A 61,284-nucleotide genomic window follows, 5' to 3' on the forward strand; every position below is an offset into this window, starting at 1 on the left:
ACATAAGCAGGTGACACGGCCTATTAATGGGTGGGAAAGATCTTCAAATCTAATTACTACTACAGACATAGAGCTGAGTCTCAGGAGAGAGACTAGAAGGGGATGTACAGATCTGGTTGTTGCCTGCATAGGGATAGGAGCTGATGACATCACGAAGAGATGGAGTACAGAGAAAGGGACAAGGTTCAGGATCAGCCATGGAGTATGACAAACACAATGATCAACGAAGGAGGCTGAGAAGAATCAGCCAGACAGATAGGAGGATAGATAAGAGAGAGCAGCATCACGAAAAGGCTGGGAGAAGGGAAAGTCTGGGAGGAGGGGTTAGTTAAAAAAAATTAAATGATGAGAGAGATCAAAAAGGATGAGGACTGAAAAAAGTTCGTTGGATTTGACAATGAAGAGATCATTGGGAACACTGGAGAGAGCAGTTTCAGCTGAAACAAGGACATAGAAGGTTGCAACCCCATTTGGAGTTTTCTTGGCAAGGATGCTGGAGTGGTTTGCCATTTCCTTCTCCAGTTCATTTTACAAATGAGAAAAATGAGGCAAGCAGGGTGAAGCGATTTGGTCAGGGTCACACAGATAGTATGTGCCTGAGGTCAGATTTTGAGCTCAGGCGCTCCTAACTCCAAGGCCAGCACTCTATCCACTGCACCACCCAGCTACTTTACCTGACATCAATTATTTGCCGCTTTGTAACTGCCATCGTTCTGCCTGTAATCTGTAACTGCCTAACCTCTTTAGGCTCAACAAGGGGTGAATCCTGGGGCATTGTAGGGCCAGTAAAAGAAAGCCAATGAAAAGGATTGTAATTCTGACAACGAAGTACCGATGTTCCCATAGAAGGAGGTAGAGGAGAGTCTGGTGAAAGGAAGGGGAAATCAGCTGGGGAGATAAGCTTCAAGTCTGGAGTAGGGAGGATGATACCCTCTTTTACTTTCCTAGATATGAAACCTCACAGTCACTGGTTTCTCCTTCCTGATAGCAAAGTGAAGGCTTCTCCAGTACCTAATCAGTCCTTGATTCTGCCTGATGCTGATAAACTCTCACTTTTCTCTCTGCTGAGGTAGGTGTTTTCAGATTTAATCTCAGAGCTCACAGATATAGCTGTTTGTTTTTAAGACAGAAAATTCCACATAAAAATAAGAACCTTATTGAGGATCGACATTTCACACAGTGTGGACACAGTTCCAATATGCTGTAGGGCTACATTAAAAGGCATATTTAAAAAAAGATCTTAGTAGAGAGACAGTAAGACACACTTATACCAAGAACAAGCCAGACAAGACTTGATGGTTTGACTCCGAAATCTAGATTTAAAGGTCCCAGGTGTTCCATCTTGAATCCAGGAGGCATGACAATGAGAGGAAGACTCTGGCACAACATTTTGACCATTTTCCTCTGCAGAGATATACTTTTCTGTGTTTTAGGTAGCCTTTGGTACCATTTCATTTTTATGGGACTATTCAATTCTCCACATTCTTCGGTCAGTGTTTTAGTTGTATTTAGTTTTTTTTTCTTTTTAAAAACTCATTTCAATTTTATTAATCATAATAAAGCTTTTAAAACTGTAATTTTTGTGACCAGGCAGCTGTTTAGTTTTACCAAAAAGACAAATGCAACACATACTTTTGACACGCTAAGTCAAAACAGTCTTAAATTCCACACCTAACATTTTTAAGATAAATGACTAAAAGTCACCATTTACTCAGCCATTCCCTAAAATGGGCTAATGATTACTTGTATTACATGAAGCTTTACCAGCAAATTATACTTACTCCTGAGCAGATTCATTCCAGCAAAGTTGTTAATGAAGTAAACCTCTAAGGAAAATTTCATTCTTCTTCTGAGACCACCATTGATTTAACATTTTCAATTTAGAGATGGGGAAAAATTCCTCCCTGACTGAGTTCTTTGATAATGGCCAAGTTTAAAAGTTACTTGCATCTCCCTGGGCCTCTCTAAGGTCTGTGGTTCTAATTCCTTCAAACATGAGTGTGGCAAAGGGGAAGATTCTGTGCCCCTCCTCTAACCTGGTATCACGTAACTGAGCTATACTGAAGAAGACCAATTTCCATGTTTCTTACTCAAGGTCTCCAGGGCCATGAAGGACTCTCCGTAACTGAGGAACTCTTCAAAAGGCTCTGCCCACATCCTGCCCCCTTTATGTTCCAAGGGAGCCCGAGAGTGGGTGCAGGGTTGAGGGGAGAACAGGCCAGGAACAAAAGAGTCCCAACTAAAGCATCTCTTTCTCCCCCATCCTATAACATTTTCAGTCTATAACAAACTCAGTCTGGAACATTCACCTCAAATGACCCTGTTGCTAGAAGAGGTTTGGAGATGTGATTGAAATGGAAGGTTTTTAGAGAAGTAAATAGCAGCCTACTTTAAGGTTAACCTTTACACTTTTGTATTCATATTTTTAACAGGAATGATTTTGCAACACAAGTAGAAATCAAGTAAAGACAATTTGCAAATTAGACCTGACTCATCTTCAGTAAGTGTTGAAATTTGATGGTGACAGCTTAGGCCACCCAGGAAAGCCAGTAAGAAGAGACCAATTCTGCCTTTTTAGAAGTGTTTCAAGAGTCAAAAATTTGCCCATTCTACCTCGGACTGGCTGTTTGGGGGCATCTGAGCTTGTTGGCACCTTTAAACTCTTTGTTAGGTATGACCATTGATGGGAGATGGAGTCAACACTGTATTTTCCATGATATGCACCCATCCCACTATTACGAACTCTTCCAAAAGGCAATAAGCTGAGAGTGAAATGCATGATGATATAAATGCTGGTACGTAAACCCACTCCTGGAGGTTTTTTCTATCATTCTTTTAATCTTATTGTTATTAGAAAACATGCAGGATCAGGAGTTTCTCTCTTTGGTTTATGAACTACATTGTTTCCTCTCACTTTTCACAGGCATCATTGGAAGCACAGAGCCAAACATCTTTTCTTGTGTCATGTCGGAGTTGGGACTGACATCATTAAGAGTAGTCGGGGGACTATGTATTGTATCTCCCCTCCAAATGCTTTCTTTAGTCCTCCAAGTGAATTTGTGACCTTTTTTAAGTGAGGAAGGTTGATGATCATTTCGTAGTCGGAAGACTTTTTTAATTCTTCATCGTAGGATTTCTTCACAGTTTCCTTAATCTTCTCCACAATCAGACTCTGGAGGGATGGCTCCCAGAGAACATAGTCTGGAACAATGACCACAATTCATAGATTTCCCCCAGGTGACACACCTGTGACCAACATCAAGATGGCAGTCTTTGTCAATGTTACACGGACTCTTCCCATTGAGCTCCAGAGTCATGGGAGTCAAATGCTTGGCAGTAGCTTCCACGACAATCTTCCTGACTCTGGCACTTCCAGTAGAGAGAATAAGGTCAAATCTTTGCTTCAGAAGTTCCCTGGTTGGGGCAGCTAGGTGGTGTAGCCCTGGAGTCAGGAGGACCTGTGTTCAAATACTACCTCAGACACTTGACACACTTACTAGCTGTGTGACCTTGGGCAAGGAGCTTAACCCCAATTGCCAAACCGCCTTCCCTCCTCCAAAAACAAAGCAAAACAAACAAACAGAGCTTCCCTGGTCTCCTCCATGCCACTATTAATAACAGAGTGTGGCTCCTTGTCTAAAAACTTGACTGTGGCCAAGAGCGTGGCTGTCGTTTTGCTTTATTCTGCTGAATTGACTATGATAGCATTTCCTGGTGCCATGGCTCCTATGGGTGGCTGGATATTTAGGACAAATGAGGAGTTTCAAGCCCCAATAAGCAGGAGCATTCCTAGAGGCCTTGGGTGGAGATGGCCCTCCCCCATCATTGTCAAGAGATTCTTCTCAGCTGGCTCTGGGACAGGTTGCCCAGGAAAGTTTCTGCAAGCATACAGTCAGATTCCCCAAGAACACTAAGAACCTAGGGACTATATTGAATTTTCTCTTGTGAAGGTCCTGGGCTGGTGCCACCAGGATTTCCTTCTGGCCCTCCTGCCCCATTCTCTGCAGGGCCTGTGGTTGCTGCAGGCAGAAGAGCAGTGGCCATGAGTGGCCTGTCTGGGAACCCAGCCTGTCACACCAGCTGCTCCAGGGAGCTGCCTAGCACTGCGGGAGACCAGGGCTGCACTTCAGTTGCCTCCCGAGGCCAGCGTCAGGGCTAGGCCTGGGAGTGGCCCCCTCTGGTCCCCTCCCTCATCCTTGCCCCTCATTGAGTTCTTCAGCAGCCAGAAAAATATTTGAAATTGAATTCCAAATAACCAGGGCCACTTTGTTGCTTTTTGTAGATTGAGGGTTCCAAAATTCCATTTTGAACACTATGTATAATCTGTTCACTTGTTCCCTACTTGTGTGGTTTGTGATGGCCCATGCAGCTTTTCTTTGGGATTTCAAGTCTTCCCTTTGACAGAATTCTAACCAAGTACGGAACTAGTCTGTGATTCATAATTTGCTTTATTTAGTCTTGATGGCCAGCTGTGATGTTTGACATGGTCCATGCAGCCTCCTTCTGAATATTGGTTTCAGAGTGTGAAAGCAAGCTAGGAAAGACAGGAAGAAGTCCTGAGTCTATTATAATCTGAATTTTATTTTTGTGAAAATTTTTTTTATTTTAAACTTAAATACAAAACGAGAAAAGAAAAAAAATGCCATGCACACAGCAGACCCGAAGAGAGTACTGAACATAAACCCGAAGAGAGTACTGAACATAAAACAATAAATTTCCTTTTTAAGAAAACCTGTATAATAAATACTATACATTATTTTCAAAACTGTCCAGCTTGCTTTGCTTCCTTGTTGGTTTTCTCTATTCTCTGCTGTATACTTTTTACTTTATTTTTTAAAATTATATTTATTATATTCTTTACTATAATTTGAATTTGCTCATCTGTCCCAGTGATGATGTTTCCTATAAGGGCAGCTGGGTGTCGGAGTGAATAGAGTGCCTGGCCTGGAGTCAAGAATAATATTCTTCCTGAGTTCAAATCTGGCCTCAGACATTTACTAGCTGTGTGATCTCGGACAATCACTTAACCCTATTTGCCTCTGTTCCCTCATCTGTCAAATGAATGGGCAAAGGAAATGGCAGACTACTTCAACATCTTTGCTAAGAAAACCTCAAATCGGGTCATGGAGTCAGACACAACTGAAATGACTGAACAACATAACTTTTAAGAATGGAGTCTCTACTGGCAATTCCATTGATCCTTGAAGTTTCCATAGCTGGGACAACTGGTTGTTTCTGGGCATACAGATGGTGCTCAATAAATTCTTGTTTTGTTAAAGGGATGACATACTTAATGTTGTTGACTGATAATTATTTGACCAATACTTGTCGATTGATGGATGAGAATCCATTGTGAACAGAACAATAACCCAATATACCTCCTTGGGCTCTTCACTGAAGTGCCAGGGTCTGCCTGTGACCTACCCAGAAACAGAGCAGGGAACTTTTCAGTCAATAGCACAAGATTATTTCTGTTCTTGGCTATCAGTGCCTCCCCATGGAGTCTCCCAGGCATCATTTCTACCTCCATCCCCCAAACCGCACCTGGATTTTAAGGCAGATTCATTGTATTGTTTCATGCTTAGAAAAGCAACATTGAAATCCATTTCTAAGGGCATCGAGTTCCTGTGATTGTTATTGCAACATTTTTAGGGGTAATGCCTGCCCGAGTCTCCGGGCTATGTGGCCACAGTATATATTAGCAGAAGCTCATGAGACTGTAGAATGTGTCTCTCTGGATAAGCGAACCATTGTTAGACCAAAGGCAGTAGCTGTTCTGCGTTTCTTCTTGGGTGGTGAAGCAATGATTACCAAATAATAATAGCTTGCAGTCCTTTTTCTAGGATGTTAAGGTTTGAAAAGCACTTTCCCTATGTTATCCCATTTGATCCTCTCAACAATGCTGGGAGGTAGGGACTACTATTATCCCCATTTTACGGATCAGGAAACTGAGGCAAACAGGTTAAAGTGACTTGCCCAGGGTCACACAACCATGAAAGCGTCTGAGGTAGGTTACAAACCCAGCTCTTCTTGCTTCCAAGTACAGCATTCTATTCGTTGTGCCATGTAGCTTAGGGTAAGCACTCCAGCTGATCTTAATCAAGTGCTATTCCAACAGTGATTTTTTGGTGCTTGAACAGAGAGCAGAATTGGGTATGGAACAACGTATGTCCCATTTCTCTCCTTCATACTTTTGCCTAGGGGCCCCAACTCTGAAATGTATGCCTCACCTCCGTCTCTTAGAATCTGAGTTTCTTTCACAACTCAGTTCAAACTCCATCTGTTACACAAGCATCTCTCGAATCTTCTAATTGTTGGTGATTCCTCTCCACTCCCATTCCATTGGGTTTATTTTATTTATAAATTTATGCATATGGAGTGTAAATTCCTTGAAGACAGAGACTTTCACTATGTATTCCTAGCATCCGGTTCCTGACAAATAGTAAGTCCTTGGTAAATGCTCATTGGTTGATTGGAGTATGAGGCAAGATGGTAGGCAGGAGATTTCATTCCTCTCCAGGAGGACAAAACTGTATTTAAAGCTGAACTATGTCAAGTCTAATACAGGAATTTTCTATAAATGGGACATCAGAAATAATTATGAGCGATGTAGAAAAACAATTAAGTTAACTGCAAGGTCCTTCCAGCTGAGATGGCTCAAATGAGGCAATTGAATCCTTATGCTCTTTCAAGTCCTAGTATTGTTTGGGCCCTGGAATAAAATGTTCTTCCAGTTCTAGCATTCACAGAGGAAGGCCAGGAGAGAAGCTTTAACACATTAAACTTGTTTCATCTAAATAACTTAAAAACTTGAAACAATTTTAAAATCTTGATCAATTACCACCTTTATGTTGCTTGGACCAGTAGGGTCCTAGAATATTAGCATCAGAAAGGAACTTGGTAATTAATCAATCATGAAGTATTTATTAAGTGCTTACTAGTGGCCAGACACCATGTGAGATGCCAAGGATAGAAAGACATAAATAAAACTGTCCTTGCTTTCAAGGAGCTCCCATCCAAATGAAGGAAACAACCTACGAATATATCTAGGTAACTCAGAGATGGCCATTACGAAGTAGGACAGAGGTCTGTGAGGAGAATTGGAGAGTAAAATTCTGAGTGTGGTCTTGAACCGTCAGCAGCCCCAAAATGAAACAAAGCCGGCTTTTATGCACACAGCTATTTATTAAAAGGGAACAGCAGGGCTCATGACCTAGCTCTAGCCTGGTGGAAGACAGATTGTACTTTGCACTGGATACATATTCTTCTGGCAAGAGTTGGGAGGCTACGTCAGTTACAAGGGTCAAGGTAAGTGAAACTGGAGGAGGAAGATCCCACAGAGCTAGAGCAAGCAGCCCATGTACTGAGAAAACTTGTTTTACTTCCTACCCCTCCGTCTGCCACCGCTTAAAGACGCAGAGGTCCTCCATCATTTGGAGTTGATGTCCTTCCTTCTGTCGCTGTCATCAGTCTGCCCAAGGACAGGCAGGAGGGAGGGAAAGGGGAGAACACATGTGAATTGAAAAGTTAATTCTTCAGAAATCAGTTGGCTCCATTGCTGATACATTGCCGATAAAAACTGGTGGGGAAGGGCTGAAGAGGGAAAAGTCTTTCCAGTAGCTCATGGAATCTTACCATTGGGATAGAGATGAAAAAGGAACATGCTTGTGGCTGGTGTGGGGACTAAGCCTCACTTCTAGGGTCGGTACTTGCATATGAAATGTTGGCGCTTATTGCAGTCGTTTTTGCTCCAGGTTAAGAAATCTGCAAAAATACAAAAACACTCCTTTTTTCCCCTCTGCCTTAAACCCATTCTCAAGTCCCCAGCAAGGTTAAGCAGGACCCCCTTGATCCTTCTTTTTTGAGTAGATCAGGGAACTGGAGACAACTGACAGGGGTAGTGATTCCTACCATTGAAAGATGAACTCATATTTCATGAAGAGCAGAGAGAAAAATCTCAAAAATACCAGTTCTACCTCTCTGTTGGTTGTGAGTGACCACAAAGCCTGGTCTCTTCTCCAACCTGGTAGAAGCATCTCACATTTTTTTGGGAGGGATACCATTGGCCCTTGGGGAGACATGGCTACATTTAAATACTAACTAAAATAACCATTCACTTATACTTTTGCTTATGCTGCCACTTCTCCTCTCTAACCAAAAAAAAAGATGAGTTGTTTTGATGTCTTACTAATATAACCTCAATTATTGAAAAATACCCATCACATTGAAAGATGATCCATCTAGTAATTTTGAGTAGCAGAAGGAAAGGACTCTCAATTCCCTTCAAATCAGCCTTTTCTGGTCATCACTCTGGCCTGCGGGTCCAGGGGACAATAAAATGTGACTCTCCAGGTTTACAGGACATTTGTGGACCCATGTCACCACTGTTCTGCTGTCTATACAGCCACCACCACTGGTAGGCAAAAACTTGAGGGTATGTGCATGATTTCTAATTTAAGGAAAGATATGTGGAGGGATGAAATCTTTTATGTCAACTCACAGGGAAGATTTAGATGTTTAGTGTTATAGGGAAGGGAGGCAGCAATAGCATAGTGGGATAGACTCTCTTTGTAGTGGCAAAGACCTGGAAAGTAAGAGGATGCCCATCAAGTGGGGAATGGTTGAACACATCATGAGATTCAGAAGTAATGGAATACAATAATGTTGAAAGAACTTATGAAGGGGACAGTTTCCAAGTAACTTAGGAAGACTTTTGTGAAATGATACAGAGTAAAGTGATCAGAACCAGGAGAATAATTTATAAAATAGTAACAACACCAAAAAGACAAACAATTCTGAAAGACTTAGGAAATCTGATCGATGCAATGACCAGCCGGGATTCCAGAGGACTAGTGATGAAAAAAGACTCAGGGTATAGAATGAGAAAAGATTTAGAGATATAGCCAACGCAGGAATAAATTTTGCTTTATTATGCCCATCAGCTATAAGGGTTTTTTGTTTTTGTTTTGTTTTCCAAAGGGAGAGAAAATAACTGAAAAAAAAATAATTAAAGTGAACTACCACTCCTTAAAAAAGAGAAAGAACACTGTGCTTATCTCAGAAAACTTGTATGTGAGTCCTAGCTGTTTCTCACTAGCTTTATGACCCTGAGAAAATCATTTGCTTTACAGAGTTTTAATTTCCTCATCCCTAAAATAATGGAGTTGGACTAAATCACATCTTTAGGTTCCATCCGTCTCTATGAGTTGATTCAATCCCTTGAATCACTGGGTGGAAATTAGAAGGCACAGATTTCAGCTCAATAAAAGAGAATTAAAAAAAACAGTTTTAGAATGGTCCAACAACAGAGCAGACCTCCTGAGGGGAGTAGTTAATTCCTCAGAACTGAAGTTTTTCAAGTAGAAAGCAGTTGAATTACTCTCTCAAGAATGCTTTAGTTGAGATTCCTTTTTTGGGAGAGAGGTTGGACCAACTTTCTGATTCTCTGATTCTATTGTAGCTAAGAGTACTTAGAGACTCATAGGATATGATTGGAACTAGACCTGTGATTTCAGAGATATAAAGAAAACTCCCCCTCGAATGACAAAACTCCTTCTGCTAACGCATGTGGGCAATTTCTTGCAATTTAGTTGCCCAAAGCAGAAGTGTCAAATATGGTCCATAAAACTTTCCAGTGCTACTCAAACCAGATTTATGTGTAATTAGGAAATATTAAGAAAATAAAAATGAAATAGAAATATAGAGAATATTTTATTTTAAATACATAGTTAATACATTGCTGAAGGGAGAATCATGTATGAATTAGAGGCCCTAGTTTCTCTTTAACTTTGACATTGTGGGCCTGGAGAGCTGAGAGGTGGTGATTCACCAGATTATACTGCCAGTATATGCTAGAATCAAAACTTGGTCATTCCTGGCTTTGAGGCTAGTTCTCTACGACACCATCTAAATCTCACTGAATTTAAGAGAAGAAGTGTGAGAGAGTAGAGAAAGAGCTATCTTCAAAGCCAAGGAGAGCTAGGTTTAAGTTTCACCTCTAATCTATATAGACTGTGACCTGAGATAAATCATTTAACCTCTGGGTATTTCAAGCAACCTCTCAGACTTTGAAGCTGCAGAGAAGTAACTCAGATGCATTGGTAAGAGGGAGTTTCCTATACTAACGTCATCATAGGTCCCTGTTTAGGGAGATAGGGGTGAGAACAAGACTCTCCAATGGAATCCTAGAGTTATAGATGGTTAAGAGGTTGATATCAGAAGACCGATGTGTGGGTGTGTGCTAGAGACTGTGTGTTTGTGTGTGCCCAAGTGCGAGGGTTTTGGGATGCTTCCCAGTTTTCATTTTTAATAAGGAAAGAACTTTTAGTTGTTCATTCATTTCAGTGATGTCCAACTCTCCGTGACCCCATTTGGTTGTTTTTATTTTTTTTTTGGCAAAGATACTGGAGTGGTTTGCCATTTCCTTTTCCAGCTCATTTTACAGATGAGGAAACCGAGGCAAGCAGAGTTAAGTGACTTGCCCAGGGTCACATAACTGGTAAGCATCTGAGTCTGGATTTGAACTCTGGAAGATGAGTCTTCCTAATGCCAAGTCTAGTGCCCAGAGGGGAAGAATTAACATCGATGAAAAGCAGATTTGGATGATGCATCGATACTTACTGTCCTGATATGCCATCTCCCCACAGGCCTTATTTTGATAGTGAGAACTGTTAGCCCAGGCTTTGTAGATAAAGGAGCCTCCATCAATCCATTGCCAGTTGTTATTCTGAAAAGCAACAGGTAAAATGACAAACATTTACGTGAGAATGCTATCGTCCTAATGTCTCCTAACATCTCGTCCTTCACTATCCTCCTTATGTCTCCTAACATCTCATCCTTCACTCCCATTTCAAAATGAAGCGATTTGCATCTTTGCCAAGATTAGTCCTTCCATCTGTGTCTTTGAGCCGCATCCTTCCCTACCTCCTCAGGGACCTTACTCTATAAATCAATACCTTTCTTGCATTTTCATCCTCTTTCTCTCTTCTGACTCCTTCTACTATACCTGCAAACATTCTCAGGTCTTCCCTAGGTACCTAAGAATGTGGTTTGCCATTTCCTCCTCCAGTTCATTTTACAGTTGAGGAAACTGAGGTAAATGGGGTGAAGTGACTTGCCCAGGGTTACATTGCTGCTAAGTATCCAAGGCTGGATTTGAACTCAGACCTTCCTGCCTCCAAGAACACGGTTGGTGAATAGCGTCCTGAGTCACCAAGATCTGAGTTCAAATCTAGCCTAGGATGCTTATCAGCTGAGTGACCCTGGGCAAGTGACTTAACCTTGTCTGCCTCAGTTTCCTCAAGTATAAAATGTGGATAATAATAGGGCTTGCGTGCCAGGGATGTTGTGAGGAGAAATAAGATAATATTTGTAAAGCGCTTTGCAAATCTTAAAGTGTTTGCTATCACTATTATTATCTTAAAAACCAAAACCAAAAACCACCTGGCCCTGACCTTGTATTCCTTTAGGTTGTGGTCCTATATTTCTCTTCCTTTTCACTGGTATACTTTCAGAAGAGTAGTTCTAACCCTACTTTGTTAGGCACTTCGTGATCTTATCCCATTTGCCTTTTTTAAAAAATATCTCCAGCACCATGCCTGGCACATGTAAGTGTTTAATAAATGCTTTTTGCTTGACTGATTACTCTCTCCAAGTTCTAACATTCCAGGCAGGGGAGTTCATATTTTATTTTATAATTAATAGGGAGCCTCTGAAGGTATTTGAGCAAGGCAGTGATGCTGGGTCAGGGCAATATATCAGGAAGCCTATCTTGGCAGTTGTTTAAACTTTTGAAGAGAGAGTGTGGAGGCAGAAAGAACAGTTAGGAAGCTATTACAATAGTTGAGGTTAGAGGTGACCAAGGTTAGGGTGGGATACACCAGGGTGGAAGCAATGTAGGTGGTGGGTAAGGAGTATAGATGAGAAACATTATGGAGGTAGAGTGAAGAAGACTCATCAACTGATTAGATGTGGTGGGTGAGGGGAGGGAGGCGTCCGAGAGAATGTGTCTGCTCCTGCCAGGATGTACTTAGGGTAGTCTCCTCAGTATACCTAGCTCATTGTTGATTCACCCTGGCACGTCCAGGATGGCTTGCTAGTACAGGTTCTTTGATGTGCTTTACTAGGAAAGATAGTTTTTTAAGGGGTCAACAATCTTCTTTAAGTACATTCACTAGTTCAGGGGAAAAGTCAGCACCCTGAATATCAGAGAAAATACAAGCAGAGAAATTAGCATAAAGACCAACAGACAGGGCTCTTAACTGCCAGAATCAAATCAATATTGCTACATACTTTACATACACCACTGGATCGAGAGAGCCTTTACCTCTGAGCAGTTGGGGAGTTCTAAACATGTGGCCACTCAGAGTCTCAGCCAGGGAATCAAAAGATCCTTCTTATAAGCAACCCCCCAAAGCAAAATACCAACTCAGGGTATATATACACTTCTCAGAGCCAGAAGGCATCACAACCCTTGTGACTCAGTGCCTAATCAACTTAGTACCAAAAGGTTTGAAAGCCTTCCTACAAGTAAGCCTCCCCTAAGCAAGCCTCCTTCCCCCAGTCAGCTCTGTGACTCAGGATGTATTACAGCTGTGCGCTGAGCCAGAGCTCAAAGCAGGTCACAATGGATGGGGAAGATCATCCTATTCCATTTACGTTACATGTGTGTATATTATCATGTCCTCATACAGCCATTTTCCTACATTGTTTAACCAGAAAGTGGTGGGTACAACTTGGTAAGTTAGACCCTTGATGTCTTTCCTTATTTAACTGGTGTTTCTTTCATTCAGATCCTATTTGCTTTGTTTGGCTGGAACCCTTGTACTTTTTATTTAATCAGGTCAGCTAATATTAGTTGAGCACCCACAATTTGGGACCACTATCTCCCATGGATTATGTAAATTTGGTGACTCTGGGGTGGACTTATTTTATTTACTGCTTTCATTACACTTGATTGTGATCGGGAGACTGGAAAGCCAGGGTGACCCCAAGCTTCCTTTGAATGTCTAGAAGAGAGGGGTGAGTAAATGGTCTGTAAACAGCAAATGTGAACTCTGTACCCTCCCACCCACATCTCCCAGATCTCAGTCCCCACCACACATATATGTAACCTGTGGTTCAAAGGCTAGATGTTAGCTTCTTCCCAGGGGTCTTTCTCCCTTCAGGGGAGTCTAGAACTTCCTGTCTTCTATCTTGAAACTAAAAGTCAGAAGACCAGGACCTCCTTTCTCTCAAACTCTTACCCCCTTAAATGGGCAACATTGAGTAATCAGTCTCCATTAATGAGAAGAGTCTTATGCAAATGAACTTTGAACTGTGAGTTACACTATGAGTTTCTACAGTGGAGCACTGAACCAGGAGCATGTGCATTTTCAATGAAAAGCTGTGTTATTGACCACATACACTGTGAGTTTCTACAGTGGAGCATTGAACCAGGAGCATGTGCCTTTTCAATGAAAAGCTGTGTTATCGACCACATACACTGTGAGTTTCTACAGTGGAGCATTGAACCAGAAGCATGTGCATTTTCAATGAAAAGCTGTGTTATTGCCCATACCGCATCTGGGACCCAAGCATAAACACAAGCATCTCCTAAGGCTTTACATAGCTCTTCTCTCCTCCTTTTTCTTTTCTTGTCTTTTTAAAGAAAAGGCTGGATCATATTTTTCTTCCCACTTCAGTCACAAGCAACACTTCCTCTAAGAGGCTGTGAACCTTCCATCTTCTCTGAATTAGATTGCAAACTCCTTAAGGACAGGGACTACCTTTTGTCTCTTTGTATGCCCTTCCTCAGCACAATACCTGGCACATAAGGGCTCTTAATAAATATTCATTGACCTACTTCTTGTGGGAGCAGCTTGGTGGCAAAGTGGGTACAGCACACAGCTTGGAATCAGGAAAATCTGATTTTGAATCCTATGCCAGACAAAGCTGAACAAATGACTTAATTTCCCTATGCCTCACTTTCTTCCTCTGTAGAAAGAGAAAAACAGTCATCCCTATTTTACAGGGCTGTAGGGAAGATCAGATGAGTTAACATACATGTAAAGTGCTTTTCAAATCTTAAAGCATTGTATAAATGTTATGTGCTGATTTATCTATGTTGTCTCCCCCCATGAGAATGTAAGATCTTTGAAGGCAGACACTTTTTGCTTTTTCTTTGCATACCTAGTCCTCGGTACAGTTTCTAGGATAAAGTAAATCAATTAAAAAGGAGAGTTAAATCTTTATGTAGTCTGCGTATGCAAGCTTTTGTGTGCATGTGTGTCATGAGAATTTTGCCTTCCAAGAGGTAATGAGGCCCTGAACTCAGAAGCATCATGTCTAGTCACCCGCCCTCCTCTGAAGAAATATATCATGCTGAACTCTAGCAGAACCCTACCCATGGGGCTAATTCAATTCAAATAACAAGTAACTATTAAGTATTGGGACAGCTTGGTGGGGCAGTGGTTAGAGTGGGGGCCCTGGAGTCAAGAAGACTCCTTCCTGAGTTCAAATCTGGCCCTTGCTGGGTGATCCTGGGCAAGTCACTTAACCTTGTTTGCCTCTGTTTCTTCATCTGTCAAAAGAGCTGGAGAAGGAAATGGCAAACCTCTCCAGTATCTTTGTCAAGAAAACTCCAAATGGTGTCGTGAAGAATCAGATACCACTTAACAACAGTAACAATTGGGCGCTTATTATGTTCTCTAAACCCTCTGATAAAGCCTGAGACTACAAAGACCAAACTAAAATAATCCCTGCACTCAAAGGGTTGGTATTCTACTCATGACCTACCATTCCCACCCAGAATTTTATAAGCTCCTCAAACACGGACATTGGCAACCAACTCATTGTATTCTGTGTGAATTACGCATGACTATGGGTATGGTGGACCCAGCTCAAGGCTTGTTAAATTTTCAGCGTGAGCATTTACACCCCAGGATCAGCAGATGAATCAGGGCTGGTTTTACTGTTTTGTTGATTGTTTGCTCAAGAGTGAAGATTAAACTTAAAAGTACCTTGTGGGTGCTTTATTTTTTACTTTCAAGTGCTGATTGTCAATCATTTACCAGCATAACCCTGCAAATTTGGCAAGGCAAATGTTGGTTATTCACTTTCTCATCGGAAAAGCAGATCAATTCCCAGATGGAGGATTTGAGCCGTTTCTAAGAAGGCAGTAAAAAAATCCCCTCCAAAGATTACCTTTTGGGGGTCATTGAGACCAATCCAGACAGGCTGGCTGCGCTGATAGCCCCAGATGTACTTGGCTATGGCTTTGGCATCCTTTGGAGTCAGGACAGAAGCTAGGTGGGCCCCATTTCCAAAGGCCTGACACTCCAGCTGCAAGCAAGGGGAGCTTCCATTAGTTATCACTGTAACCCCAGACTCCCAGCCGGGGAGCTGTGTCCCGGGGAGCACACAAACTTGTACACAAACAACTCATATGCAAACCCTCAGTTGGGAAATTTAGGATTTACCAGAATCATCAGCAAAAAAATGACCTTGGGCCTGAGAGAAGATAAAGGAGCTACCTCAAGGAATGCCATCAGAATGGATGGTTGGATCTACCAGGAGAATAGGGATATCCTCTTATACCATGGTTAAGAGTTATTGGAAGTGGACAATGTGGGCTGCCATATTTTCAGGTGCCTTTAAGAAATGTGTATCTAAGACAAATATTTGTTTGCTGTGCTCCATTTTTACTTGGTAGTGGTGGACTTTGAACTTGAAATAGAGATCATTTCCCCATTTTAGCTACAGCAAGGGCTGATGTGTAACTTGTATCTGTGTTACAGCTTTAAAAACTCCTTTGGGTAATTAAACTTATATCCTCTATAATCCTGGGTATTTTTGCATTTATCCTAGATCGCACTCCTGCAAAACTGTGCGTAGCCATGTCCACCGGAGCTCAGCCAACAGCTTTGTCTTGGTTAAGTCAGATAATTCTCATCACCAGGAAGCTGACCACTTGGCAATGAATATTTTTGGCCAAAGTAACACATTACCATCTGCTAACATGTAGATAGTTGGTGTCTATGGTGGTAGAAGAAGTAGCCACTCTAAAGATACAATGGATTTTTTTATCCTGAATAATAGACCATTTATGAAATTCCACATGCCCTAAGGACTATGCAGAATATAGAATACAATTGATTTCTCTTCTTTGGGTAAATACACATATCCTAGTTGACCAGTTTGATTCATATCTGTGATTTCATTGATGAAGAGCAGAAACTCCTTTTGTTGATATAATTTACCTATAGAACTCATAATTGTAAAGAGTTACCTAGGGGCACTAGAACACCCCCAAGGAGTGCATGTGACTAGACCAAGGTCACACAGCCAGTATGGGTTGCAGGGATGTCAACCCAGCAGGGAGGGGAAATTTTTTAAGAATGAAATTCTAAAAATATGTAGAGAAACAATTCTGATGAAGGGGTGTTGTTTAAAGAGACTAGTGGGGATATACTAAGAACAAGCTCTAGTTGAAAACTGTGGCAACAGGATGAGTGATTAAAAAACTCAATAAGTTGAGGTGTTAAGAAAAGATTAAAAATAAAAAAGGTGTTTTTAAAAAAATTTGGAAAAGGTAAAGTTTCAAAGAAAGGACAGGACCATTATTTGGTGTGGATGGGATAATGATAAAGGATGACAGAGATAATAAATTATTATTTTGCTTTCATTTCTTTGCAAAGGAGAACTTTTTTAGACTGGAAAGGATAAAGTAAGAAAATAGTAAGACAACACCCGTCTACCTTTTTGGGCAGGCTAGAGGGTGCCATAGTGGATTGAGTGCCAGACCTGGAGTCAGGAAGACTTGAGTTCAAATCCAGCCTCAGATACCTACTAGCTCTGTGACCCTAGACAAGTCACTTAACTCTGTTTGCCTCAGTTTCCTTATCTGCAAAATGAGCTGGAGAAGAGAACAGTAAACCATTCTGCTGTCTTTGCCAAGAAAACCCCAAAGGGGGTCATGAAGAGTCAAACAAGATTGAAAATGACTGACCACAGAAACAACGAACCTATCCAACTTTAAAGATTCCAAGTGAGAAGGCTCAGATGAATTCGTTCCCAAAGCATTGAAAGGCCTGATGTATGTACTCTCTGAGCCACTGTGAGCCATCTGTGAAAGATCATAGAATGGTGGAGACAGACCTCTGGACTAGAGAAGCCCAACTTTGTCCTGATTTTCTTTTAAATGGACTAGAAAGGAGTCTATAAAGTGTAAGTCAGTAAGTTTGACTTCAACTCCTAGCAAAATTGCTAAAGAGAAGAACAGTAACCATTACAAGGAGCCATTCGTTCAACTAACCCCGTTGTCTTTTCTAGAAGTGGTAGATCGAGGTAATACTGTGACACAATTTATTTAGATTTTAATAAAGTTTTTAGAAAAGTTGCACAGTTTTGTGTACATGATGGAGAGAGATGACTTTGGGTGGCTCTAATAACATTGTTGAGTTGATGCAAAACTGGCCCAAAGAGTTTCTATGTCAACTCTGGGGGACATCTCTAGTGGAGTGTCTGAGGATCTGGACTTGGCCTTGTGCTAGTTAACATTTTTATTGGTGACTTGAGTAAAGGCTTAGGTGGCATACTTATCAAATTTGTAGATGACACAGAGCTGGAAGGAATAGTTAGCAGGAAGGATGACAGATTCAAGATCTAAAAAAGACCTTGATAAAACAGTGGGCCAATGAAATTTAATAGGAATAAATATAAGTTTTACCCATGAGCTGAAAAATCAGCACTATAGGTGTTAGAAGAAGTCTGACTAGATAGAAGCTTTTCTGAAGAAGGTCTGGGAATTTTAGCTGGGTGCAAGCTTGGTGTAAAGAAGCAATGTTATGTAACAGGCAAAAAAGTTAACATGAACTTTATCTGTATTGGAAGGTGTAATTCCAGAACTATGGAGGTGACAGTCAATCTTACTGTCTTCTGCCCCATCAGACCACATCTGGAATATTGTGTTCAATTCTCGGCAGTGCATTTTAAGAAGAATAATTGGTAAGCTAGAGAGAGTCCAGAGAAAGGTGTACCAGGATGGTGAATGACCTTCAAGATCATGGCATATGAGAACGGGCTGAAAAAATTGGGGATATTTAGCCTGAAGAAGAGAAGACTTGGACCAAAAAAAAAAAAAAACAATGGAAACTGGAAATGGCAACACCAGAGATGTGGTCTTAAAGTAAGGAAAGATTCTCACAACTGGAGCTATTCCAAAGAGGGATGGCTTGTCTTGGGAACCAGCGGATTTCCTTCATCAGCAGACATTTTCGAGCATAGGCTGGATAATTAATGACTTGTTGAGTATGTTGTAGGAGGGTCTCTTGTTCAGGTGATGATTGTGCTAAATCACCCCTGAGATCTCTTCCAGCTCCAGGATTTTGTGATCCTTTCCCAAACAGCCACCCTCTGCCTAACTGTTGAAACACACATAATCAACATTGCATTTTTCTCTCAAGGTCCCTTGGGGGGACCCAATGCTTGAGGCAAATTAACTGGAGCTGTCCCAAAGGGCCCTGGAGAAGCTGTTGTTAACTGACACAAATTTCTTACCTCAGCATCAGACCAACTTTGAAGTTTTCGAAAATATCCGTAACAACTGGATCTGTAGTAAAACCATCCTGTGCTGCAGCTGGGTCTCAAGAGAATATCTTTATGTAAACAAAAGATTGTCATTAGTCATCGTGAAAGTAAGGCATGGAGGCTGGGGTCTCTCATTCCTTCCTGATTATTCCTCCCTATCCCTATTCCACTTTTGGACAGCTCGAAGTATTAAATATTCCTAAATAAATACAAGGCTGTTAGGTGGTGCAGTGCATAGAGCTCTGGCCCTGGAATCAGGAGGACCTGAGTTTTAATCCAGCCTCAGACACTTACTAGCTGTATGACTTGGGCAAGTTGTTTCACCTGGTTTCCCTCAGTTTCCCTATCTGTAAAAAGAGCTGAAGAAGGAAATGGCAAACCACTCCACTATCTTTGTCAAGAGAACCCCAAATGGGGTGATGGAGAGCCAGACACGACTGAAACAATTCAACAGCCACCACAAATATTAAACATACACACAAACTGAAATGCAATTTACCTCTCTCTAACTTTCTACTCATTGCTTTTGGTAATTCACCATGAAGCCAATGCCATATCACACTATTTAATTATATATCAGTCATTATCACACTATTGGCTCATATTAAGTTTGAAGCTTCTTAAAAGTCCCAGGTCATTTTTGCATGAACTGTAGCTATGTCTTCCCCTATCCTGTACTTGTATGGTTGATTTTTTTTGAATGTGTGTCAAATTTTACATTTATCCCTATTAATTTTAACTTAAAAATTGAACATGTTTTAAGCTGATTTTGATCAATACCATTTCTTATAGAAATTTAATTGATATACAAAGAGTTCCTGATTAGTGAGACTGATGATGGGAGTCTGAGGAGAAGTGTGACTTTCTACGGACTCAGATGTGATTCTTGTTTGTTTCCACCAACAAAAAAAAAATGAAAAAAAATCATTTTTGCTCCTTGGCTGCTTGTGAAGGGAATCAGGGCATGCCAGACACCAGAGTTTCCAGATTATCGGGCTAGAGACAACCAGCCATAGAAGAGAAGCCTTCAGACTGTACCCAGGCTCTCCACATTAGGAGGGTCTCTGACATGGGGCCTACACGGCCAATGGTGGAAAAGGACAAGGTTAGCACAACTACCAAAGAAAAATATCACAGGGATCATGGAAGATCTCAAGCAGATTGTGATAGATTGCAAAGGGGAGGCATAACCTGGTAGAAAGAACACTGGATTTGGAGTCTGTGCCTTGCTTTAAGTAAGTCCTGGCTCTGTTTTCACTTGGGTGACCTTGGTTAAGTCACTTCCTTTCTACAAGTCTCAGCTTTCTAATATGTAAAATAGAGATAATATTTATATCACTTAACTCACAGGGCTATTGAGAAGAGAGTGCTTTGCAAACACTAGATCATTATAGAGTGAGAAATATTAATCACAAAATCTAATTTTAGACTATGAAAAGATTTTCAGGAAGTGATGAAATGCACAATCCATAGAAACAGAACACACACATACACATGACAAAGGTAAAGTAGATTTCAGACAGACTAGGGGAAAGCGGCACAAAATAAAATAATTTTTTGTTATTTTGGTTTTACTTTATGAAAATGTTCAAGTTTCTACACATGATTCCTCTTTTTATTTTGAACATTCGCTTTTGTTGATGGTTATAAAGTTTATAATAAAATCATTTAACCATCTAGGATATAGGCCTTGGGTGTGTTCCTATAATTATGGCCTGTTAGATTCAGGAAGGTTAGATTCAACAGGTGCATGTCAGTCTTGACCTTCATCTTTGAGTCCCAACATGGAGAAATGGAAAACCAGGTGATTAATGAGTTGAAATCCTACAGGTTACTAAATCTGGAGATGAGAAGGCAGAGGGGTGCTTGATACTAGAAGGACTGAGCTGAGTCAACTGACACAGTGAATTATTATTGTTTTATTTAATCTATGAGGTAAAGAAAATATGTATAGTTGGATGGAAATTTTTATTTCACAGTAAAATTATAATACTTCTGTATCAATTGATACATCTGGTTCTTGCAGTGTTAACAAATCTTCAGGTATGAATGGGTCATTGTTAGGGCTTTGAAGGAGTGTGTGAACCATTCATTTTTATAAAAGATGGCCTACAAATGAATCTGAATTTCAACACGAAAGAGTTTGTTTGGGGTCGATGAAGAATTTCTTTTGGCTTAACCAAGCTGAGTGATTTGATGCTGAGACAGGCATTTATCATTGTCCTTAGAGATCATTAAGGGGCTATCATAAAGAAACCACTGTTGGAACTCAGGTCTTTCTGACTCTGAGCCCAGTGCTCCACCTACTGGGCCAACTAGCTGCCCTGAAAACTTTCTTATGGAACCCTTATTTACATTACAGAGAAAACAGTTTGGGAAATGTTGCCTTAAGCTTGACTGCATGCAATATCATCATAACACCAGCTAGACCCTTTTCCTCTGGTACTGTGCTCACTAAGCAACCCTCTGATGACCTTTGGTTTCCCAGGTAACTTGATATGCCTTCATTATCAGACAAAAGCATTCTAAACATGGAAATATATTCTCCCCTACCCACAAATTAATAAATTGGATTCTTGCTTGCTTAAAAAGCAAACCACTGAGTCACAGTCAGCATGGGTAGTACAATCGTTCCAATATTCTTTTGGTGTCTCAGGTGCCTGTGTGGCCCTTCACAAGCAAAAAGTTTAGGCAGAGTCACCCCTCTTGATGCTCCCTGATTCTCGAATAGGACATACAGAAACTCCAATATGAACATAAAGTCATAGTATCCAGAGTAAATTCAATATTTAATAAGCTTAGAAGGCCAGGACAGTCCAATCAGAAAAGGAATGAATTCCCTAAGGTCAGATATATCCTGCCAAATGTCTATTTGCAATCCACAGTGGGGCCAGATTAAGGGCTCACAGCCTAACGCTGTGCAGGCTGGGCAAGGTGTTGATAACTTCTGAGCATGCTTTGGGGGTATAATTGAACTGATAACTGTCTGATCCCTGAAGTCTAGTCCTTCGGTATTTTCTTAGCCTTTTAATTCTTGGTTCTATCTTCCTCTCTCTCCCCTTGTTTCTGATATGAGTTTCCATCATGGACGGTTTATGGAAGACCTGAAATGCTAGTTCCTTGGTATCCTCCTTTCTTTCTAGTCTTCCCCCTTCCCCACTTTATAGCACTGCTCTGGTCACCCTGTATCCCTCCTAGAGCTTTAAAGGCCTGTTAGCTCCTGGACATTCCTGTTCATGGTTAGGAACAGTGATGAAAGAACAAATGGGCTGCCAAAAGAGATAACCAATCAATTCAATACAAATAGGTATCAGCAAAAGGGTTATCTTCTGCTTACTCACCTTTGCCAGGCACTGGGGAGACCAAGAAAGAAAGCCCCTGCTCTCAAGGAACTAAGTTTCTGTAGCAATCATCATGATCTACCCACTTGAAGCTTCTTTTTCACCTTTAGGGCCCCATGAGGGAAATATGGGGGTAAGAGGTAGAAATAACAGAAAGGGAGATTCTGGACTGATTTTAAAAAATATTGATAATTCGGTTGCCTTGGGAGGCAGTGAGTCCCCTGTCACTGGAGGTCTTTAAACAGGGGCTGCATGACTCCTAGTCAGGTATATTGTGGACAAGAGCATTCCCACTCAGGAAACGGTTGGACCTAATCGTCTCTGTGGTGCCTTCCAACTCTGAGGGTCTGGGATGTATCTGTCAGAATGTAAGCTTCTTGAGAGCAGGGACTGTCTTTCTTTCTGCTTATATTTGTTTTGTTAGTGCTTGGTACAGTGCCTGGCACCTAAGAAGTGCTGAGTAAGTGTTTCTTGACTTGACCACAAGGCATACATACATACATACATACATACACACATATGCACATGTATACACACATACACACATTGTAAACATACACATATACAGAGAGGTTAAAGTTTTGCTTCTGATTCAAATCTGACATGTGACCTGGCCCAGTCACTTAACTTTTCAGTGATCTAAGGCAAATCTATGCCTTTAAGTTGCAGAGATGGCATAGGCTTATATTATTGTTGTTCAGCAGTGATCAACCATATCAAACCAATACAAAAGTCCATGGAGTTTTCTTGGCAAATGTACTGGAGTGGTTTGCCATTTCCTTCTCTACAGGGTTAAGTTACTTGCCCAGGATCACACAGCTAGTAAGTGTCTGAGGCCAGATTTGAACTCAGGTCTTCCTGACTCCAGGCCCAGTGCTCTATCCACTCAGTGACCTGCCACCCCAGATTTACAATAGTACAGGTAATTTCTTTATCTGGACCTCTACCTATACTGATAAAATCCCAAGTCTAGCTCCCATTCTGTGTTTGGCTTTTAAAGCCCTTTAGAGACTGACCCCTTCCTACTTTTCTGGTGGTCTTATACTTTACTCCCTTCCATGTACAGTGTGATCCAGACACACACTAGCCTTTTTGAAGTTCCTTCTCATTCATATTCTCTCTCTTCCTCTCTCTCCTTTCTCTCTCTTTCTCTCTCTCTCTCTCTCTCTCTCTCTCTCTCTCTCTCTCTCTCTCTCTCTCTCTCTTCCCCCCACCCCCATCCTTCCCTCCCTCCCTCTCCTGATTGTCCCTCATAGCTGGAATACTTTCCCTCCTTTCTTATCTCACCTGGTTTCCTTTAAGATTAAAGTCAAATCTCACCTTCTGCAAAAGACCTTTCCCAGTCTTCTGGCCCCACCTCCTACCTCTCACCTCCCCCCAAGAAATGTCTTCCCCCTGAAATGATTTCCTATTTACACCGAATGTATCTTGTACACACATGCACCTATTTACATGTTGTCCCCCCATTAGAAAGCAACTTTCTTGAAAGTAGACACTGTGTCTTTCCTGTTTTTGTATCCCCACTGCTTAGCGCAATGCACAAGCTTAGCGGAAGAGCTTAATCAATGTTTATTGACCGAGTGAATATCCTTATTAAATAGGAAATAACTAAACCACTCTATTAGTCTCTGTCCTCTTCAACACGTTCATATTTTCATTAAAATATGTGCATTAAAAATCATCCCATAAGAATTTTTTAAAGTATAATTCCTATTTGGTCACCATCTCCTTCCTACTCATAACTTATTGGTTCCTATTTCTCTACCTTCCTTTGGGTCCTTTCCTTCTGGGCACTGCTCTGTTCTACACTCTTTCAGCACTTGGCTAACTTGTGCCGTGTTCGTTGGCTTTTTATTTGCTTCTGATGGCTTCTCTTTAGTCTGGGTGTAGTGTACTCCCTTACACTTTGATCTCTTTGAGGGTCACCTTGAGGGAGGCCTTTATCTTTGAAGCTGTCAATGGTGCAACTTACCTCCTAGGATGACTGTGACTGAGGTACAGCTCAGGAGCAGGAGCAGCCAGTTTTTGGAAGCCATTCTCTTCTTCCGCTCCCAGGTAGTCTCAATCACAGGTTCCTGTTATGTTCTTGAAGCTTCTGAACAGCCCTAGGTCTGCAATTTAAGCATATTTGCTGAGATGTGAAGGAGCCAATCTCTTTCAGGATTTTTCACATCTCCAAAGGCAAGGATGAATGTCATCTTCTGTTCAGACCTGCTGAGCTAGAGAATCCTCAGTCCTGAAGGCTAGTGATTTCCCATTCAAAATTCCCTCATTTGTTCATCCATCCATTACTTTTTCATTCATTCAGCATACATTTCCATGCAAAGCAGCATATTATTTACTTCAGGGGACATGTGCAGGAAGTAGATACCAGGATAAGTAATGCCTGAACTTTGTTCTTAAGGAGCTCACAGCCTAAGGAGATGGGATAAGACAGGCGTGCAAATCAACTGTAATGCTAAATAGAAATTAAATGCAGAGGTGCTGCCTATGTACTTATGGTTTGCAATAGCCTCAGTGGAGGCTTTTCAAGCAAAATCGGATGACCATTTAGTGGGAATGCTGGAGAGGGGATTCCTGTTCAAGCATAGCTTAAGTCTAGATGGTCTTCAAGATTCCCTTCCAATTTGGAGATGCTATGATTCTGAGAGCTACAAATTGAGTTCTTTGAGCATTTGGTAGAAAGAAAGACTTTATGACTGGTGGAATGAAGGATGTAGCATTTTACCTACATTTTAACAGGCTGAGATGAAAAGAGAAGGACATTTTGGATATGAGGAATACTTGTGGCCCTCTAGGTCCTCAAGTGCAGCTCTTTGAACCCAAACTTGCAGGGCCGCATTTGAGGACCTAGAGGGCCACATGTGGCCTCGAGGCTGCAGGCTTTTTACCCCCGGTATAGGCCCTGTCTGCGGAATACTTAAGAGTACAGTTTGACAGCAGCATGGAGTACATGGGGAGCAATAGCATGCCTGCAGAGAGATAGTTTGAACCCAGGTCGGAAACACTGAATGCCAGGCTAAGGAGTTTGGACTTTATTCAATAGACAATAAAGATTCATTGAAGATCTTGAGTGGGAGAGTGACAGGAGAAGAGATGTGCATCTAGCTGGTTAATTCAGCTGTAGCATGAAGGGTGGTGGACTGGAGAGTTTGCTTCAGAGAATACAAGATCAGAAGCATGGCCATCTAAGCAGTGAGAGTGGAAAGGTTCAATAGACTTTAAAGAGATAGAATTACCAGGACTTGGTCATTCATTAGATGAGGGAGATTGGAAGAGGGAGGTCATAGGCAAGAACCAGTCAATCTTGCATTTCCTCACTGATGTCCCAGGCACTTGACCTCTCAGTATTAGAGACATGATCAGAGACCAAACTCTAGGCTGTATAAATCTCTTGGTATGGCCATGCTTGGTTCTTTTTCTTCTCGGTGACAGATGTCTACTCTCCAGCTAGTCTCACAACAGCCAGTAGGGGGAGTACAAAGACAACCCAAGAGACAATGTGTTTCCCAGAACTCAGAGCCTCTTAATTTATCTTAGCATATCAGAGCACAAAGGGACCTTGGAGATGATCTGTCTAGACCAAGCCCACCATTTTATTGCTACATGAAATAAGGCCCATGCAAGTCGAGTGACCTGGCCAAGTCATTGAGCTAGTTAGTGGCAGAGGTGAGACTAGAATGGGGTCTCCTGATTCCTGGGTTTATATACTTTCTATATCTTATTGACTAGCTGAACTCTCATTCCTGCTGGTAGGAAAGAAGCATCCTGGAGAACTCCCTTACCCCAGCTAACAGAGTAGTTCCCTTGGGGGACAGCTGCTGCAAGTTCAATGTGCTCTGTGTGTCCATATCCCATAAAACCACAGGTGAAGAACCACTATAAGGGTGTTTATCAATAATGGTCAGCCAGAGAACACATTTAGTTCAAAGGGAAGGTATTTAGTGAAATGTCTTAGTAAGAGAAGCAGGAACAAAATATTCCTCCTATAGTCCTCGGGCTTATAGTCTAGTGCTCCCACAACTGCGCACAACATCAGTGGGATACACTTAGGCCACATAAGTGCAGGGGCACACATGCCAAGACACAAGTATGACTCGGGCACATGTATAGAGGGGTAACCCATGTACTGCAACCCAATAACACCTTAGTAGTTTAGGATTGATTATTTCTTCTAGTGATTTCACTTGGCCCCATCTGAGCTTGCTTCTTGATGGTCTTAGAGATTGCCTAGTTCTGCTTGGCTAGGCACCAATTGGCCAGATGCATAGTTTCTGTTACTGTTCTGCAAGATGCTGCTTAGATGGACACAATCTCTTTTGGTTACTTCTTGCTTCCTCCACCTTCTGCTCTGCTGAAGTCCTTGGCTATTCTTCCTCAAGGAAAGAATGAGTATTGACAGGCTCTTTTAGCTTAATGACCCTAGGCTTTTTTCTTCCTAATATTAGCCCTTTTTGAAAAAGCAATAAATTCTTGCTTAAGACCAGTAAAAACTCATCCCCTTAGGTTTTTGTCTTCTTTCTTCTCAATCTTGGTTATCTGATCTTGACAGCAAGAGATTCTCAATCATATGCACAAAGAGAAGGTTTCTCCACATTAGCTTCCAACAATCTTTTCTTTGGAGTAAATTTCCTGGTCATTGGACTTGGGGTCTCCATTGGTAACCTCATTCCATCTCATACTAATCATTCCAAACACCTTCCAATTTTAATCTCTGAAGACTAGATCAAGTAATGAATTTTGCCCAATAACTCTGGAGTTTACAATTTCCCAAACCCCAATTTTCAAACCCTAAGCTTCTTCCCTTCTCTCATGGAGATTAGTGAGTGAGGGACAAAGGCACAATGGGAATACCAAGACAAAGAGGATGTGGTCTGAGTACCTGAGACCAGCCAAGGCAGCCATTTGTATCCTAGGATGGCTGGGATACTTTCCTTTATTATGTACCTACAAGTAAGCTAGACTGAAGGTAGTGGAGGCAGGAGCTCAACCCTAGGTTCTGATTAAATCATGGAAAAGCTAAGACTTAGTGTCAAGTAATATGGCCTTGAACCTAGCTTAGAACTTGAAATGTTAGTGTAACACAGTTAATTTAGTGCTGGCAGATGACACAAAGTCGGGGGAGCTAGCTGACATGTTAGAACACAGAAGTGGTATCCCCAAAAGATCTTTACGGGCAAGAAAAATGAGCCAAATCCAGTAAGATAGAATTTAATGGGGATAAATGTGGTCTTACATTTGGACTCAAAAAAATTAACTTTATAAGCTATGAGTCATGATGGGGATATGGCAAGACAACTAGCCATGCCAAAAAAATATCAGGGGCTTTTTGTAGATTACAAAATCATTTACATGGCAGGAAAAAATTAGTTTTTTGTTTTTAATCTAAGGTTGGAGTAGATTGGATTAGACCTGTGATTTAATTGATGTTGGGAATTCCCAAAGAGGAAATTCCTTCTATCAATACTCATAAGCACCTTCTCTATGGTTTATGATCTTAGAGAGTCCTTCCAGAGCCTCCATTTAAGAAGGAAGGCCAGTCATTTCTTCATTTCCCACTTAGCTGCACTCTTCTGGACTTCTCCATCAGGGTTCCATGTTGGGTACCTTCCCTTCTTGCCTTCCTCACTCCCTACTTTTGGCTGCCTTTTCTGTGTTGTTTTCTCCCCATCATATTGTAAGCTTATGGATGTCTTTTGACTTTCTTTGCATTCTCAGCACTTAGCATAATGCCCAGCACATAGTAGGTGCTTAACAAATGTTTATTGACTGACAGTAACATCCTGTTCATCTCATTTCCTAATCTGGGTGCCCCTCAGGGCTCTGTCCTGGTAGAACATCTTCTCTCAATCCTCCATTAGTCATCTCCTTAGATTCCATGGCTTCAATGTTCATCTCCATACAGATACCTCCCCAATCTATATTTCTACCCCCTTATTTGTTTTTATGAAGTTCTACATTATCAAATACCTACTGAACATCTGTACTTGGGCATCCTATTGAGGTGTCAAACTCAACAATGTCCAAAACAAAATTAACAACTTTACCCTCCAAATAAATCTGTCCTCAAAACTTTGCTGTTTTTGTTGAAGACATTACTATCTTTTTGATAGCCCAGGTTTCCAATCTCAGAATCATTCTTGACTCTTCCCTTTGTCTCATCCCCTATATCCAATCAGTTGCCAGCTTTCCTCAATTGATCTCCCATGCCCGTGTCTCTCAAAATCCTTAACTTACTCCAATGCGAAGATCAGGTGTCACCTCCTCCAGCAATAATTTGGCATTTATTCCAAATCCCTATTATATGCCAGATACTGATCTTCTGCCATCCTTAGAATTCTCTCTTTCTCCTCAAATTACTTCTATGTGTATTTTGATATATGTCGTGTCTTTCCTAAAAATGGGCAAGATTCCTTGAAGGCCAGAATTATTTCATATTTGCCATTGTATCCCCAGTGCCTATCATATGGTAGCTCCTTAATAAATATTTGTTAAGTTTGAGAGAAATTATTATTTTCTATTATATTAATAACCAATTATTAAATTAGGATTAAAGCTTTTTCTCTCAATTTCCTCATTCAGGGATGGGCTCTGGTAAGTCAGTCAGTCTCTGAAGGATATTGCTGGTATATGAGATTGCCCAAATCCTCGTGGAACATGCTTCTCAAATCTTGGGCAGGATCCCACTCAACTAGAAGACCTTACTTCTGGTTAGACTATAAACAGAATATAATGTAGGTGAATTCCAGCCCTTAAGCATTAAGTTTCTTCCTTGTACTTCTCCATTGGAATTTAGGGTAACCCAACTCATGAAGGAGAAAACCCACCAGAGTGGTTTGGATAGAGTTGGATTCCATTGTCCAAATTGCTGGAGGTGGCTGAGTCTCATCATCAAGCCATGTTCTCAGCAGGAGTTGCTGAAGGCTTTCAGCCCACCTCCTCATTTGAAGGTCCACCCCCTCTTTAATTGTTCACCAATAAGGGTTGATTTTCACCTATCAGGGGCACTCCCTTTTCTAAAAGTATATTAAGGCATTCAGTATTTCCATTTGGTGTCTTTGGTTACCAAGAGAAACCACTGACCATCAATTTATCGATTATCAGCTAGCCTACTTAATAAATTGATTATTAATTACCCAGAAACTGTCTCCCCAGCTCTTCATTCATCTCAGTTGAATTGATGTGAAACTCAGGTGTAGGTGTACTTGTCATTAGCAGACACTGATGCCTTTTAATGGGGGAAATGAAATGTTTTCAGAAACTGTTATTCAGAGGATAATAGAATGAAGAGCCTTATATAACATGAGAGGGGATGACAGCAAAATATTACTGTGGTGTGATTGGGGGAGGGGGTTATTATCCAAATGCCTAGACTTGAGCCCAGGGCTATAGCAGAATGCCAGGTACCATACATATCCCACAGAATATTGTAATCTGCATTCTTTCAACTTGGAAGATGAATTAATTCTTAGAGCTCTAGATTCTCACCATCATTTAGAACTTAGGTTAGTTTTTGAAAACTCCCTTGCGTGGAACATCTCCCACACAGTCCCCACAAAAAAGAGAAGTCTCTATTCAAATACAGAAACAAACCTGTCCACTCTAGAAAATAACCTCTAGTAAACAGGCTAACCTTCAGAATGTGGGAACAGCTGTTGAATTAGGTACTGCACAAAGGGAGTAGCTATTGATCTCATGGTGCCTGGGAGTAGGTTACCTGTGTGGTATCAAAGGCTCTACTGGTCCTCTCCTCTGCAGCCTCTTGAAGCTGGAAAGTGTGTGCCCATTCACTGATTCTTATATGCCTTCGTCTCTAGGTGTGATCATTTTTATTTTACTCAGAAAGCAGTAAAGCTGTTTATAATTAACAATCAATACGCAAAAATCTTATCTAATTTTTTTTCTGGAGATCTTGAGGGAAGATTGATGATTAATTTTTATAAGCCTTGTCAGTGCCGGACAGAGCATGAGCCACTCCTACTTTGCAAACAGGAATGTATTTGAAATTTTTTGTTCAGGACCCTTGAGTGCATGGGCAGGCTGGGAAATGTCTAAAAAACAACTTTCTGAAGGAAAAAAATGTATCAGGGACACACTTTTCAGTTTAATCTGCATTATTAGCATTTTCTCAAGTTCTGAAGTCTAGATAATCAATGAAACAATAAATCAAGCCCTGATTTGCAATTTGCTGATTTTGGAGGTGTAAATGCTCACACTGAAAATTTAACAATTGGCTCTTGACCAGTTGGAGCTGGTTCCATCACACACCTGCTTGGGTCTGAGGGCTGTGGGCGTGAAAGTATCTTTGTATGCTCTCAAATCTGTCCCCCTCCAACTGTTATAAATCCATTTTTTGATTCTCTTGTTTCTTGGTTTCTTTCCTTGTTTCTTTTCTTTTCCTCCTTCCTCTGTTTTTCCATTCCTCTTTTCTCTATAAAGAGATCCATTGAAACTCTAAAATTTTATGCTGACCCCCACTTCATCAGAAAGACCCAAGACTACGTCTTCACCTCCCCACTGCATCCCTCAATAAACTCCAATGATTCTCTATCACCTTCAGGATCAAATACAAAATCTTCTCCTTCTTGGCCTGGCCCCTTTCTTATTTCCTCTTCTTCCTATAATTTACACACTTAAAGATCTACTGATAACAATCTTCTTTCTATTTCTCATACATGACATGCCATATCCTGACAATGCTTTTTTACTGGCTGTCTCCCATGCCTGAAATCTTCTTCATCTCTGTCCCATGGGCTTCTCTGGCCTCCTTCAAGACTTGACTCAAATGTCACTTTCTGCAAGGGGCCTTTTCCAGTCCTCTACCCCCACTCCCACCCAGTGCCTTCCCCTGGGATTACCTCTCATTCACACTGTATGTAATTGGTTTGTACATTTTGGTTTACATGTTGTCACTCCCATCTCAATATTAGCTCTATGAGAGGAGCAGGGAATATGTTTTTTAACTTCTTAGTATATCACAGAGGCAGCTAAGTGGCCCAGTTAGAGTGGTTAGAGTGAGTTCAAATGTGGCCTTAGACACTCGTTATCTGTATGACCCTGGGCAAGACACTTAACCTCTGCCTCAGTGAAACAGAGATAATAATATCACAGTGTTCGTTGGAAGGATCCAATGAAATGACATTTGTAAAGCACTTAGCACATGTCCTGACACATAGAAGGTGCTCAATAAAAGCTTAGTCCCTTCCCCAGTAAATGCTTTATACATGATCATCGATTGATCCGGTTCTAGGTGTGGGTAGAAAAAGAGTAAGAGAATGCATGTGGAATGTGACTTGAGGAGAAGAGAAAGGCCCTCTCTCCATCAGTCTCTCACCAGTCTGCCGGAGGTACCTCCCAAATTGCCACCAGGTGGAATTCAGGGAAAGCTATACAGTTGTCTAGAGGTATCAGGAATCTTGGGAGGATGAGTCACAAAATCACTCAATTTGTGCTTGCTCCTGACCTACCTGGGCCTTTGCTATTTGTTTAACCTGTAATTCAGAGAGGAGAGATAAAGAAGCTGAATAAACAGGAAAACCACCATTTGCTGACATCAAACAGTGTTTTAAAAGGAACTGTTTGATGTTTGCAAAGCACTTTGGTGAGCTAAATTATCTGATTCCTTGGGAGTGCCCGCTCTGTAGGCACAAAACTCAATATTCCTTGGACATTGATAATTTGTATCCTTCAACTAAACTCTTGCTTTAGTACCTATTTTGTTTTCAAAAATATTTCCTTTTTCCCATCTTAATATTATTTTCTGTCTCATTATTTCTTTTCTTCTTATGGTTCCACTATCTCTTTCTTCTCCATTTAGGCCTCTCCAGGTTGTAGCACTGGAATGCCTAGTTGTCTTGTTTACTCTTCCATGCTGGTCCATGCTTGTTGGATGACCATGGACATTTTGTTTAACTCCTTGTACGTCATTCAGCCATAAAACGGGGATGATAACATTGCACTATCTATCTCACAAGGTTGTTGCGAAGGAAATACTTTAATATTAATTATTATTTTTATCATCATTATTCTTTAATTGCTCTTTGGAGAGGTTCTTTTTTTACACTGAATAGTATTTTATTTTGGGGAGGTTCTTAAAGCAACTCTCTTGCTCCCTCCTCTAATTTCTCTTTGTGATGGAGAATTAACTCTGTGATTTTGGAGGCTAGCCAACCAGAAGTGTTAGTAGTTCTTTCTGAGCTAGTAAGATTTCCAGTTTGGAAGTTATACTCAGTGACAGAGGGTTAGCTACTCAGGAAGGACTTTGTGTTTTGTTTTTATTTTTGCTTCAGCAACTCATTAAGTCATTTACTAAGATATGAGGGAATAGGGGAAGAAGAACCCCATGCCTGCTACTTATTACCTGTGTGACTTTGGACAGGTCATTTAACTTTATCAAATGAAGGAATTGAACGAGATAGCCTTTGAAGTTTTGTCCAGCATTGGAGCTATGATTTGATGAAATCAAGTATCCTTTAAGTAGCAAAGTAAAATAATATTTGCATTTCATAAGGTAAAAATTCAAATACTTTGCAAAAGGTATACTTTTAGGCAGAAAATGACTAGTTGCAGAAAATGACATATCAGCTGTTTGTGTGAATTCAGAGCAGTGACTCATGACAGCAAAGGTAAAAATGAACACCAAACTCAAAGAGAATGAAGACAAGATGGTGATATTAAGGGCAATTACAACGGCACCAACTTGACCTTAAAAAACCCACTAATACTGAAAAATAGGAAATAGATGACATTTCCTCTGGTTATTACCATTAAGTTAAAACATATAAAGCAATTGCCATAAAAAGAGACTAAAAAAGCTCAGAAAGATATGATGGCCAAAGTTAATACCATTTAAGAGTGTAGACTCTTTTTTTCCCTCTTTCACGTAATAGTATTTTATTTTTCCAATTACATGTAAAGTTAGTTTTCAACATTCATTCTTTTAAGATTTTGAGTTCCAAATTTTTCTCCTCCATCTGCGAAATGAGATTAATTTGGGAAATTGGTCTATAAATTTCTTTCTCTGTCTTGGTTATTCCTGGTTTAGATATCAGCACCGTATTTGTGTCAAAAAAGGAATTCAATAGGACTCCACCTGTTTTCCCAAATAGTTTATATAGTATGGGAATTAATTATGTCTTAAATGTTTTGTAGAATTCGCTTGTAAATCCATCTGGCCCTGGAGATTTTTTCTTTAGGGAGTTCACTGATGCCTTGTTCAATTTGTTTTTCTAAAATGAGGTTATTTAAGTATTCTATTTCCTCTTTGGTTAATATGGGCAATTTATATTTTTGTAAATATGCATCCATTTCACTTAGATTGTTAGACTTATTGGCATATAATTGGACAAAATAGCTCTTAATAATTGCTTTAATTTCAAGTTCATTGGAGGTGAATTAACTCTTTTCATATTGTAATGGAGGAGGCGATGTATTTACAAATAAGATACATAAGAAATAAATTGGATATAATCAAGAGAAACCACTAGTAATAAAGGAAAAGAAAAAGACTTCTGGAAGAAGATGGAATCTTATCTGGGACTCGAAGGAAGCTAAGGAAGCTGGAATTTGGAGATGAGGAAGAAGAAACTTCCAGGCATGAGGGAAAGCCAGCAGGAAGCCTCTGTGAGTAAGTGTAATTTGGAAGGAAAATCCCTCTCTTCCTTCCCTCCCCCATTTCTAAAACTCTTACCTCTATGGGTGTTAATTCTACATTTAGCACTTTCTTTTGATGTTATCCAAACAGTACCTTTTTTCCTTTGCCAAAAACGTAAATACCCCAGGTAGAGGGAGCATGTTATCATTTTATAAACTTCTGAGAAGCCAATATCCTAGAGCATTCTAAAAAAATTTCTTCAGCCAAGGGTTGACTTTGTTCCTCTGGTGGTACCTCACCTGGCCATGACAATGAAGGATACAATTAATGTTAGTGTTACTGCAGTTCCAAAGGCTTAAGGTAAGGCAGCACCAGGAGCAGCTCCTTTATAGAAGGCTATCTCAGAGCAAAATTGTGGAGGCAGAAAGAAAAATTTCTGCAAGCCCCAATTCAGCTACAGCTCTTCTCAGAGAACAGCTGATTTGGCAAGATTTCACAGGAAGAAGATGAACGGTCAGGCATTTAACAAGGACACAGAAAATCCAGGTAGATCCTACTAATAGTACACTACTAATAATCAGTTCTCTAAGGGACATAAGTAACACCCCTTCTTTCCCCCTTGTAAAGTGAGATGATGTACTAGCTCACTACACTGTTGTGTTATTATTTGTTGGAACACCAATTTTATTTAGTGTGCGAAATTCCCTCCATGGATGAAGATCAGGGGCATATAGTCTTAGAGTCGTCTGGGACACTGAGAAGGAAGAGACGTGCCCAGGGTCTCACAGCCTGTATGGTGTCAGAAGCAGGATTTGAATCCAGGTCTTCTATACATTGTACCATTCAGCCTCTCAGGGCATTATTAGATGCTGCATTGTCACATACCTTTGTCACTTACGTAATAAACGGGAAGACTAGACTTGAATCTCTGCCCCACCTACAGCACCCTCCATCCTGTAAAGAGGGAATATTTACTGTAGTAGCTCCTCAGCTGATGATTCCGTGTTCTTCCCTCGTTTAGTTTCTACCCCTATCCACCTGTCGGCATCCCCTACCTCCCAGCCTCCCGGCCAGGTTCCCTCGTGCCTTTTCTCAAACTCAGTAGTAATAGCTTCCTTGGTTCCTCCCTGCTCATTCACTCAGCCCCTCTGATTCTTAACTTTACTTCCAGGGGCGGACACCGGGAGCAGCTAGTATTGGCTGCTGTTGCCAGGAGCGTCTGTGGCTCCCTCTGGCTCTATTCGCAGGATTGAAGCTGCGGAGGAAAAGCGGAGAGTACCGGGATGGCGTCCTTGGATGCTGTGACCTCCCTGCGCGGCTCCCTCCTACCACTCTGCCTGGTGATGCTCCTCCCTGGCCTCTCCTGCCTCCTTCAGGACTTCGTCTTCCTACCAGAGAGGGGCTTCTCCTCCTACGAAGTGATCATCCCCAGGCAACTGGGACCTCGCACTGGGGACCCGAAGGTGGCCGGCCAAGTATCCTACCTCCTGCGTGTGGAGGGCAAGAAGCACGTTGTTCATTTGCGGGTCAAGAAGCTTCTGTTGTCTAGACACCTGAGGGTTTTCTCCTTCACAGAACGGGGAGCCAGACTGGAAGAACAACCTCATATTCCCAAAGACTGCAACTATGGGGGTTATGTGGAGGGCTCCCAGGACTCCCAGGCTACCTTAAGCACCTGCTTTGGGGGGCTTCGAGGGATACTGAACGTGAATGGAAACCTTTACCAAGTGGAACCCCTGAAAGGCTCCGCCAAGTTCGAACACATATTATATCGCCTGAGGGAGGAGGGGATCACAAACCAGACCTGTGGCCTAACTGACCAAGAAATAGCCCGGCAGTTAGCCCGCAGCCAGAGTCTGGAAGTTCTTAGCAAGACAGATTTTTCTCAGTCCTCTATACACCTAAAGTATATGGAGTTGATGCTTGTGATGGACCACAACAGGTATTTGACTAGAGACTCCAATATGACCCATGTAATTGCTGACTGCCTTACCTTGTCAGGAATAGCAGACACAAACTTTAAGACCCTGAATACTCACATTCATCTGATAGCCATTGATGTATGGACAGATGAAAATAAAATAGATGAAAATGGGGACAGGTTAATAAAAGTTTTACAATTATTTTCTTTCTATAAAAAACATGTTCTTTACCCTCGGATTTCCATGGATTGGGCTCACTTATTTGTTGGCAAACACTTTGGGGATGCTGCGGGATGGGCTTGGGTTTCTGGTGCTTGTCACTCATTCACAGCATCTTCAGTAAGCAGCCTACCCCGGGAAGTCGATCTTGATTACGCTTTGGCTTTTGTTCATGAAATGGGCCATGGCTTTGGCATGGCCCATGATTCCGAGTTCTGTGTTTGTGGGGCAAAAAGGTGCCTCATGGATGCTTCCTTGGGAGGGAGGACATTCAGTAATTGTAGCTTTGACAGTTATTTTAATTTTGTCACCAACAAAGGAAAATGTCTCTACAACATCCCAGGCACAGTGTACAGGATAGAAAAGTGTGGCAACAAAGTGGTGGAGCAGGGAGAAGATTGTGATTGTGGCTCCAAAGCAGAATGTCAGCATGATAAATGTTGTTTGCCAACTTGCAAATTTAAACAAAGGGCCCAGTGTAACTCTGGTCTTTGTTGTAAACACTGCCATTTTCGTCCATCTGGAAAGGTGTGTAGACCCAAGAGGACCGAGTGTGACCTTGATGAGTTCTGCAATGGGACCACCAATCTCTGCCCAGATGACTTCTATAAACAAGATGGCACCCCATGTGGTTATAATGAGACAGGTCTTTGTTACCACAATCATTGCCATTCTCATCTCCAGCAGTGTAGAAGACTTTTTGGCCAAGGTGCCCAGAACGGCCCAGCTTGCTGCTATGCAGAAATCAACCGAGGTGACCGCTTTGGTAATTGTGGACTCAAGGATATTAAATATAAGCGCTGTAAGCCTCAGGACATAATGTGTGGAAGAGTGCAGTGCGTCAATGTAAGGGGCATCCCTTCTATGCCTGATCACACTTCAATAGTTCAGACCCATCTAGGGAATGTTATATGCTGGGGAGCAGACTATCATGCTGCAATGGCCACCATTAATTTGCCTGATGTGGGGGAGGTCAAAGATGGCACCCCTTGTGGCAAGGGGCTCATCTGTATAAACAAGTCTTGCCAGAGCAGCTCACTTCTCAATTATGATTGTGTCCCACAAAAGTGCAGCCATCGAGGAGTGTGTAATAATCGGAGGAACTGCCATTGTGACTTTGGTTGGGCCCCTCCATTCTGCATAGAGCCTGGATGTGGAGGAAGCATTGACAGTGGACCTCCCTCGAAATGGGAGGGAAGAAAGAGTTTATTCAGGCACCTAAAGTGGACTCAGTTTGCTTTTCCTGCCTCCTTTGTGGCACTATGTCAGTGGATGTGGTATACTTGTCTACTAAAAATAAATAAATAGTTAAACATTTTTAAAAATGCAAAGAATTCCCAGGGAAGGAGACAGAGCATCTATAACTAGTGTCTTCCTTGAACAAGAACAGAAAAGATCATCTCATATATTTACTTTGCAAAGATAGATGATCTCAGTTTATTTTCTTTTATTCAAAAATAAACATTCATTTTAAAATGGGAAATGAAGTTATTTGTGATGCTCTCTGCATAGTCTCTTTGCCCTATAACTTCTGTTAAAGATTAAGGAATCCCATTTGCCTGGCCTTCAAACCCCCAAATTAATGGAATTATCAGGTAACCCCAGGAATATCTCAGATAAAGCTGTCCCTATGAACATCAGTTCAATAACTGTTAGTGTAGGTTCAGAAATAAGACACTCATAAGTCCATGGTGTCTTCATTCACAATAGCCCTAGTTAATGTCATCAGAGTGAGAGTTAACTGAAGCTTCCCCAGTTCTATTAGTGTACTGACTTAACACCACACGATGCAGCACCCCACCCCACTTGTGCCCTTCTGGGTTGACACACTCACTCTTACCTGAATTCAACCTGGCAGGTCTGGGTCCCTCCCCCAAGAGTGGAGGTAGGAGCTGGCTTCAAATCACTTTCAGTGTCATAGGGGTAACCATAGTGTGGGGGCAATATGCACCCACACTGGCAACTATAGCTTCTGAGCCCGCATCAGTGTGCTTTTATGTATAAAAATCAGTCTCAATGATGTCTTTGACCTTAAGCATGAAACATCTACCAAATGAGAAGGCAAGGCAAAAAAAGCATAACATTATTATTATTTAATGAAAACAAAAGCAGAAATAATAAAAACATAATTCAACTCATAAACTCAGATCATACTATCCTACCAATATACACAGTGTTTAGATGGGGGGAATTACAGTAAAGTTGCAGAAATCTAGCAATGAAGCACTTGAGTAGGGAAACCTATGTGCCTAGAGAAACTCACATCTTTAACTGCATGCATGGATGTCTCTGGTCTCTTTATGGAAACATTTGTATGACATATCATAATGTGGACCTCAATTTCCTCATCTATAGAGTGAAGGGTTTGGCTTTGGACTAAAGGATCTCTAAAGCCTCTTCCAGCTCTTCAGTTCTCTGATCCTAAAATTTTCTTTGTCAATGTCCAGTCAATGCCCAGGGTCACCTAGTAAGTTGGTAATAAAGCCATGAAATAAATATGGAGTGGTCAGATGTATAAGAGGAGAAACAGGACAAAGCAGGATCATGAAACCTGAAAAGGAGAGAATATCCTAGAAGTGATTGACCATGTCAAAATTTGTAGAGAAAACCTCCCAAAAGGACAGAAATCCATCCTGCTTTTGAAAAATCCCTGAAAGAAGCCATTTTTGAGTTATGTGTTCTAGTAATCTTGAACAACAAAATTTCACAGTAAGATAAAAATCAGTTACAAAACTCAGGTGCCAGTTCAGATAATAGTTTCAATTCATTGAACAAAACAATAGACATTAAAAATATCTTTGAATCATTGGGAATATTTTTTTCCTAAACTAATTTTGGGTCAAGGTTAGAGATGAATTAAAATATTGCAGCTCTATTGAGGTTTCTTAAACTCTTTCCAGTTGTGACCCCTTCAGAAATTCTTAAACTGTAGGTTAAGACCCCATAAAATCAGGCTATTACCATAATTCATCTTCTAGGAATTTAGAATTCCTGCTTAAACTTTTACCAACTTTTCTTACAGAAAATGGGTAGATGGTTGGTAAAAGGGAAGACCCATTTAGTACAGGACATTGCTTCAGAATTGATAGCTAAAGAAAGATAAAAGTTTCTCATTCAGATTAGATGAAGAGCTTCAGACTAAACTACTAATATTATTTTGTAATATGTAGCTTAAGGAAAGAACAGGGAGAGTACTCAGTATGTTTCACACAAAGATGTTGATGAAGAATTAATGAAATTGTAAGACAGTGATGAGACTCTCCTTCTAAACTAGAAGAGCATGTATTCACAGTCACAAAATTAAATTAAAGGTATAGCAAATACAAGATTCTATCGTGTTTGTTGGCTAATTATTTTTTAAAAATGTTTGAACTGGCAGAGCAAGAAGAATCCCTAAAAGTTCACCTCCAATAAAGTATCTCCAATACATATATTAAGATGCCACCACTGAGATGACTTTGTTCACTCATCCTCTGATTTTCTTTTCTTTTTAGGCAATTGGGGTGAAGTGACTTGCCCAGAGTCGCACAGCCAGTAATTGTCTGAGGCTGGATTTGAACTCAGGGACTGGTACTCTCTATCCACTGCACCACCTAGCCTCCTCTCCTCTGATTTTCATTATCAAGTAAGATATAGCATAGGAAGGCACATACTTGTCAGACATGCTTGCTACTGTCGTGGGGGATATTGTGTGCACAGGATCTGGTAGCAGTGTGCTAGTAAATATTTAACAACCAGATTTTTTTGGGGGGGAGAAAATGTATGTACAATCCACTTTTAAGTTTAATCTACATTATTAGCATATTCTCCTTCATTTTCTTAAGTCTAGACAACTAACAAAAATGATACCTCAGGTTCTGATTTATAGCCTTTGCTGATTTCTGAGGCATATATGCTCCCACTGAACATTTAACAATCAGCTCTTGGGTTTGAGCAAGCTCCATTACACCCATACTGACAGGGCTTCCTTAATAAGATCCAAAGACATGTAGAAAATAAGGATAGGAACAATCCATGTAAGAAGAATCAGGGAGATGAGCAATGAATATTGCCTGGACCACAGCATGGTCCAGGAAAGGCAATGCCTTGAATTAGTACATCAGTACATATAGTTTGAACACGGACATATATTAGGAAGGCAGAATTTATGATTTCAAAGAGAATCTCATATGTGCCTAAAAGGTCCAGAACCGCAAGATATAAGGAATTCTCTAGGCAGAAGGCAGGAGAACTAAAGCATGTATTTACACTCCACAATAACAAGCCCACAAACCAGCGTCCCCATTTTGATATTTTCATCAAAAGCTTCTAGGCCCAATAAGTCCGCCTTACAAGGGTAATCAGGAGGCCACAGAGAAGTGAGATGGTATAAGGCAAAATCGTATACATGCTTCCCCTCTACGGTAAGAAGATTACCCACTAGCCTCTAGTCAGCTCTGCTACCAGCAGCTCAGCTTCGGCTGTAGGTGTCTCTGGCTCCAACCGGAAAAGGAAAGGAGGATCTTCAAGCTGTCCTCTCCCCTCTTATAGAGTTTTTGACATCATCAAGCGCCACCTGAACGACCAGGGCCGATTGGTTCTTGACTTGGCCCCTCCCCTTAGCGTAGACCACGTTAACACACCTCCCCTCAGCCAGCCCCACGACTCATCACACAGGAAGCTCTGGTCCTGCCCCAGAAGGGCAAGCGTTCAGGGAAGCTCAACGAGGCAAGCTGAGTCATTCAAAGAAAACAAAGTGCATTCTGGCTACACTCCACCCCTCACAATGTTCTAGGATGCACAATCCAATCATAATTCAAATTAAATTATATATCCTAGAACATTGTGATCCAATTATGCAGGAAACTAAAACATATTCACAATAAAGCAAAACATATCATTCAGTGACATTCCCAAATATTGGTTTACGATTCAAATGTGATCCACCCCTAGATCCTCGTATCCATTACATAGGATCAATAATATCATAACAATAAAACAATATAGCAAGGACAACACAAAATACGTACACAGAACACTATCATCATTCCCCCCCTCAAACAATTGGGGCTCAAAATCTTGGGGTAATGGGTGAAGGTCTCATTTTCCATAGCTTCTTCTTGCTGAAATTGGATGTAGAGGTGTCCCTGCCCCAAAGAGTCCCATTCCAGAGTTCAGTTCTTTAGCGAGCTGGCAGGAATTCCAAGAATGCTACATGCTTAGGTAGTCACCGGAAACTGCAGGGTGCTTAAACCTGCAGGAGACAGAACTAGTGACAAGGTTAACTAAAAGAGAGAACAAAAAGAGTAGGCAAGTATGGGCTATTATCCTTCAAATAAAATCATCTCCAGTTTAGTTGAAATTTCAGTTATGCAGAGATCCAATATCAGAGCCAAACTCAGATGGGAAATGTTTCTTTTTAAACGGAACACAATGAGGAAACTAAGCCAAGAAGATCCCACCCTAGATGGAGACCAGGATTGTCCTCCCAGCCTTTCCCCAGATGTACAAGGGAAACCAGGAGGATCCTATCCTAGATAGACTAGGATTGTCCTCCCAGCCTTTCCCCGATGTACAAGGGAAACCAGGAGGATCCCATCCTAGATAGACTAGGATTGTCCTCCCAGCCTTTCCCCAGATGTACAAGCTTTCATCTGTTAATCACACAAAGTCACCTTCCCTCTGAGTGGCTTGTATCAATTACCAGCATCAGCCATACCTGTGGGATCCGTGAATCTAATATTATAGCCCTATTCACGGTAAAATATATGGTTCAGGGGCACAATTTGGTAATTATCTTCCCCTGAATAGACAACTGTTACAGTGTTGTTCTTCCCATGGGCTATGACTTCTGCAGCCTTTGGAATATCATCTGGCTTCCGTTTTACCCATACCTTAGCTCCCAACTTTATTCTATCAATGGAGCAAGCCCCTTTTGCCCCTCTAGTAGTTATTTTGGGAGGAGGGTCAGTTTTCACAAAGGGTATTTTTTCACAGGGGATAATAATCACTTGAACTATCCTATCATTCCTACCAAATTGTACAGGTTTTTCACCCAAATTCTGGAGTGTCACAACAATTTCTTTTTGATAATTCGAATCTATCACTCCAGCCAATACATGTACTCCTTGAGCTGCTAATCCTGGTTTAGGTAATATCTGTCCAAAATGATTCTTGGGGATTCTCATACATACTCCAGTAGGGGTTTTTCTTATCTCTTTCCTATTCAACCTAAAATTCTCTATACAATGTAAATCATATCCTGCCGAACCAGGTGTTCCTGGACATGGTAGGGGGACATCTTCCCTCACAGTCCAAAATTCAATATTTTGGATCTCACGTGTTTGCTGTTCTCTAATCTGCAAATTTGGGGTCATCATTCTGGCTAGAGGTGTACTCCCCCCTAAGGGCCTATTATTCAAATTACATAAGGCAATAGACAAATTATCCTTCCAATGTCGATATGAATTATTAGAGCTTAATTTTGTCAGCTGTTCTTTCAACAATCCATTCATTCTTTCAATCAGCCCAGATGCTTGTGGGTAATATGGAATATGATATATCCTTTCTATATTATTCAACACACAATATCTTTTCACTTCTTTGCCCTTGAAATGTGACCCATTGTCACTTTGAATCTGCATTGGGGTTCCATAGTATAAACTTACAATATCTAGGGTTTTACAGGCGTTTTTCTGAGTTGCGTCCTTATAAGGACAAGCCACTAATACATCTGAATAGGTGTCAACACACGTACATACATATTTACATCCTTTATCCTGGGGTAGTGGGCCAATATAATCTATCTGCCAAATTTGGGCTGGAACTTTTCCCCTTGCTATTTCTCCAGTTACTATCCTAGGAAGAGTTTGTTCTTTTTCTAATTGACATATACAACACCCCTCTGTTAGTTGTTTTAACAGCGCATGAGAGATACTGATACCTCGATCCTGTGCCCATCGGTGGGTGGCCTGGACCCCTAAATGGCCGGCAGTCTGGTGGACCCATCTTGCTAAGGCCGAGTCATCAGTTGGAGTTGGAGTAGGGACAATACATTCAGTGGCAATCTTTGCTAGTCGATCCGTGTGTGCATTGTACTCACACTCTGGTGTAGTCAGGGTCGCGTGAGCATCAACATCAAAAACTGACAAATCCGTAACCAAAGACATGTCCCATATATTTTCCCATAACTCTTTACCCCAAACTTGTTTGCCATGAATCTCCCAATTCTGATTCCTCCATATAGGCATCCAAGTAGCTAATCCATTAGCTACCGCCCATGAATCAGTGAATATATGACACTGTCCTCCCTTCTCCATTCTGATGGCCTGATGTACTGCCATCAGTTCAGCATATTGGCTACTTCCCCCATCCCAGAACTTTCCAGAGTTCGCCTAGTACAGGGGTTATAGGCTACTGCTTTCCAATGTCTCTTCTGCCCTAAATATTTTGCTGTCCCGTCAGTAAACCAAGCGTGTTTCTTCTGTTCTACACTTAGTCCATCATACCCATTATTCCATTTCACTAAGGATGGCACCATCTGTTGCTTAGATTCAAGGGGTTTTTCATTTCTCTCAGTGCCAATGTTCGCCACCGATTCATGTAAAGCAGAAACTCCACTTTTGCCTGCTCTGGACCTATTCTGAATATACCACTTCCATTTGATTATGCTCGCCTCTTGTGCATGTCCAATTCTGTGAGAAGCTGGAGTACTCATTACCCAAGTCATAATTGGAATTCCAGGCCTTAATATCACTTCATGACCCAGGGTTAGTTGCTCAGTTTCTACTAAAGCCCAATATGCAGCTAACAGCTGCTTCTCAAACGGTGTATACTGCACTCCAGATGAGGGCAGTTTCCTTGACCAAATGCCTAAAGGTACACTTCGGCTCTGTTGTTTTTGCCACAGACTCCAATTTGCATAGTCATCTTGTACAGTCACTTGTAACTCCACTGGCCCATTTTGCATAGGCCATAAGTCCAGAGCTAATTGTATAGCAGCCTTTGCTTCCTCAAAAGCTCTACTTTGTTCAAGGCCCCAATCGAATTCATATTTCTTTCTCGTGACTTTATACAAGGGTTTTAAAATCTGTCCCAAATGTGGGATGTGGTGTCTCCAATAACCAAATAGCCCTATGAACTTTTGGGCCTCTTTCTTATTAGTAGGGGTGGGAAAATGCTGAATTTTTTGTCGAGCTTGTGGGAGAATTTCTCGCAGTCCTCTATTCCACTGTATCCCCAAGAATTTTACAGTTTGAGCTGGCCCCTGAACCTTTATGGGGTTGATTTCCCATCCTTTGCTTTTCATATGGTCAATTAATAATGCTAAACTCTCCTCCACTTCTTTTATATTCTTTCCCTGTATCATGATGTCATCTATGTAATGTGTAAGCTGTACACCAGGTAGCTTTAATTCATCCAAATGCTCAGCTACAATCCTGTGGCAAATAGTTGGGCTATGAATATATCCTTGTGGCAGGCGTGTAAATGTATACTGTCGGCCTTGCCAAGTAAAAGCAAACTGGTTCCATTGCTTGGGGTCTATAGGGATCGTAAAGAAGGCATTGGCCAAATCAATAACTGCATACCAAGTCCCTTCATGTTTTTGTATTCTCTCTATTAAAGTAACCGTGTCTGGAACAGCAGCATACAAGGGAGGAGTCACTTTGTTCAGCTGTCTATAATCTACTGTCATCCTCCATGTCCCATCTGACTTTCGGACTGGCCAGACAGGGTTGTTCCATTGAGTAGTTGTAGGGACTAATGCTCCTGCCTCAACACATTCTCTTATAGTGTTGGCAATTTCATCTTGCCCACCTGGCACACGATATTGCCTCAAAGTAATTACTTCAGAAGGTTTGGGCAAAGTGATTGGATCCATCTTGATTTTCCCCACTAAGACTGCATTAATGCCTATTTTCCTCACAGCAAATTGGTATTTCCCTTCAGGTAAATTTAAGGTCATACCCTTCAAAATGTCTATTCCAATGATGTATTCAGGAATAGGCACAATAACCACACTATATTATTTCTTGGGCAACTGTCCAATTTTCATCATCAATTTAACTTGTCTGGCTGATATTTCAGTCCCTCCTAGTCCTGTGATGGTAATAGGAGTTCCATGGCTGAATTTGTCTGGATTCCCATAGATAAGGGTGGCCTCGGCCCCAGTGTCTATCAATGCCCTAGTTACTGTACTTGGCCCATTTTTCCAATATATGATCAAGTTAATGTGAGGTCTGCAATCCAGCTTATGTATTTCCTTAATTTGGGCTGGGGCCTGGCCTGTTTCCTAGTATTCCCTAGCATGTGATTCACTTGGGTATGAAGGTTCAACATCTGTAGCATTTGCAGGAGCAGTTCTGATTTCCCTATCTCTCCTGTTATCGAGTCCTTTATCTCGGTACATCCTGTACAGTTCATTGGTTGGAATGCCATCTATCATTTCAAAACCTACCCCTGCTCTCGATAGAGCAGTAAACATTTCTTTTCTTGTCACTCCATTTTGGTGCCAAGTTTGCTGGCTGTTCACCCTTCTCTCTCAAGGAGATCTATCCCTTCCCCAGTCTCCTAAGTCATGTAACTGTAAAATCTTATTTATCACCTCTGTAAGATGGGTCCCTACTTCCCCAAGTAACAGATTCAAAATTAGTTGTTTATAAGCAGGGGGAGCTGTCCTAATTATTAAATTCCTATGAGGGATTCCTATGGGATCATTGTAATATTTGTCTGCAGTTCCTGTCATAATAGCAGTCTTCATTACCTCCTCCTTTAGTCTCATGATACAATCTTTAAGTGAATACCAGGGTCTGTGCTCAGTGGGCCACATAGAATCATTAGTATATCTCTTATTGCATCCCGCAGCAGCTAATGCCAACAGGGTAGTCCTGCTAGCATCATCTCCTCGCTGATGATGTTCCCTAAAAGCTTGCTGAACTAGAGGATCGTGGCTGATACCTATGAATCTCATATAGTCCCTCTTATCTACTAATATTCCACTGGCCCCTTGATCACTGAGCCTTACCATCCAAGATATTAATGGTTCTCCTACTCTTTGGCTGAATCTACTTAAAATATCTGTGACCTCTTGTGGTGAGAAATCTTCCTGAAATTCCCTCGTAACTAAATTGCCACCTCTGGTTTCTATCCTCCTCCTCTCTACAGGACGAACGCTTGTCTGAGTATTTAACCATCTCCCATTCTCTGTGCGAGGGATATCCTGAACCCTAGTAGCGTTTTCTGTCTCAGCCCCTAACATTGTCTCATTTTCCCCCCACTCGCTTCCCCTGCCACCATGGCAAGGACAAAGCAGGCAGTCAGGCTTGGTCTGGGCTGAGTTGGGATGCACTCTTGGCTTATTTGGCCTCCTGTTGCTCCTAGCCACATTAATAGAAAAGTTCTCATCTGAGTCAGTGGGTTATTGAGCAGCAATTTGTTCTCCTGCTGTCTGAGATCCCCCTTCTTGCTGTGGGATAGGAGTGCCCCCATCTCTTTCACTTAATCTCAATCTTTCATATACTAGCCGGTAGGCTGATAACACTATCCAGCTTTGCCTAGATAGTGATGCCCCTGACTGAATCCCAACCTCTTGTAAACACCTTTCCAAATCCTTAGGATCTCTTCTCTGTAGCCTTGGTTCCCAGTTTTCACAGGGTCCGGCTTTTTTAGCCAATTCCTTTGCTAAGGAGGAATAAAATGGATCCTCCCACCCTGGGATATTCATCTCTTCCTCTGAAGTTCTTCTGCTTCTGAATAGAGATCTTATATCTAGCGATCCCATCCACCTCGTCGCCAAATATATTAGGAAGGCAGAATTTATGATTTCAAAGAGAATCTCATATGTGCCTAAAAGGTCCGGAACCGCAAGATATAAGGAATTCTCTAGGCAGAAGGCAGGAGAACTAAAGCATGTATTTACACTCCACAATAACAAGCCCACAAACCAGCGTCCCCATTTTGATATTTTCATCAAAAGCTTCCAGGCCCAATAAGTCCGCCTTACAAGGGTAATCAGGAGGCCACAGAGAAGCGAGATGGTATAAGGCAAAATCGTATACATGCTTCCCCTCTACGGTAAGAAGATTACCCACTAGCCTCTAGTCAGCTCTGCTACCGGCAGCTCAGCTTCGGCTGTAGGTGTCTCTGGCTCCAACCGGAAAAGGAAAGGAGGATCTTCAAGCTGTCCTCTCCCCTCTTATAGAGTTTTTGACATCATCAAGTGCCGCCTGAACGACCAGGGCCGATTGGTTCTTGACTTGGCCCCTCCCCTTAGCGTAGACCACGTTAACACACCTCCCCTCAGCCAGCCCCACGACTCATCACACAGGAAGCTCTGGTCCTGCCCCGGAAGAGCAAGTGTCCAGGGAAGCTCAACGAGGCAAGCTGAGTCATTCAAAGAAAACAAAGTCCATTCTGGCTACAGGACAATAAGCTGGAGGAGTAGCGGAAGAAGAATGATTCAAATTTCATTTGGGAAATCAAATAGTACTTTTGATATCTCATATTATTTCCTGACCAATGGAAATCCCAATGCCTTCAAAAAGGCACTTTTAAAAGGCTTCTACATGTTCTTGTTCACAGATTAGACAGTCAACTAGTATTTCTTAAGTGCTTACTACGTGCCAGGCACTAAGTCCTAGTTTTCTGCTGTGCTGTGCTAATCAGGTTTTCCATTTCCTGCCAGCTTGAAGTCTCCATTTTTCTATTCTTGAAAAACCTTAAAAGAAATTATTTTCTGACTCATGTGTCAGACTCACTAATATAATTAAGTGACAAAAGTTATATGTGGACCACGAACCCCTGGGGAAGGACACTTTTCCTAGGAGGCTTCTCCCATTTAGAAAAAAAGTTTATAGTTCAGGGTTCCTTCTATAGCAGAGTCCTTGTAGAATGAAGGGACTCATCCACAGTCTGAATGGCAGCCTCTGTTTTGGTTGTAAGCTCCTTGCTTTACCACCCTTGGTTATAGAGAATGAGACATCTTTACTTGTCACAGAATCTCTTAGTTCAGGGAGTGCTTAAGCAAACCATGCTGCCAACTGTGGAATATTACTTACTGTTCTGTAAGAAACAAATTGGAAGAATACAGAGTAACATGGGAAGATGTATATGAACTAATGCAAGGTAGAGGAAGTAAAACCAAGAAAACAATACACAGTTACAACAAAAATGTAAATGAAGGAACAACAATAAAATGAAACTTAACACTTTAATTATAATGACCAACTTTGTTCTGAAAGAAGTGATAAGAAAATTCACCTCTCTCCTTTGCAAAAGTGGGACTATGAGCACTGAACATTATATCTGCTGTCAGATTTGGTTGATGTGCTGGTTAACTTTATTGACCTGTTTTCCCCCTCTTTCTTCTTTAGTCTTTAGGTATATAGGATAGGTCTTTCGGTAGGGGAAGTGGGGAAAGATATATTTGGAAATCAGTCAATCGTTAATAAACATTTATGGTTGTTGTTCAGTTGTTTCAGTTGTGTCTGACTCTTTGTGACCCCATTTGGAATTTTTTGGCAAAGATACTGGCGTTTTCTTCTCCAGCTCATTTGACAGAGGAGGAAACTGAAGCAAACAGGGTTAAGTGACTTGCCTAGGATCACACAGCTAGTAAATGTCTGAGGCCATATTTGAACTTAGGCAGATGAGTCTTCTTGACTCCAGGCTCTCTATCCACTGCGCCCTCTAGTTGCTCTAAATATTTATTAAATATCTATTATGTACTAGGCATTATGTTCAGTGCTAGTGATACAAAAAGTGTCAAAAAAAATCCTTTCCTCAAGGAGCTCACAATCTAATTGAAGGTAATGTAAAACCAAAAGATACCAAATAAAATAATTTTTTAAAAAAGAATCCTACACCACAAGGGCTACTATTTGTCACCTGTCTCATGTGAGGTAGGATTCTTGTTAGTGCCCAATGAATACCTCTTCCCACCTGCCACCCTCCTTACCCCATCTCCCTAGCTAGCCTAGAATGCCTTGAATTTTCAAAAGAGTCATAGTTACCTCATGATGATGATGATTAGGCAGATCGTGGGGGCTGGGATGACCTTTGCATTTACACCTTATGTTTTTCCATTAAATGAATCCCAGTTGTTTGACTGTTCCTAGGAGCAGAAATGGATGGGGAAAGTATCTGCATATAACAATGGCCTTTAGACCATAGAGCCCTGAGCTGGTAAGACCTTAAGCCATTTGGGACAGAGTCTTCTCTGGTTCTCTTGGAGGTTGACCCTTTATGGCTGACCTTTCTCTTCTTAATGCTTCCTTGGCCTCTCTTTTAAGAATCTCTACTTAGTGATGGCAGTTCATATGGAGAAAGGAAGGAAGATTGGCTAGGGGATTTTGAAGAAACTATTCTGAAGAGACGAAGGATAATGATAATGATAACAGCTAATATGTATAGAGAGCTTCAAGGTACCTCTACAACATCTCTTACAGCCAATTCCTTCTCTCTACTCACCCACCTATGACCTTAGGTTAGCCTTAATCACCTCTCAGATTATCCCAATAGCCTCCTAATTATCTTTCTTAGTCTATGACTAAGTCTACGTCTAAGTCTATGTCTTAGTCTATCACTAAGTCTTAGTCTGTGACTACTAATTAGTCATTTAATTGTCTTAGTCTTTCTGACTAAGGTCTCTTCCTACTCCTGTCCTTCTTACACGCTGTGGTGCAATGGACAGAGCAGTAGGGCTAGCGTCAGGAAGACCTGAGTTCAATACAATCTCAGACACTAGTTGTGTGACATTGGGCAAGTCACTTAACTGCTGTTTGTTTCAATTATAGTAGTGGGGATACTAATAGCACCCACCTCCCAGGATTGTTGTGAGGCTCAAATGAGATAATAATTGTAAATTGCTTATATATGTTAGCTATTATTAAAGTACTTTTCCTTAAATATAGCATCTAACTGTGTCACTCCCAACTAAAATGTAAAGCCTTCCGTTTAGCTTGTAAAGCCCTTCACAAGCTGGCTCCAACCGACCTTTCCAGTCTCAGTTGGACATTGCTTTTCCACCTCTGCAGTCTGTGTTCTGTCCAAATTGGTGTTTTCTCTGTTCCTCACATCTCCATCTCTTTTCATGGCCATTCTTAGTGCCTGGAATGTATTCCATCTTCATCTCTGCCTCAGACTCCCTCTCTTCCTTTAAGATGCATCTCAAGTACCACCTTCTGTGTGAAGCCTTTCCTAATCCCTCCAGTGCCTAATCCTGTCTCTCCCAAGCTATCTTGTATTTAACCACTTTGGATATATTTATATTTCATCATGTTATATATAAATGTATTATGCGTTTGCTGTCTTCCCCATGCAAATACAAACTTCCATGGGTAGAGGTTGTTTCATTCTGTATACTTGTATCCTTAGTGCCTAATATAATGGCTACCACATAGTAGGCACTTAAATGTTTGTTGATTAGTGCATGGTACCTGACACCTAGGAGGCACTCAACAAATGTATGTTGATTGACAGATTAAGGTTTACAAAGCACTTTACTAACAGCAATTCTATGAGTTAGGGAGGGCAGGGATTATTTATCTGATTCCACAGATGGAGAAACAGAGGCTCGAAGAAGTAAAATAAAGAGCAAACTCCTATGTTGGCAGTAGGAAGATGATACCCCAAAGGAGAATGAGAAGAATGGTTAGGAGAAAGAACCAAGAAAAGCCAGTGTTAGTCCAGGGGAGGAGACAGTGTCTGTGAAGACAAAGTAGGTAACAGTGTTGAAAGCTACAAAAGAGGTCAAGAAGAATGATAGCTACAAAAGAGGTCAAGAAGAATTATGATTCAGAAAAAAGCCAGTGGCTTTAGCAGTTAAGAGACAGACTATTAGTAACCTTGAAGGGAACAGTTTCAGTTGAGTGGTGGAGGAAGAGAGGGAGAGAGAGGGAGAGGGAGAGAGAGAGAGGGGAGGAGGAGAGAGGGGAGGGAGAGGGGGGGAGGGGGGAGAGAGAGAGAGAGAGAAACTTGGGAAATTTTAGTCATTCAGAAATCTGCTGTCACAACTATATCATACCCCTAAACCAGGCCTGTGATTTGTCTTCAAGACCCCTCATCTATATTTCCTTTCTTTCTTGATCATCTTTAGTATACTCTAATAGCAATATCACTTCCATTTCTGCTTTAATCAGTCTTGCTCTCACTATCAATTTCGGTTAACCAGTCAGTCAAAAACCATTTAAGTCATACACTAGGCTAAGTGCTAGTAATAAAAATACAAGCAGAAAGAAAGAGTCTCTGCCTTCAAAGAGCTTACATTATAATGGGGGAAGATAATCCATATAGGAAGCTGAAAGAGGGAAGGGGAAAAGTTGGGGAAAATGAAAGGAGTGGGTTCATGGACATAGTAGACAAAGTCTTGTGGAGATGAGTTGAGAGTGAAGCTTGGAGAGGAATGGAGGTTCTGGGAGGAGCCAGCCAATCAGATGCAGAAATCACAGGGTAACTCCAGTGTGAGACGTAGTCCAAGGGTGGAGTGAGCTTCCAGGGAGAAGGAGATTCTATAGCCAGAGAGCAAAGTCCTGTGGAGATAAATCATTAGTGTATCCTGGAGAGGAATCCTGGTTCCTGGATGTCTTTCTTTCTTTTCTTTCTTTCTTTCTTTCTTTCTTTCTTTCTTTCTTTCTTTCTTTCTTTCTTTCTTTCTGTCTGTCTCTCTCTCTCTCTCTCTCTCTCTCTCTCTCTCTCTCTCTCTCTCTTTTCTTTCTCTCCCTCTCTCTCTCTCTTTCTCTCTTTTTTCTTCCTTCCTTCCTCTCCCTCTCTCCCATTCTTCCTTCCTTCCTCTTTCTTTCTTTCTTTCTTTCTTTCTTTCTTTCTTTCTTTCTTTCTTTCTTTCTTATCTCTAGCATTTAGTACCTTGCCTGGCACATAGTAAACACCTAAATGCTCTACCTACCTACCATCTGTCTGTCTATCTGTCTGTCTGTCTATCTATCTATCATCTATCTATCCATCTATCTATTCATCTTCAGTTGTAAATCCAGAGATCCAAATTCTATTTTTGGACCCCATCTTCTTAACCAGTTGCTTACTTCCTAACTCTGCCATTCTCTCCTAAAAATTTGACTTCAGGGGGCGGAACCAAAATGGCAGCTGGAAAGCAGGGACTTGCTTAAGCTCCCCACCCCAGGTCCCTCCAAACACCTATAAAAGTGGCTCTGAACAAATTCTAGAGCTGCAGAACCCATGAAATAGCACACAAACCCACAAACACTAAAGAAAACAGAAAAGGTTAATGGGAAAAGCTGCTGGGAGAGAGTGAAAGGAGTTGGGGGTTGGCCACTGCCCCAGAGGCAGAGGAGGTGGTGCAGCTCTGAGGCTGCTTCCAGAGCTACAACTGCAGCTGCTTGCAGCCCCAGGCCCACCTGGTGGGAGGAATTAAGGGGCAGATTAGAGCGGGAGTACAAATTCTGCTTTTGCCCTGCCTGGATCTGGGCCGCAATCATGGTTGGCGATTCTTGGGGGAGAAGGAGCACTGGTATGGCAGAAGTAGCTCTGAAAACAGCAGCGCAGCCCCTCAGGCTTGGGACAAAGTACTCTCTACTCTACAAGTAGTCATACCCGACAAAAGGCTAAAGGGTCAAGTAGTTGGCTGGGAACATGAACAGGCAGCAAAAATGGAGTAAGATTCAGACTCAGACTTTGGAATCTTTTTTGGTGACAAAGAAGACCAAAGCATACAGTCAGAAGAAGTCAACAAAGTCAAAGAGCCTACATCAAAAGCCTCCAAGAAAAATATGAATTGGTCTCAGGCCATGGAAGAGATCAAAAAGGATTTGGAAAAGCAAGTAAGAGAAGTAGAGGGAAAATTGGGAAGAGAAATGAGAGTAATGCAAGAAAACCATGAAAAACAAGTCAATGACTTGCTAAAGGAGACCCTCAAAATACTGAGGAAAATAACACATTAAAAACAGAATAACTCAAATGGCAAAAGAGCTCCAAAAAGCCACTGAGGAGAAGAATGCCTTGAAAGGCAGAATTAGCCAAAAGGAAAAGGAGGTCCAAAAGACCACTGAAGAAAGTACTACCTTAAAAATTAAATTGGAGCAAGTGGAAGCTAGTGACTTTATGAGAAATCAAGATATTATAAAACAGAACCAAAGGAATGAAAAAATGGAAGACAATGTGAAATATCTCCTTGGAAAAACCACTGACCTGGAAAATAGATCCAGGAGAGATAATTTAAAAATTATTGGACTACCTGAAAGCCATGATCAAAAAAAGAGCCTAGATATCATCTTTCAAGGAAAACTGCCCTGATATTCTAGAGTCAGAGGGTAAAATAGAAATTGAAAGAATCTACAGATCACCTCCTCAAAAAGATCCCAAAAAGAAATCTCCTAGGAATATTGTCACCAAATTCCAGAGCTCCCAGATCAAGGAGAAAATACTGCAAGCAGCCAGAAAGAAACAATTTGAATATTGTGGAAACACAATCATGATAACTCAAGATCTAGCAGCTTCTACATTAAGGGATTGAAGGGCTTGGAATATGACATTCTGGAGGTCAATGGAGCTAGGATTAAAACCAAGAATCACCTACCCAGAAAAACTGAGTATCATGCTCCAAGGCAAAATATGGATTTTCAATAAAATAGAGGACTTTCAAGCTTTCTCAGTGAAAAGACCAAAGATGAAAAGAAAATTTGACTTTCAAACACAAGAATCAAGAGAAGCATGAAAAGGTAATCAAGAAACGGAAATTGCAAGGGACTTACTAAAGTTGAACTGTTTTGTTTACATTCCTACACGGAAAGATGATGTGTGTAATTCATAAGACCTCAAATTAGGGTAGCTGAAGGGAATATACATATATATATACATACATACATACATACATACATATGTATGTATAGAGAGAGGGCACAGGATGAGTTGAATATGAAGGGATGATATCTAAAAAATAAAATCAAATTAAGGGATGAGAGAGGAATATATTGAGAGAGAGAGAAAGGGAGAGAGAGAATGGGGTAAATTATCTAACATAAAAGTGGCAAGAAAAAGCAGTTCTGTTGGAAAGGAAGAGGGGGAAGGTGAGGAAGAATGGGTAAATCTTGCTCTCATCAGATTTGACTTGAGGAGGGAATAACATACACACTGAATTGGGCATCTTACCCCACAGGAAAGAAGGAGGAATGGGATAAAAAAGGGGGGATGATGGGAGGGCTTATGGGGGAGGAGGTAATCAAAAGCAAACACTTTCAAAAAGGGACAGGGTCAAGGGAGAAAATTGAATAAAGGGGGACAGGATAGGAGGGAGCAAAATATAGTTAGTCTTTCACAACATGAGTATTGTGGAAGGGTTTTACATAATGATACACATGTGGCCTATGTTGAATTGCTTGTCTTCTTAGGGAGGGTGGGTGGGGAGGGAAAAGGGGAGAGAAATTGGAACTCAAAGTTTTAGAAGCAGATGTTCAAAAGAAAAGTTTTTGCATGCAACTAAGAAGTAAGATATACAGGCAATGGGGCATAGAAATCTATCTTGATCTACAAGAAAGTAAGGGAAAAGGGGATGGGGGCGGGGAGTGGGGTGACAGAAGGGAGTGCTTACTGGGAAATGGGGCAATCAGAGTATATGCCATCTTGGAGTGGGGGTGAGGGTAGAAATGGGGAGAAAATTTGTAATTCAAAATCAATGCTGAAAACTAAAAATACTAAATAAATAATAAAATATGAAAAAAGAGAAAATTTCACTTCAGTGGGCAGCAGTTATAAAACTTCACCTCTGTACAAGACTTTATGATTTTTTTGTTAGTTAGGGAATGTTTTCCATATTTATGTGTATAATTTAGGCTCAAATTAATCACTGCAGGTGTGAAGTAGTCACATGATTTTAGAAGTCCTGGGATTGTCTTATCTTAGGTGAGACTCTGGGAAGACACTAGACCCTTATTATTCTTACTAGTTTTACAAATATCTGCCTCAGTAGTGTTCAGGAGAGAGTCACAAACTACCACTACCTACCTCCTTTTCCCATTGCTGTTGTTGGAAGAGCCTTTTCACTTGACAACATCTGTATTCACAATATCAGGCCTTGGTGGACAAGCAACTGCTTCCTCCCTAGAGGGTTCAGCTCCCTCCACCTTAGAAAGAATCTCATATTTATTTCTTTGCTCAAAGTGTTCTGGTGTCTTTTTCTCCTTTCCCCTCTGTGCCGCATTCTTCTACAGCCTCCTGACATAGGTCAAGATTCTGCTTTGCCTCTTAGATTCTTCTTGATCCCCTTTTCAAACAAGAGAAAATTTGTAAGCTTTTAGAATCCTGTCTGGCATGTGGTAGACCCTTAATAAATGCTTATTCCTTTTCCACTTGCCTTCTCCATTATTTTCATATTGAAATCCTTCTTCCATTTTAAAGTAATGCTTTATTCTTCTGTGTAGTCTGGAGAGAGGAGATATTTATCAAGCTCATTTGCTCTCTTTTTTAGGAAAGAGAGGAGTTTGTATTTTGAAAGTAGTAGTAGTATTAGTTTAGTAGTAGTAGTAGTAGTTTAGTAGTAGTAGTAGTAGTAGTAGTAGTAGTGATGGCAGCTGCAGCAGTAGTTGTAGTGCTTATAGTTGTAACAAATGTGAAGCAGGTCTAAGCCTGAAGTACTTGCATAAGACTTTTCATTGGTGGGTAAAATAATGCCTCTGCCTGAGGAGGCAGAGTCAGCATTAGAGTTTGGGAGAGGAGAGATGATTTTACTTTCTGTATCTTCATGGGAAGACTCTGAGGAGAGGTAAAACAGATTTTGGAAAGCAGATGAAGGGAAAACTGTATCCTCAACATGTCCCTGATTTCCAGCTTGCCTTCCTAAATACTTCAGTAGTTTACCCTTGGTGCTCTCTCTGTCTCTTCTTCTTCTTCTTCTTCTTCTTCTTCTTCTTCTTCTTCTTCTTCTTCTTCTTCTTCTTCTTCTTCTTCTTCTTCTTCTTCTTCTTTTCTCTCTCTCTCTCTCTCTCTCTCTCTCTCTCTCTCTCTCTCTCTCTCTCTCTCTCTCTCTCCTCTCTTCCCCCCTCCCTCTCTCCCTCCCTGTCTTCCTCCCTCTCTTTCTCTCCCTCTCTCCATCCACAATTCTCTTTTCTCATTCATATAGTGGGAGAATTTATTCACTCCATATTTTATGGTACATTCTGATTGATATAACTTATCTAATTTGTGTTTGCTATCTGTTTGAAAAAATAGACAGTCATTATTCATTATTTTTTCCTTTAATATTTTATTTTCCCCCCAATTATATGTAAAAATAATTTTTCACGTTTATTTCTTACAATTTTGAATTCTAAATTCTTTCCCTCCTGCCCCCCTCATTGAGAAGGCAAGCACTTTGACATAGGTTATACATGTGCAGTCATGCAAAACATATTTCCATATTAGTCATGTTGTGAAAGAAAACACATACTCCCCCTCCACACAAAAAAAGGGCAAAAAAATATGCTTTATTTGCATTTAGACTCCATCAGTTCTTTCTCTGGAGCTGGATAGCATTTTTCATTATAAATTCTTTAGAATTGTCTGGGATTATTGTATTGCTGAGACTAGCTAAGTCGTTCACAGGTGATGATCATCCAATTTTTCTGTTACTGTGTACACTGTTCTCCTGGTTCTGTACACGTCACTCTGCTCATGTTCACTTTGTTCATGTAAGTCTTTCCAGGTTTTTCTGAGAGAATCTTCCTTGTCATCTTGTATAGCACTGTAATATTCCATCACAATCATAGACCACAACTTGTTCAGCCACTCCCCAATTGATGGACATCCCCTCAGTTTCCAATTCTTCACCACCACTGAAAGAGCTGCTATACATATTTTGCTATATATAGGTCCTTTCCTCTTTTAAAATTTCTTTGGCATACAGACCTAGTAGTGATATTGCTAGGTCAAAGGGTTTGCGTGGTTTTATAGCCCTTTGTGTATAGTTCCAAATTGCTCTACAAAATGGTTGAATTAGTATACAACTCCACCAACAGTGCATTAGTCATTTGTCATTTTTCTTTTTGTCATTTTGTCATTTTCTTTTTCTATCATATTAGCCAATCTGATAGATGTGGGGTGGTACCTCAGAATTGTTTTAATTTGTATTTCTCTAATTAATAGTGATTAAGGACATTTTTTCATAAGACTATAGACAGGTTTGATTATTTTGTCTGAAAACTGCCTTCTCATATCCTTTGACTATTTATCGATTGGGGAGTGGCTCTTATTTTTATAAATTTGACTCAGTTCTCTATATATTTGAGAAATGAGGTCTTTATCAAAGATATTTGCTGTATATTTTTTCACAGTTATAATTACTAACTGTATATTTCTCTCCATCCTATTTTCTCCCATTTATCCTAATCTTTTTCTCCTTTCACTCTGTCCATCCTCAAAAATGTTTTGCTTCTGACTACCATTTCTCCCTATCTACTCTTCCTTCTATCAGCCCCACCCCCCTCTCTTATCCCCTTCCCCTCCTACTTTCCTATAGGGTAAGGTAGATTTCTATACCCAACTGAGAGTATATTCTCTTCCCTCTTTGAGCCAATTCTGATGAGAGTAAGGTTCAAGGCTCCCATCTACCTCCCTAATCTTTCTCTCCACTGTAAAAAGCTGTTGCATGCCTCTTTTATGTGACATAATTTACCCCATTCTACCTTTCTCTTCCACTTTCTCCCAGTGAATTTATCTTTCTTAACCTTTAATTTTTATTTTTAGATACAATCCCATCATATTCAACTCACACTTATGCCCTCTGTCTATGTGTACTCCTTTTAATTACCCTAATAATGAAAAAGTCCTTAGGAATTACAATCTTTTCATGTAGGAATGTCAACAGTTTAACCTTACTGAATTCCTTATGATTTCCCTTTCTTGTTTACCTTTATATGCTTCTCTTGAGTCTTATATTTAAAAGCCAAAATTTATATTCAGCTCTAGTCTTTTCATCAGGAATGCTTGAAAGTCATCTATTTCATTGAATATCCATTTTTTCCAAGTACAGTACCACTGAGTACAATTTGCTGGGCAGGTGATTCTTGGTTGTAACCCTAACTCCTTTTCCCTCCAAGTATCATATTCCAAGTCCTCTGATCCTTTAATGTAGAAGCTGTTAAATCTTCTGTTATATGGTTCCATGATATTTACATTTTTTTCTTTCTGGCTACTTGTAATATTTTCTTCTTGACCTGGGAGCTCAGGAATTTGACTATGATATTCCTGGGAGATTTCATTTTGGGATCTCTGTCAGGAGTTAATCAGTGGATTTTTTCATTTTTTGTTTTAGCCTCTGGTTTTAGAATTTCAGAGCTGTTTTCCTTGATAATTTTTTGGAACATGTTGTCTAGGCTCTTTTTTTTTGATCATGGCTTTCAAGTAGTCCAATAATTCTTAAATTGTCTCTCCTGGATCAATTTTTTTTAGGTCAGTTGTTTTTCCAATGAGATATTTCACATTGTCTTCTATTTTTTCATTCTTTTGATTCTGTTTTATTGTTTTTTGATGTTTCATGGAGTGATTAGCTTCCACTTGCCCAATTCTAATTTTTGTTTTTAGTGTTGTTTTTAGTTAGCTTTTGTATCTCCTTTTCCATTTGGCATACTCTACTTTTTAAGGAGTTCTTCTCGTTAGTAAATTTTTGTATATTTGTTGCCATTTGGCCAATTCTGCTTTTTAAGGCACTCTTCTCTTCATTGGATTTTTGTGCACGCTCTCTCTGTCTCTTCCCCTCCCTCTCTCTCTCTCTCTCTCTCTCTCTCTCTCTCTCTCTCTCTCTCCCCGTCCTTCCCCCCCCAATCATTTGGCCTCTTTTGTTTTTTAAGGTGTGATTTTCTTCAGTATTTTTTGTTCCTTCCTTACCAAATTGTTGACTCTTTTTTCCCATAATTTTTTTTGTATCACTGTAATTTCTTTCCCCAATTTTTCCTCTATCCTCCTTATTCGATTTTTAAAATTCTTTGTAAGCCTTTCTAGGAATCCTTCTTGGGCCTGAGATCGATTCACATTTTTCTTTGAGGTTTTGGATATAGCAGTTTTGACTTTGTTCTCTTCTTCTGAGTTCGTGTTTTGATCTTCCCTGTCACCATAGTATCTTTCTATGGTCAGGATCATTTTTTATTGTTTGTTTATTTTTTCCATCCAATTTCTTGAGTTTTTAGCTTTGTGTTAAAGTTGGGCTCTGCTCCTGTGGTGGAGGGGGTACTTGTCCCTAGCTTCAGGTTTTTTGTGAACATGTTTTCAGAGCTAGTTCTTGGGGTCTGTAAACTTTCAGTTCTTCCAAGGTAGTATGATCTAAGGAGAGGTGTGTTTACTACTCTCTTGGTCTGTGCTCTAGTCTGCGACTGACCACAAGCACTCTTTTCTTCCCTCAAATGTGACCAGGAGTTCCCCTGCAGCTGCAAGTTCTGGTGTGCTGTGCTCCTCTTCAACCTGGGACTGTGACTGAGGGCTGTTACCTGGATCTGAGAATGGGCAATACAATAGAGTCCTGTCCCCAGCGTCAGCAAAGAGACCCCTATAATCAACTTCTGAGCAGTTGTCTGACCCCTTTACCATCTGTGGACTGAGAGTGATAGAAGTAGCCAGTGCAGCCACTGATTCAGTCACCCCCAACACTTGTTGGTGGCTTCTTGTGATGTCACCTGTACTGGTGCAGCCTGCTCTGGACTGCACTCCACACTCATGCCTGTGTAAGAGACCTTTCCTGCATAACTTCTAAGTTGTCTTGTGCTGGAAAATTATTTCACCTTGTCCTTTTGTGGGTTCTGCCATTCCAGAATTTGTTTACTTCAAGTTGTTTGGAAGGGAATTTGGGAGAGCTCAAGTGAGTCTCTACCTTTTCTCCACCATATTAGTTCAGTACCCTGCCCCACCCCCACTGCAGTCTCCAATTACTCATTATTTGTGATGATCTTTTGTGTAACTATCAATGGGTGGGAAAGGATCAAGCTTTAGGATAACCTTGAGGTGGTAACCTTTTTCTTTAAGGAGATAATGACTGGGAAAGTAGCTTGAACTTAATAAAAATCATTCCCCTAGACTAGCAATATTTAGAGGTGCCGATAGATCCAATTTTAGCCTATCTTCAGGGAGAGTAGAGTAGACAGCCTTGTGGCTCCTTCTCTTTTCTCTCTTCAGGCAGGAATCAAAGTCTTCCTTGGAGAGGTGTTGGCAAGATTCCCAAGATATCAAAGACTTCCCACAAACCATATTCAGACAACTTGTGTAGATGGGCACACATAACCTACGTGGGAAACACACAGGCACACCCTATGCTAACATTTATATAGTAATTTAAAGTTTGCAAAGTGCATTACATATATTATCTCTTTTGATCCTTAAAACAACTCTGTGAGGTAGGTGCTATTATGATCCCAATATTACAGATGAGGAAACAGGCTGAAAAGGAAAAAAATAGTTGTCCTGTGACAATCACAGAGGGGTCTCTCTCTTAGTCATTGCTGGCAAGATTCTTTCAGAGTCCTCCTTAATAAGCTGATCCTTCACCTGGAAGATGGTCATCTACCTGAGAGCCAGTGAGGCTTCAGAAAAGGCCAAAGAATAGTCAATATGGTGTTTGCTTCCTGACAACTCCAAAAGAAATGCCAGTAGCAGAACAGAGGTCTATGTACAACATTCATTGATCTGACCAAGACCTTTGATACTCTCAGTCATGAAGACTTATGGAGAGTCATGGTAAAATTTGGTAGTCTAGAGAAGTTCATCAAAATTATACCCCAGTTTCAAGATGGCATATTTACTTGGGTTCTGGATAATGAATGATGCTCTTATGCTTTTCCCCTCACCACTGGAGTAAAGCAGTGTTGTGTGCTTGCTCCCATACTTTTTAACATGATGTTGTTTAGTAATATAGTTGGATGCCTTCAATGAGAACTAAATAGCATCAAGGTCAGTTACCACACTGATAGTATAAATTATTTAACTTGAAAAGGGTACATGCCAAGACGGAAATGGAGGGAAAGTTGTTGAGTGACTTTTTGTTTGCAAGTCATTGTGTGCTCAAAGCACCCTCCAACAAAGTATGGATTGAATCTATGCTACTTGTGCTAATTTTGGCCTAATAATTAACACCAAGAAAACAGAGGTTCTCCACCAGCCAGCACTGCACCATGCATACGTGGAACCATCAGTTACAGCAAATGGAGAAATTTTGAATGCTGTGGATAAGTTCACTTACCTTGGCAGTATACTTTCCAGGGATGTACACATAGACCATGAAGGTGACACATGAGTTTCCAGAGCTAGCTCAGTGTTTGGGAGGCTCTAAAGGAACGTGTGAGAGAGAAGAGGAATTGGGCTGTAGGTCTACAGAGCCCCTGTGCCTACCTCATTGTTGTATGCCTGAGAAATCTGGACAGTATAGCAGTGCCATGTCAGGAAACTGAATTGCTTCCATCTGAATTGTTTTAGGAAGATTCTGAAGATCACCTGGTAAGAAAAAGTACCCAACACTGAGGTCCTTTCTTGAGTTAAACTGCCAAGCATTCAAACTCTGCTATAGAGACCACAACTCTGATGGGATGTCTGTCTATATTGTTTGAATGCCAAAAGTACATTTGCATAAAAGAAAATTTTATGGAGAAATCACACAAGGCAAGGGCTCACATGGGAATATAGCAATATAGGGAAACTCTCAGGGTCTCTCTGAAGAACTTTGGAATTGATTGTGAGACAT

At 40.9% G+C, this 61,284-nt stretch overlaps 2 protein-coding genes and 1 pseudogene across 2 annotated transcripts; 1 reads left to right on the forward strand and 2 right to left on the reverse strand.

The window, feature by feature from the left end:
* Positions 1-2,403: 2,403 nt before the first annotated feature.
* Positions 2,404-7,430, reverse strand: LOC118857518 (annotated as a pseudogene).
* REG4 (regenerating family member 4) lies at positions 7,166-29,711 on the reverse strand. Its single transcript, XM_036767980.1, has 6 exons — positions 29,626-29,711; positions 23,881-24,019; positions 18,538-18,635; positions 15,184-15,321; positions 10,621-10,726; positions 7,166-7,764 (listed from the first exon to the last, which is right to left on the reverse strand). The coding sequence occupies exons 2-6, from the start codon at positions 23,942-23,944 to the stop codon at positions 7,697-7,699; spliced, it is 474 nt and encodes a 157-aa protein (XP_036623875.1). The 5' UTR covers positions 23,945-24,019; positions 29,626-29,711; the 3' UTR covers positions 7,166-7,696.
* Positions 29,712-34,437: 4,726 nt separating this feature from the next.
* LOC118856208 (disintegrin and metalloproteinase domain-containing protein 30-like) lies at positions 34,438-37,116 on the forward strand. The gene has a single exon (XM_036766358.1). It carries the CDS (start codon positions 34,785-34,787, stop codon positions 36,948-36,950), a length of 2,166 nt encoding a protein of 721 aa, XP_036622253.1. The 5' UTR covers positions 34,438-34,784; the 3' UTR covers positions 36,951-37,116.
* Positions 37,117-61,284: the final 24,168 nt, after the last annotated feature.

Source organism: Trichosurus vulpecula, chromosome 7, assembly GCF_011100635.1.
Source record: "Trichosurus vulpecula isolate mTriVul1 chromosome 7, mTriVul1.pri, whole genome shotgun sequence".
NCBI classification, from domain to species: domain Eukaryota; kingdom Metazoa; phylum Chordata; class Mammalia; order Diprotodontia; family Phalangeridae; genus Trichosurus; species Trichosurus vulpecula.

Coding starts and splice junctions, on each gene's coding strand:
- REG4 (XM_036767980.1), bottom strand. CDS start 23,944: ATGGCTTCCAAAAACTGGCTGCTCCTGCTCCTGAGCTGTACCTCAGTC. Junction 18,636..23,880: donor AGTCACAGTCATCCTAGGAG/GTAAGTTGCACC, acceptor GTTTACATAAAG/ATATTCTCTTGAGACCCAGC. Junction 7,765..10,620: donor GGAGATGGCATATCAGGACA/GTAAGTATCGAT, acceptor GTATTTTTGCAG/ATTTCTTAACCTGGAGCAAA.
- LOC118856208 (XM_036766358.1), top strand. CDS start 34,785: ATGGCGTCCTTGGATGCTGTGACCTCCCTGCGCGGCTCCCTCCTACCA.